The sequence below is a fragment of the Cupressus sempervirens genome, chromosome 11 (assembly GCF_028749045.1).
Source record: "Cupressus sempervirens isolate cs-2001-9-10 chromosome 11, ASM2874904v1, whole genome shotgun sequence".
Taxonomy (NCBI): domain Eukaryota; kingdom Viridiplantae; phylum Streptophyta; class Pinopsida; order Cupressales; family Cupressaceae; genus Cupressus; species Cupressus sempervirens.
Genome location: NC_143128.1, coordinates 277544568 through 277616656, shown reverse-complemented (window position 1 = coordinate 277616656; position 72089 = coordinate 277544568). Strand labels below are relative to the sequence as shown.

The following is a 72089-nucleotide window of genomic DNA, read 5'->3' as shown; positions in this document are numbered from 1 at the left end:
CATTCCTCCCACCCCAAAATTAACTACCCTTTCTTTCATCCTCTATTTGGGGCAGCCCGAATCCTCCAAATCTGTCTCCTCCTCCTGTGAGGCCCCCTCTTTCAATTTCCTCTTAGCATTAGATTTTGCTAACCTCCCCAACCTCTTCCTACCCCTTCTCCCCTCTTCCTTTGACTCCTCTAACACCATCTCCTTCCCTTTATTGTGTCTCCCTCTTTTCCCTGAGGGTGTGGGTTTGACCCGAGGACCCACTAGGTGAAGATTGTGAGGTATAGAGTCTAGGAATCGTGATTCTAAGGGGAACCATTTGGGGCTAGGGGTTTAGATGGGCAAGAATGTCAATTTCCACAATCCTAGGGGGGGCCAGGGTGAGGTGGAATTGATACAGCCTAAAAATTAAACCTTGGTGTTAAATGGTAAAATTTACCCCCTTTCTCATTTTTTCCTTCACATCAGTAACAATGTCCTCTAATTCATGCAGTAGGAAGAATGGAATAGAAATAAAGTATGTGGCAAAAATGATTAAGAAGAGGAAAGTGATAGTAGTAGCAGACTCCATACCTTCCTTCCAGGGTTAGATACTTCATCAGAACCAAAAAACTTCGTTCCATGGTTTGGGAAGCTTCTCCCACATGAAACCACCTCTATGTTGAATAGGCTCCTCTCCATACACAAAGAAGTATTGCAGGCTCACATCATCTATCACCCTCATCACCTTTTGCCACTTCCTACCTTTCATGGCCAAACCTGTGGCAAGAGCAATCACCTCCTCAGAGATATGGAACAAGATACCATTTATTGTTACTCTGCAGTCCTCCGAGGAGTTGAAAAATTGCATAGAGAAATTTTAATCATGTTCATTAAGCACCTCCATAAATGAGACAAATGCGCATTCCTTCAGAAAAAACCACACCAAGGGCTTCCTCACATTTTCCTCAATCATAGCCAACTCAATGCGCATCAAATCACCACCCATCTCTGCAATTTTTCCCTCTCCTCTCTTCTTCTTCAAAACCCAGACACAGTTGCTAAAAATGACTTCACACAAGTAGGCAGAAAAACCCAAAGGTGGAGATAATAACCACAATTAGTAGTAATAATGGAAGTGACCAAATTAGCAAGAGAGATCATGTGTTAACTGCCATGATCTTTCTCCCAATCATTTACATCATTTCCAATGCACATTAAACATTTAAAAATTAATTTTTTTTTTTGCTCGGCATACAATAACACACATAGGTAAATAATTAAAAAGCCCTCCTTCTCAAACTTCAATTTTTTAGGCCATGTGAATTTATTATTCCCTGTACCCAATCCATCACTCCTTTCCATTTGTACATCGAGGACCTTTCCTCTCTACCAGCTCAACAACATAATACAAAAAATCCAACTAGGACTCATCATATTTCACTTCGTGACTCACTAACTCCCTTACCAACTTTGGCAATGCATTCAAATTCCTCAACCATCTAAGCCCCTTCAACTTTAAGCCTATCGCCCCCATGCCATTAGCCGCACTATTTCCCTCCTGAAATATGTGATTCAAACCAAACCTATTAAGAATGGTTAATAGGTACTTGATGTCTTCTATCACACATTTGATGGCCCATCCCTCCCTCATTTTACCTCTAACAATATCTATGATGATTTTAGAATTGTCTTTAATTTCTACATCCCTCCATCCCACACTTATGACTAATTTTAAGCCCCAATATAGAGCTATCACCTCTGTCATATTGTTTGAAACTTTCCCTAACATACCAAAATATGCCAACAACATCCTACCCTTAATGTCCCTAACAATCCCTCCACCTTCCAAACCCGCCTTTCTGGCTACACCATCAAAATTGAATTTAACCCAAGTAGTAGGTGGGGGTTCCCATCGAGTTCTTTTCCTAGCCATAAGATTAAAATTATCGATCTCCATTATCCCTTCTGCCAACTTCTAGCTCTTGGCCACTCTAACCTGCAGGGTAAAAGGGGGGAACACTAGTTTTCTCCACTTGCTACAACTAATGTTTTTGACCATCAATTTGTAGATCCTTTCCACCACAAATTTCTCTTCTCTCTCCTCATTCCTGAACACCCTGTTATTTCTCTCTTTCTGAATACCCCAACAAACATGGTGGGAATGATCTTCCATAAATTGATAAGGATGGGGGTGGGTAAAGGGGCCCTACCAATTCACCATAAATTGCCCCATGTCCATATTAAACACCTAGTTCACCTCCAGCATCTGAAGAATTCTCTTCCAAACATTAGCAGCATAACTATAATGTAGGAATAAGTGGGTGATGCTCTCTTCCTCCTTACACATATGACATCTATTGGGTAATTAAAACCCTTGCTTCATTAGGTTTTCTATAGCGAGAATTTTCCCATGGATGGTGGTCCACCAGAAAATATTGCTCGTTGAGATTAAGTGGTTAAACCAAACATTCCCCCAGTCATTAGGTTCAAATGTTTTGTCGAACATTAGTTTATAGGTAGATTTAACTGAGAACTCCCCTGTCAAGGTAACCTTCCAAATGAACTCATCAGTCTGGTCCCTTCCCAAGATTCTATGCTCTTCCAGCATAGAATTTAGCTCTTCTATCATCTCCCCTCTGGAACCATATCATTTTGATGCAACTTTACCATTTTCCACTTTCTCCATAGGCTAATAAAATCAGCTACCATTCATCCCCCCTGATCTTATAGGTGATTCCAGATAGAACCAAACTTTTTTTTATTAATGGTTTATCCATAAGCCATGGATCCTCCTAGAAATTAATCTGGTTACCATTCCCCACTAGACACCTGACACCTTCCCTCAAAAGGGTTCTATTTTTTACAATATTTTCCCAAATATTAGAATCAATAGGGAGATCATTTCTCTAGGTGCAATGTGAGAACTTTAGATTTCCAAGGTACTTAGCTTTTATAATGTTACACCAGTTAGATTCCCCCTTCATAAGATTCCACCCCATCCTAGTGAGAAGCACATTATTCAAATCAGTTATCTTCCTTACTCCCAATCCTCCTTTGCTCTTGGGTTTAGAAAACATTTCCTAGTTAACCAAACTTAGTCTGATCTTCTCACTTCCTCCAGACCAAAGAAAGTTACATTGAATTTTCTCCAACTTATTAGCCATACACTGAGTAATTTTGAACAATGACAGGAAGTACACTCGTAATCCCTCGAGGGAGGAAATCAGTAGTTATAGCTTGCCCACACTACTCAGAGTTTTACCTTACTACCCAGTCAACTTTCTCTCCGTCCTTTCCAGAATGCCATTCCAAAAGTTGTTACTAACATCTTTCATAGTTAAGGGGAGACCCAGATAAGTATTAGGTAACTCAAAAACATTGCAAGTGAAGATATTAATAATCCTTCATTGTGAGTCAAGGGGGTGTTAAAGAAGAACACTTTTCTTTTATCAAAATTAATCTTTTTTCCTGCATTCACCACATATATCTCCAACACCAACTTCCAAACTCTAGCTTCACCTACTGAGGACTCCCCACTTAGGAAGGTATCATCCACAAACTGTTGTATCACTTTGGGAAGAAGTGTTGAAACAGGTTTAATGCCTTTAATTATCCCCCCCTCCAACTTTCTCAAGAATGCTCTACCCAGGACTTTAGCTACCACAATAAATAGGGAGGGAGAGATAGGATCACCTTGCCTAAGTCCCCTCTCCCCACCAAAATTCCCCTAAGATGACCCATTAACCATCACAGAATAGTTGACAGTTTCCACCATCGATTCCACCATTCTAATAATTTTTTGACTAAAGCCATTCTTTTCCATGACTTTATACAAGAAAATCCAATTAATCATATCAAAAACTTTAGAGATGTCAAGTTTCAAGGCCATACCGAGATTTCCACTCTTCTCCATTGAGTACAAAACTTCATGTATCATTATGGTAGCATCCAATATTTGGCGTCCTGGGACAAACACACTCTGGGTTTTCCCAATGAACTTATGCAGCAATGGCTTCAACCTATTCACAATAATTTTTGAGAAAATCTTGTAAGTAGTGTTACATAGCCTAATCGGCTTGAAGTTGGAAAGACCTTTGGGTCTTTCACCTTGGGGATCAAGGCAATACAAGTTTTATTAAGTTGTTTAAGCAGTTTCCCAATTCTAAAAAAGTCGTAGGTCACCCAAAGGAGATCCAACTTGATCACATCCCAAAAGTGCTGAAAAAATGTCGGAGGGAAACAATTAGGTCCCAAGGAATTATAAGCTTTCATAGAGAACACATCTCTATGGACTTCATCCTCAATCACCATTTGAGCTAACTCTTCATTCTCTTCAGCCAAGATAACCATGGGCATGGAATTAATAAACCATTGCCTATCCTCCTCCCTGAAGTTTCTTTGCTCTTCCAAATAAGAATTTCTAAAATATGCCATTGCCCAATTCCCTATCTCTTTAGGTTTATTCAACTTCACATTATTATCATCTTTGATGTTATCTATAGTGTTTCTCTATTTATGAATTGAGGCAGATCTATGAAAAAATGCAGTATTCCTATCACCCACTTTGAGCCACAACACCCTAGATCTCTGTTTCTAGTAGGTCTCCTCTCTAATCATTGTTTGCTTCTAGAATTTTCTGTATTTATCCTCCTCCTGGATAATATTATTCGTAGCCATGCTTTCCCATGTAGCTTTCTATGACTCAACTAACTTCCCTTCTACCTTCACCTTAGTGTTGAAGATATCACCAAAATATCTTTTTTTTTCTAGGGCAACACATTTCCTCTAACATTTTCGAGCTTTACAGAGAGTTTATTTGTTATTTAAGTACCAGGTTGTTAAAAAGGTTAAATAAAATGTAATGACCTTGCTCAAATATGACCTTATAATGATGATTGAAGGCTCAAAGAATTTTGTCAAACACTTCACACACAAGGGTCATATGACTGATATAACATTTTAGTTTGCTTTAATGACTCTTTTCTTCAATTAGCATCAATGAGAATGTTTACAAATGACTCTAAATTGACTAAACAATGACCTAACATGAATATGCAACTTATTTTGACAATATTCAATGCATATATGTGACTAAAACTACTTGCAATATGTAGTTACAACAACTAGTAATTATGACAAACACTTTGGATGCAACCTAAGATGACATTTATACACTTACAACCAAGTGGTATTTTAACAAACATTTGGTATGCATAATTATAATATTATTTATGCCCAAAAAGAGAACCTACAGCCAATTGACATTTTGACAAACAATTGGCATGCAAACTAATGAGTTGATCATGAATGGCAATAACATATTCAATTACAATAGTAGTTGACCAACAACTTATATCTCCTTCTTTGCAATAAAATGTCTACTACAATGATGCTATGAATTGGTCAAGACTCTTGGCTTACAATTGTTTGACAATAGTGCCAAATTTGATTTTTTCAGTATTCACTTATAGTAGCAATTAAAATGCCTATGATGACAATGCAAACTACTTAGTGAATGCAAGAAGAACCTGATAATGATGACACCCAATGTTGTTGATGAAGAAACAATAAAAATCCAGTGTGATGGGCACCTTCCAAGATCAAATCAAAATACTCAAGCTATTGCCCTTGTTCTTGCTTGGCAAAAGTTTAGATAATTAATTGCAACACCAAACGCCATCCAATTTGCCCCTAAAATGATTGTGTCGACAATAGGAATTGAATGCAACAATACCTAGAATGATTGGCCTCCTCAATTGAAAGGTATGAGCAAAAACATGAGACTCACATAGGCTGATCAACCTCCATGACAATAGATTATGAAGGTTTGTAATAATCCTGCTCAATAACATAATTAATCTCAGCAATACATCAGCTGTTGAAGTAACTTCTCCATCAAATGTAACAATACATCAACAGTTGCAAGTACAATAATACATCAACTATTGTACTCAAATAGTCTCCACCGTGAAGCACAAGATCAAACTTTTGAAGTAAAACCCACAATCAACAATAATTCAGCTAGTATCTCATAGCCTCAAAATTGCATAACCAAAGACAGTTTTTGTCCCCAAAGATCCTCCAATGGCTAAAACCCTAGTTGGCTTTTCCACCAAACAATCACATCAAACAATCATCAATTCATGGATGATGAGAGTGAGGCCCATGCTGTCTATACATACTTTTTCCTCAAGAGGTTCGCCCAAAATCTAGAAGCTTCCAGAAATTATTTTATTTTTATTAAGTGACTTTATGATATATTATTTTATTTAAGTCACTTTATTAAATTAATTAAATATAAAGTTACCTTTTAATATTTATTTATTTGATAAGTTTATAAATAATTAACTTAATACCACTTATTTATTTAATTAAAACAATTAATTAGTCATCCTCATAAAATATTCATTATTTTGAACAACTTGATTAATTTAATTAATTAAATCAAATTAACTCCAAAATGAGGACATTACATAAAAATCAATGGAAAATGTTACTGACATATTGTACTTAGTAGTTACAAAGATTAAATTAAAAGTTATATTATTAATATCAATTTCAAATATTACTTAGTGTTATTAATTGAATTTGAAATTAAGAGGTTTCTTAAATTTCAATTATAAAATTTAAATATATTGTTATTTCGTAAATATTTTTAGATTACGATAAAAATAGGTTTTGAAGGGACCCCGAAACCCTTTCACATCCTCAAAAAAGGAAAAAATAAGCCATCCATCAAGAAAGAGTCCTTATACCTACTAGAAGCAGTACCAAAATTAGGTTTTACAGGGACCTGAAACCACTAACAAAGTCCAAATAAAGTACCCAGATTTTACAAGGACCTAGAACCATCAGTATAGTTTAAAAACTAAAAGCTAGAAAACAGGACCAAACATAGGAACCGGAAGTAACAACCAGCAAACAGGACTAGAACAGGAACCCAACTAGAAAAGAAGACCTAGGAAACTATTGCAGTTTCATAATCATCTTAACTGCCTCCTTACCAATCTTAGCCATGTCCTGGATGGAGTTAGCAGCCGAAGAAGCAGCAACAATCAAAGCTTTCTTCCTCAAACTCTATCTTGTCCTCTTGCTAGGGCCCTCTGAAGATATGGTTCCTTCATTTGCTCTTTTGCCCAATGTTGTCGCAGCAGCACAAATGCTTGAAGTTACCTGCTCCATTTTTGTTCCACTTTTCTTGATCAGCATTCTAAGATTATGCTCGTAATCCTTAAGTTTTTTTTGGGATATCTCCCATTTGCACGTCCATGTGTTGTATAATAGCCCAGTCAGCCTCCTAGTTATGTTGCAAGGTTTCCACTTTCTTCTTCAACCCCATTATTTCATTATAAATCCAAGAGTCGACTTGAAGGAAAGAGTTAGCTTTTTGTTTGGCAGAGTGTAGGAAGGAAAGCTTGGTTTCCCTCTCCGGGGAGTCACCCGCATCTTCAGCAGTGGTGTGTGGCAAGGGACCAACTTTATCAAATTGTACCTCCCCATCCAATGGCTCCTCCTCACCAGACTCCACAAGGACATGCTGACTCGAGACCTCCTTATCTTGTCCTTTAGTCTCCTTTACAAGAGTGGAAGCTATCCCCATGTTTTCCTTCTCACTCAAAATGGCTGGATCATCAATTAAGTTTTCTTTCTCTTTATCACCTCCCCCAGATACAGTATGAGTACCCTTATTATCAGACTTGCTCTGTTCTAAGTTATCCTCAGTAGTATCTTCCACTCTCCCTTCCTCATTTTTGTCTTTTGTATCCGGATAAGTTGGGTAAACTTTAAGAAAGCCACCTCCAAAAAAAGATATAAAATATTGGCGAATATTTCATTATTTTGAAAAAATGAAATTATTTATATTGGCAAAACTCTCAATTTTTTATTCTAAATATGATTAATTTTGGCGATTATTTTTGAATCATAATTTTTTTTGTATAAAATATTGACAAATCTCAATAATAATAGGAAGTTCATTAATCACCATGGAATATTACAAATCAAAATTGAATTTTTTTTAACCTTGTGGAATGTTATGAGAATCATTACATATACTTTAAATCAATAGTGAATAATAAATATTGGTGATATATCCCTAAATTAACTAATAATTATGATAATTATTGGTTAGTTCAATTTAATTTCTCCAATAATATATTATATTTAGGTTACTCAAATCTATTCATGTAATGAATATTGTGGCAAATATTTGAGTTTAAATTTTTCAATAAAATAAATTATTAAGCGATTTTAAATATTCTAGAATTGAATTTTATAAAACTATGGTGATTTAGGTTGTATCAAATCTTAAATTATTAGCCAAAATACTAGCCAATTTACGAATATTAGCCACTAAATAATACCCTACGGATAACCTTCCAGGTTAGAGCTAAACTCCCCAGCATCTGTCCCTTCCTCTTCCTCAGGGACATCCTTATCTGAGCCTTCAGTACTCTCCACCTTCGTATCCTCTTCCACAATTTGTCTTCGACAGTTGGAGGGTTTCAGATTAGCCTTATCTTTCTCTTTAACATTCTCATTAGTTTTACCTTTTAAGGGTTTAGGATTCTTATGTTTGCCAGTGGAAGGAGACAAAGCAATGGATTTATTTTTACAAAAACCCTTAATGAGAAAAATTAGACCTTCGTGTAAGATGGGTCAAGACTGTTTCTTTCTATGGGCATTCAAACTTTGGAGCAAAGAAAACTACAAATAGAAAGGGAAGGAAATTTTGTCCTTGTACCTGAAATGGTTAAGAAAGACAAAGTGGAATTTGTGCACCCTTTTATTCCTACCATCAAGGGTAAAGTACTCACGAATACAACCAAGCACATCACACCAGATACCTTTAATCTATTGCACATCAAAGAAGTCTCCATTCTTCTCCAATTGCATCTCTTCTTCATCTGTCTTCGAGAATTTTTTGTAGGCCACATTGGAAATACTGGTCTGCTTCAAGAATTTGATACCTTTCATGGAGATACCAATGACCTCGGCAATGAATTCCTTAGTGAGCTTTATAGAGACTCCGTGTAAAGTAACTTTGTCATCAACCCAGTTTTTGAAGAAGGCAGTGGTGACATGGGGTTTGAATCCATGCAACCGCTCCAGGTAGCTGACCACCTTCTCTTTCTAGAGAATCTTCCAAACGTCCTACCTAGCCTTCCAATCATCACATTTTTTGGGCTCCTACTTCCTCGATTCACCCCCCATATTACAGAGTGAACAAAAAACCAAAGACACCCAGATACTGATAGCAAAGAGACTAAAGTGAGACTAGTTTTTTGTGACACGATGTTGAGGTCACCTTTTTGATGATACATGCAGAGAACACATAACCTTCACATCAGTGTACCTCCTCGGGGATGGTAATCTGATAGTCGTAAGGATACTCCCACAAATCATTAAATTTCTAATCCAAGCAAATCTTTCCCACTTTGGAATGAATAACATCATAATTAATAATCACTTTAAGATCCACATGCTTGTTTAATTCATCGAGCCACCTCATCTTTTTCCTAGTTTGAACAACATGATTTGCTATCCAATCAGCGACCTCGTTGGCTTCTCTATAAGTATGCGAAATGACCACTTTTTCAAAATTTTGAAATAAGGTTTTGATTTTCATAACCGTAGCCTCTATAGACCATGAGATAGAATTATTATTATTAAGGATATTAATAATATTCAGAGAATTTCCTTCCAACCATAATTTTGAATACCCCAATTCAACATCTAAAATAGTGGTATAAAGGGCAACAATAGCTTTAGCAATATGGCTATTTGAGTGACCAATAGGGATAGCAATAGCATCAATAACATTTCTCATATGATCTCTTAGAAAACCTCCACATCCTACTCTTCCTAGGTTACCCTTAGCAGCTCCATCAAAGTTCCCTTTGATCCATCCATTAGGAGGGACAAGCCATTTTATGATCGATCTAGGATTATCAAATTTCAACTTAGATCCTTGAGATCTTAAAGGGTAATCAAGTTGGAGGGTTTGAGTAGGCTCCCTTTGGGATTTAAAATTCTCCTTGAAGGCTCTGATGATATTCTGACCAAGCACTCATCTTGGAAGATCATTATTTCTGAATATCCTGTTATTTCTTTCTTTCCATATGCCCCACCAAAGGTGGGGGAGGGTTAGTTTCCAAATAAATTGAGCATCAGGATCCTTTGAGGGGCATCTCCAACTCTTGAAAGAAAGATCCACATTGTTTTGATGGACCCATGTCATACCCCAAAAATTCAAAATCTCAGTCTAGACTTCCTGGGTATAAGAACACCTCAAAAACATATGATCTCTATCTTCAAGTCCCTTTCTGCATAAAGAACACCTATTTACCAAATTTATACCTCTTTTTTGCAAGTTTTCAAGGGTTAGAATTTTGTTTTGGAGAAGAGTCCAAAAGAAAAAGTTAATTTTGGGTATGAGACCCTTAATCCAAGCTTGTGACCAGAGAGGTTGATTACTCTTATCCTTAAAAGCAAAGATAGAAGAGACTTTAAATTTCCCACTAGAATCAGCATGCCAGATAATCTCATCCTCAAGATAAGGGTAAAGAGAGACAACATTAAGGGATAATCAGATATTACTGAAACCTTGATCAACATCAATTAAATTCACCCATGAGTCATTCTGCTAGTAATGACTAACAAGAAAGCCAAATCTCTACTTGCATCGATCAATTAAGGCCTTGTCATGAAAATCTCTGATCAAGGGATGGTCCATAAGCCAAGTATCCTCCCAAAATTTCACTTTTAGCCCATTACCAACTTTCCAGGAACATCCTTTTTCTAAAATTTTCTTGGTCCCCTGAATAGCTCCCCGTATGTAGGAAGAGTGAATAACATTAGGAGAGTCAAGGTAATCAGGAAGGGAATTAGCATTGAAGAGATACTTATGTTTCCATATGGTACTCCACTCTTTGTTGTCATGGTAAACTCTCCTCCCTTGTTTGGCTAAAAGGGCTTTATTCATACTTCTAATTTTTCGAATTCCCAATCCCCCTTCACTGCGAGGTTTGCATACTTGATCCCAAGCAATTAAAGGCATTCTCCTTTTTTCCTTAGAGCCAGTCCAAAGGAAATTTATTTGAATTTTATCAATTGATTCAACAAATTTAAAAGAATTCTGAAAAGACTTAGAGCATAAGTAGGAATGCTTTGGAGACAGGCTTTGAGAAGAGTTAACTTACCAGCCTGGCTTAAAAGAATTCCTTTCCATCTCGCCAACTTTTTGTTGAATTTGTTAATAAGATCTTCCCAGAAAGCATCAGGGACCTTTAAGCCTAGGGGGAGCCCCAAGTAAGAGGATGGGAGAGATCCTATAGAACATCCCAAGATTTTAGCAATTTTAAATTGTCTGTGGATAGGGGTGTTAATGAAGAACACAACACTTTTACTCCAATTAACCCATTGTCTGGATGCGACAGAATATAAGTTAATAGCTTGCTTTAAAATCCCGGCTTCCTTCACTTCAGCCTTACCCATGAAGATGGTATCATCAACAAATTGTCCATGAGAACAAATTAAAGGATGGGAAGATGGTTGTAAGCCCTTAATCAAACCTCTTTGGACCAAGTCCCCAATAAATCTCCCCAAGCAATTAGACATGATAACAAAAAGGATGGGGGATAAAGGATCAACTTGTCTTAGCCCTCGAGAAGGAAAAAAGAAAGGAGAGGACCTACCATTAACCAAGACTGCAATAGAGACGGTAGAAATCAATTAACGGATCAGACCCAGAACCTTATGGTCAAAGCCAAAAGCAAGCAAAATATTATAGAGGAAAGACCAATCCACTCTATCATAGGCCTTAGCAATGTCCACTTTCATAATGAAACCCTGATTGTTAGAACAAGACAAGGAATGAATATTCTCATGAGCAGAGATGATAGAGTTAAGGATTTGTCTACCAGGGACGAAACCATTATGTTGTTCCACAATAATCAATGAGGTCACCTGAACAAGTCTGGAGCTGAGAACTTTGGAAATAATTTTATAGAAAGAATTACATAGGTTGATCGGTCTAAACTGATCCGGAGAGTCAGCCCCAACTTTCTTAGGAATAAGGCACAGAAAGGTGGAATTGATTTCCTTAAGCATCTGTTTTGCCCCATAGAATTCCTTAACATCATCACAAACATCTTTACCAACAACTTTCCAAAGCTTTTGGAAGAAAAACATGGCGAATCCATCAGGACCAGGGGCTTTATCTCCTCCCAAAGAGCTAACAACTTTGAGAATTTCATCATCCTTAGGAATTGAACATAACATTTTATTCTGTTCCTTTGTAATCAGTGGAGGAATTATTTTGAGGAATTCAGCCTGACTATCCACATTGATGTTGGGATCAGCCGTCATAAGGGAGGAGAAAAAAGTCACCATCTCATCCATGATAGCCTTGTCTTCAACAATTTTCACATCTCCCTTTTTAGGATATGATATGTGAGTTTTGGTGCTATGCTTCAAAGTGGAGAGATGGAAAAACTTTGTATTTTTATCTCCTTCCCTCAACCATATCAATCTGATCTTTGTCTCCAATAGATTTCTTCTTTAGTGATGATGTCATGGTATTGGGCATTTTTTTCATTTTCTTCAAGGAGGAGATCAGAAGTATAACCTTCCTTTTGGATTTTTTCCAGTATATTTAGAATTTCCTCCTTAACATCAATTTTGTTCTCAAAAATGTTCCCAAAGCTATTCTTGTTCCATTTTTTGACTTCCCTTTTAACATTTTTAAGCTTGGAAGCAACTCTAAAGAGGGTAGTGCCTTCAAAATCAATATTCCACCATCCTTTCAATTTAGTTTCAAACTGTGGGTGCTGCATCCACATCTTCTCAAATCTAAAAGGAAAATTCTTCTTGAGGTTAATCTTCTCAACAGTGAAAATAAGAGGGAAATGATTTGATTCGATTTTCTGACAAGCTTCCAGCTTACAAATGAAGTTTTTAGTCCAATTAGGAGAAATAATAGCATGGTCAAGCCTAGCCTAAATACATTCATTACCAACTCTCTTGTTGCTCCACGTGAACTAGATTCCATAGATGTCCAAATCCATTAAGCCCTCATTATTTGTGAAATCCATTAAATCCAATCTTCCTTCCAACTAAGTAGCATTGCCTCCCATTTTCTCATGGTCATAAAGAGGGACATTAAAATCTCCCATAATGATCCATCGTCCAGAATAATCTTTACTTTTAAAATTAGAAACAAAATTTCAGACCTTTTTCCTTAGATGCTTTGTGTTTGGAGCATAAATATTCACAATATACCAATCTTTCTTTTGGTTATCATAAGGTGTTTACTAGCAATCAAAATTGTTCCAGAGAAACAGTTCTTCTTCCATAACATCAGAGTTCCCCCTGATGCCCCTTCTGAATTGCTAGCATTTATTGAATAGTTTTTAAAAGCTTTAATCTATTCTGCTTTCTCTTTATTCATCATAGTCTCTTGAAGTAGGGGAAAATCAGGCTTTTGTTCTCTAACAAAATTCCTAACAATGTCCAGTTTATGAGTACTATTCAACCCACTAATATTCCAAGTTATGATCTTCATATCCAATTTTTAGGAGTAAAATCCAGAATAGTTGCCTGCCTACCATCAGCAATATTTTGCATACTTTCTAACTCTCTAGTTTTCTTAGTAGATCTTCTTCCAGGTTTGTTTGAGGAACCAACATCTGGTTTCACCTTAGTGTGCTATTCTATTCTTTTCCCACTTTTTTCTGGATTAGAAACAAGAGGTTTCGCCTTGATATGCTGATCTATTTTGCTGCTTCTAGTCTCTACCCCATTAGTATTGTTCTTTTTTTCAGCCCTTTTCCTTTGGTTTGGGTTATGAATTGAGCCATTTTCTTTCACATCATCCAGGGAAGGAGGCTCCACCATAGAAAGGTCATTTTCTACTTGGGTTTGCACTTGAATCTCCCTGGATTGAGAAAAAAGAGGATCTCCTTCCTCAGGTAAATTTCCAATATTAGCCAAGATTTCACCATCCTCAAGCACAATTTTGTCATCAATATATCTCCATTGTTCTTCTATCCTTTGATAAATAACGATTTGTTTTGATAAATCTGCCTAATTTTCCAATTCTTGTTCAGGTAAACTGGTTTCAGACTGTAAACCAGGACCTTCTTTCTCAGAGTTGGCTTCTTCAAAAGTGAGCTCTTTATCTGCCTCAGCTAGTGGAACTTGAAAATTTTCATTACTCTTTTGTTCTTGGCATTGGCCTTCTTTGGGTTTCCATACTTTCTTATGCTGAACCTTGTCCTTTTTCCCTTCCAAACCACTGCTAGCCTGATTTTTACTTTTGGAGGGACAATTTTTAACCAAATGCCCTTGCTTCTTACAAGCATAGTAGGAATTAGGTAGATCTTCAAAAAGGATTTCTTGAGTTCTTTTACCCAACTTGGAAATCAGATCCACCTTTGCTGGGAGGTGATTCAGGTCTGCCACCTTAACAAAAAGTCTAGCACATTGAAGTTTGGATCTAGAAGCCATAGCATTATCCATAGCCACAAGTTCTCCAAAAGAACTAGCGATACCTTTAAAGATGTCTTCATGCCATAATTCTAAAGGGAGTGCAGGAAGTTTGGTTTAAATGGGAGTGGTTAAGAAAAAAGAGTCTGGAAGATCCATGTTGGGTTCCCATTTTTTAATGGTGAGAGAACTTCTACCAAAAGACCACGACCCTCCATAAAGAACTCTATCCATGTCTTCTTTATAATTGAAGATAAATGAAAAGAAGCCATTCAACATGAGAGCAATGTCTACCTCTCCTCTAATAACCCATTTCCTTTTCACCATCTTTCTAAGAGATTCAAGATCTGGTCTAGCACCTAAAAATTTTCCCACTAAAGTGAAATCCATGGAAGACATGGAAAAATCAACTAAAGGGTCTGGAATAAAAACTTGAAACTCACCTTTCTCCCAACAGGTCTTAGCAGTCACCAGCGGGAAGAGAGACTTTCCAGTTGGTTTCTTGCCAAACAGGGATGACCAAGTTTTTTGTTCTGAGACCCCTTGCTTCTGCCCTTCAGAGGACTTTTCCTTGAAAGAAACAACATTTTCTTTCTCCTTCTCGAGATCCTATCTCGACACATGAAAAGAAGATAGGGAATCCAAAGGTGGGACACAGACCCCACACAATGGTTCAGAATCGCCCAAAGACTTTCCATTGTCCACATCAACCAAAGATTTTGACCTCACAAACTTCTCAACATCCTCTGTTGTTCCCCCAGGGTTTGTACCTCCAACCAGATTATCCCTGACCAGTTTCCCGCCTGCATGCGAACCAACTAATTCAAATTTCGAAAGAGCACCCATTTTTTGGTTTTTTCTTAAATGTTTATGGAAGTTCAATTTCAATTTTATTTCCTTCATTGAGTGATATATGTTCGTTATTTAGAATATGTAACTCAAATGTTTATCTTAGCTCGTCTTTGTTCCTTACTATTTAGAAATACAAGAAACCCTACAATTCAAATCAGGCGCCCCTTGAACAAATATCCATTCTTAAATTAATCTATCTAACCTCTCAATATTAATGTTAGATGAAGTAAATATACATGACATACAATGTCTATAATCTTCTTTTAACGTTAACATACAACAAGTTGGTACTAGCCTCATGTATTTTCAATCTAGGCAAATGTGGTTGTCACTAAGGTTCAAAAGCTTCAATATCAATTTAATAAACGATATGATCATTAAATTTTGAGTTGGAGGGAAAGTTTAAATTGAATAAGATTTTAGGAATCCCAAATATCCATTCGAAAGGTATCTACAATTATTTTAAATTCTCTATTTTGGAATTTATCCACACCTTTATTTCAAAATTGACGATAACTTTGTTAATCTAACGAGTTAATCAAAATTAAAGCTCTGCCTTCCAATGATAACAAATTCAATACCAACCTCATAGCAAAACTAAATTCTAGCATAATTTGACACTTTCTTACATGCATTAAAGAAAACAATATTATTCCACCTATGATCTGTAATTAATAAACAATTTCATTCTGTTTCACATTCTATTTTTTATTTATATAATTATTTTACTTTATTATTAGTTGTTTCTTCAAACATAATCACACCATATGCAAACTAAGAATCTTCTTCAAATCTTGGTACAAATATTGTCTTAAAACCATTATGAACTCATTCAATACAATTATGTCACTTCATGACTCACATGCCTCATTAATTGTTCACTTTGTCCTAACCACATTCTTATTTAATCAGATTTTACTCTAAAAAAACATAACACATAGGCAGGAACTACAACGCTTGTGTCACTTTTTTTTTTTGGGTTGACAATAGATAGGCCTTAGAAGTAATAAAAGAACCCTACATTAATGATGCACTCCTTCAAAAATGAAAATTAATAGAAAGAAAAATTCATTTCGTTTACCTTAATCTTTGGTTAAGGGAAATTAAAGAGAAATTTATGAGATATTTATGGTTGGCGGAAGAAAGATTGATTTTATCAAAAACGTGAGTAGAAAATTGACCAAAGAAAAGTCGAAGGGTGGAATGCACAGGAAGTTCAGTAAACATAGACATGTTTGGAAAATAGGTTGGAGAAGAACTTTGTCGCATTTATTAATTACTTGACATCCATCCTGATCCAATGATGGGGAAGGTGGATAACTACATACACCAACTACCAATAAATATTAAAAAGAACACCAAAAAAAAAGAGAGAGAGAGAAAGAAATGGTCGATATAAAATCAATCATAATAGCATTAAAAAACAACTTCAAATGTGCAAACGTACCATGCATAGATCAAGACAAAAAATTACGGAGTCGAATATATTTGAAGGAAAAAAAAACATTACCACTGGAGAGTAAGCAAATATTTTTTTTGATGGAGGTCATCCACAAAGATGTTTTAGGTACCCAATACCACTACTGCATAATAATAGGTTTTACTACATTTGTTTAAGACAAAATTCATCTTTTGTCTTTAACCTTTCTTTTGCTTTTTATTTTTTAAAATTTTTTCAAATTATATATTTACTTTGTTGATATACGACAAAATGTAAAAGTCATAAAATAATTAAGCGAGAAACGAAATTTGTTCGATTGTGATATTGCTATCAGGATTTAACTGTGTGATTTTTGAGTCAAACTCATTGACCCATGTTTCATGAGTAGTGATTCAACATGAATCCATCTCTCATGAGAATAAATGGAACACTTAGCACTCATTGGATCTAGGTGATGCTCACAGGGGTGAAGCACCAGGACTTCCCGGGAGGTCACCCATGATGCTCAATGAGTTTGACCCATGTCACTACTCTTGGGATGGGTGACATCCCGGGAAGTCCCGGTGCTTCACCCCTGTGAGCATCACCTAGATCCATTGAGTGCTAAGTGTTCCATTTATTCTCATGAGAGATGGATTCATGTTGAATCACTACTCATGAAACATGGGTCAATGAGTTTGACTCAAAAATCACACAGGTAAATCCTGATAGCAATATCACAATTTGACTTGCTGTGGAAATTATCACCTACTTATCAATTAGAAATTTGTTCAATTAATAAAAAATTAAAAAATGGAAGATATTTTGTTAACAGCCGCTGGGTTATATTCGATGGAAGAGCATGGAAATGGCAGAGTGCGGTGAGGAGAAATAGGGAGGGAGGACATATTCTACGAATACAACCAGGGTGGTTATGGCAGGGGAATTGATGGCAATAAGAAGCAGCATCAGAGGATGCTTCCACTCGACGGGATGGAAACGAAAAATTTGCACAGAGGATGGGAATTATGTATGATGAATAGGAAGCGATATGGAGGCAGAAGAGGAAGAGGCTACAGAAGAGGCAGAGGTGGAGCCCATCCTTGTAATTCCTCAGCTCCACCATTCTCACCCACAACACATTTGAGAGCGTGCTAGCATTTCATCTGGTGAACAAGCTTTCAAAAACCGCTTTGCTCTTATCGTGGATCTCTAAAAACTATTTCTTGATGTCTTAACACAAACCTTCAAATACACCATGCTCAACCTCAAGGGTTTCCTCGCCTGCCAAGCGCACCCGTGTTGTGCATTCCTTGTGGGCTCAGCATCGATTCTCGGTCGCTCTGGTTATCCAAAGTAGGGTTTCTAAAATGTGTTGTGGACCTCCACCCCGTCGGTCGGATTGGGGAGGGTGTGTTTTTTTATCATGGACAGGAATTGTCATCGGAGAGACTGCCGTTATTGGCAACAACGTCACTAGTCTGCTCAATGTTACACTTCATTTCGGCTACAACACTTGATTGAGCCACTGCCACATTCATTAACAGGGTAATGCTAATCTTTTCTTTCCTAACATTCAAACTCAACACGAGTGCTTTTTTACCCTTTTTTCATTATTTTTCCTTTCTTCCCATTTGTTTAGTTTAATTTTACAACAAATATTTGGGCCTTTTCCCTGGTTGTGATTTTTATGAAAAAATCTGTGTGAGATCTGTTATTACAACAATTGTAGGAAGCAGAACAAACCCCTACCTCATCAGGCTCTGAACAAAAAGCAATGTCAAAAATGTAAAAAGAAAACCCTGATTAGGTTGCACTCTCTAAATGCCCTAGATTCACTCAACACAAACCTTGCCGCTACAATGCACCTAAATTTTGTGGCTAAGTAGGATTGAGATCCTTTAAGAGGAGAGCCAGAGGGATTTCCTATTTCTAGGCTTTTCAATTGTAATCCACGCATGGAAATTTTAGACACATTTCAGTCCGTGAAGCTATTCTATTTATGGGCTTTTTTATATTAGATTTGAGTCCTTATTGAGATTCAACACAATGGATATGCCGGAGAGCCTACAAGGTAAAGAGGTTAATATTCATTTGGATTCATTTAATTGGAGCACATGGGAATCCATAGTTTGTAGCCTGTAACATGATGTGCGAAAGAAGACGAGAGTTTATGAGATATCAGAAAGAAAATATTTAGAGCTGAGGGTGTCTGCATTTTTGTAAGAGGTATAATTCATTTCTTTCTTAATCAGCCTTTCTGATTTTAGTCCATTTAATCTAGGACTATGTTTTGTATAATAATCTTTTATCTAGGGTTTGTAAAATTTAAATAATTATTCACAGGATTACAACTGGTTTGTAGAATGAATAAGAGCCCTCTTTATGGCTCAAAAATGGGACAGATATATTAAAATATTATAATATAGCCTTCAAGAAGCTTGACCGACCAGACTCTTAGATGGGTAAATTTTTCTCAGACTCATCTTTCTGACTTGGAGACAGTAGAGTTTCTACCATGCTTATCTATTACCACTACTACAACCAGAACAAAAAGAGGGGGGTCTTTATTTGCATTGGGACGATGGTGTGAAAAGGTCACAATGGTAACCATAGAAAAAATTCCTATGCATTTCCTTTCATTAACTAAATGCTTGTTCTTCAAAGATCATGATTCATGAATGACACGTGGCTAAATAAGGGACATAAATTTGATGATAAAGAAAAAGCCTTTTGTTTTATAACCCTTGGGCCTCTATAATGTTTTATCCTCCAGATTAGTTCACATAGACACAATAGACTCTAATTTAGAACTAATCTTGCTAGTACTGCCTTCAGCCAGTCACTAGTTGATTTATATATTATCTACATACTCTAATAGCAGTTTGAATCTCTAACCATATTATATGTTTGAATAGAAGCAAAGTCTTTCTGCATAGGTAACTTGTATTAGTTCATCAAGAAGATTAGATTCAGACAGCGACAATTTGCTGCTAAAGTGCACCTGTTGAAGCATGTTGTGGGTTGATTGATTGTGTTGTGGAATAGTGTTTAATTTATTTCATTTCCTAGGGTATGTTTACCCTAATTCCTCTCTATTTTCAGTGGATGCATTTTTGAGTCGATAATAATTTCTTTATTTCTTTTCGATAAATGTTTAGGCAGATGTTTTTCTTTTTCACCTTCTTTCATCCCTAATCATCCTCTACACTTTTAGCATTGTTTTATCCCTTATTCCTCATTATGGAGAGCCTTGTTTTTCCATAATGTTATTTTGAATTACTGTATTAAAAATTTATATTGATCGAGATTGATCACCTCTTGGTATTAATATATTTCTCATATGATTTTATGTTTTTAAATATATGGCATCAAAATATATTTTGATAACCTAGAAGTATAGTTTGTCATTTTCTTTACTTATTTTTTCAAATTGTTAAAATCAGGTTTTTCTATACTTTGTGGTTTGTTACTCTGTCATTTTAAACAATGATAGTTATGTTGTGGGTCTGCAGTCATTAAAAGTAAAAATGGGGTGAGTAATTGATTGGTGCAATCCAAATTAATTAAATTCCAACTCCAAAATGCACCACCTCATGTTGTGTTCAGTTATATGTGCATGTCTTGTTTTGTTAGCATGGGAGGTTTAACATATTATATGTGTTCTGCAAAGCATTCAGATGGATCAACAAATGTAGCAACAGTTAATTCAGCCATAGGATACGTGGGTGCATTCTAGGGAAACAACTCTCCAAAATATTGAATCCACAATTTCAGAGCTTGGAAATATTTTTACCCAGCTAGCCACAATGGTTTCTCAACAAGGAGAGTTGGTGATCAGGTATTTTCAATCCAATGCCTTTAGTTTATACCAAACCACATGTATATTCATTTCATTGTAATAATGTTTTTATTTCAACTCTTTCAAGAAAATGGGATTTCTGTTGTTTGTTCCTTATATATTCATATGTAATGTTAAGTAGAAAAAATTCTACTGCTTGTTGTCATCTTTTTAATTGTCATAAAATAGGAGCAATAGCCAATTTATTACATGCATGAAATCTAAACGAGAGTTATTTGGACAGTAATGTGCAGGATAGATGATAACATGGATGATCCTCTGTCCTAAGTGTAAGGAGCACAAGGAGCTCTTTTGAGACATTTGAGTTGGATATCTTCAAATAGGTGCCTTAATGTTAATCTATTTTTTTGTTATTATCATTTTCATAGTTATATTTTTTTTTTTATAGCTTAATGTAATGTGGACAAGTCGTGCGTGCAGTTCTGTAACATTTCAATGGTGCAATAAGTTTCTGGGTTTTCCATACCGAAAACAGAGCATTGCCTATTTTTCTCTTCAATCATTATGATTGATATCGTTCTATTTCACTATTCTTTGGTTAATTGCTTTTGTAAATGGCTGTCAATATCAGATTTCGCAATCGATAGAGAAACCATATACATCCAAATGATAAATCTATAAAAGATGTTTCTAATTAAACAGAAAAATAAATTAGGATATGCATAATCTGGACAATAACATTCAGTCGAGATTTTAGAGTCACTCAACGCTTACTTCTCTGGCCTATTTCGATACACATATTTGTGTATCAGATGCCAAATATGGAGCCTCCTTTCACTTATTATCTTTAGAGTATCTGAAATCTAACATGGACAAGGATGGCTAAAAATAATTCCTAAAAGATAACATAAAAATAGATTAAATTTTAGAGGACTTTGCTTTTTACTTTAAAAGAATTTGGTGTGAATTGGAGTATGGAATCAGAATTGATGTAAATATTTTAAACTAACTTTATATGAATCTTCTGGCCCCAAAATAATGGCAGTTACAGTTGACTGATTTATTTCCACATTTGAATCCATGTATATTACAGTGTTGAAGTGTTGGTTCTGATGGAACACATCTCAATTGCTAAAGTCTAACTTTTGTCATACTAGAAAAGAAAACTAACATTTACGGCAAGTTACAAAGATGTTGCATGCTCTGTAACATCAATATCGGGTTCATTGAAAGGTTACAAACTAATTTAGCAATTTGATGGAATACTCATAGAAATTGTAGGAAGTTTTCAAATGTTTAGATAGACATTTTGACATTCTTAAATACCTTTTTAAGTTCTTGTTTCAATTTGTTCACACCTAGGTCTTTCTTCCGAATCAAATGGCATTGGCTGGTTTTAATATAATAGAATCTTAATATCAAATGTTCAGATTTTCTTTTAATAGTTTCTTCCTGTGTACATTATAACATGTATCCTTTGTGTAATGCCCCGCCAAGGGATCCAAAGAATTTCACTAAGTTTACCAAACAATTTTTTTTAAAACATGAAAGTAAAATCATACACAACACTTGCAGAAGTAATAGTAACATCCAACTGAAAATAACATAACATAACAGATTACATTTTTTAAAGATCCCTTAACGTTGAATTATTTCTAATCATAACTTATTCATCTAACATTACATCCTTATGAAATAACAATGATACTTCCAACATTCTTAAACCATATACAAGTATCTTTTTAATAATCACACTTTAGAATTGCTCAATCATCCACTGTACATGTTACAAAGTATGAAAAGCTTAAAAGAATAAACATCCAAGTAAATAAAGAACATCATCATCCAATACTAATCCACGATGCAATAACATAATGAAATCATAACCATACATGATACATCATCATCATAAAGATATAAACATCCATCATAAAAGATAACCATATATCACAAACATAAATAACTAAGTGCACGGTTCCTCCCAACCGTAAATAGCATCATTAGACTATCGTGGATCCTAGCCATCCCTCCGTGCGTAACATTCCAAAGCACCAAAGAGATTATCAGCTATAAACATAGTAGGAATGTCACTCCTAATAAATACAACATCATATGTAGAAGTAATCTAACATGCAAATATAAGCATAAGACAACATCATCTAACATATGCTAATCATCAATATAAGAAACATACCAGTAAATACATCCATCATAAGGTATATCATCTACCATAATGCTCCAAGAACATAATTAAGATAAATACCAACCAAGAATGCTCCAGCCACGGTGTCTTCGACGGATCTCAAATAATAAGAGTGATAAAACACTATCACCCGACCGCATGGTACCTAAGTGGTCCACTCCCACCGTGCTGAGGAGATAATCTCAAGTTCCAAACAGGCTGTCAAAACCACAAAGCATAAATCTCTATAGTCCAAGAATCCTAAAAGTATACTAACTCAAAGGTTCCATCACACAAAATCGACATCTAATTCCCAGAGGCACACAATGACATGTAGGAAACCTACTCTGCAAGCGGGAAAGTGTCATCGCATTTATCACGTACAAGTTACCCTGGCAGTTAGCTAAACTCCACGAGTCCATACTGATCTTATGCGGCCACTAGTATCCTCTCATACTGACGAGGCATACTACGAAATGCAAGGTCGCAACCCTGCGTCTTACTACTCCCATCCTAGCCTGTACAAGCGCTCAAGGCATGGGCGAGAACCCAAACAATTATCTTTTTAGGTTCATTTAATCCCCATTTAGTGTGTAAATGTTATCACTTATTAACCAAACTTACAATGAGTTACCCTGGCAGCCACTTAGGGCCCCGGCCCCCATTGCAAGCCACTTTCCGACACTACAAGTAGATTACCTACCCTAATGCTCATGGAATCATAAATCACCACAGTTCTGTACAAGCGACTGTAAAGAAAATCCAAAAGATAATCCATAAAACGAACCATCAAATATCCATGATAAAAGCATCAAATATCCATAATAAGAATCATCAAATCTCCAAGATAAGAATCATCAAAATCTCCATGAGCATCCGAAAAACATCCATAGAAAATCATGACCACAACAATTCTCTATTGGCAACTGAAGACATCACTGATAATCATAAGTATCAATTGGTTCTCAATAACCAAAATATATCTCAAAATAAATCACAATATCCATTGGTTCTTAACAAGCAACCAAGAATATCTCAAATCATACTGATTGAGGACTCCAAAATGGTTGAGTCAAAACATGTCACAACATGACATCATCAAGAAAAAAATCAACACTTCAGTCCCATCATGGTGACTAGAAAATAATCCAAGGATAACTGATCGATGACTCAAAAATGATTAGCTCAGGTATCTCATACACATACATCTCAGCTTCACACATGAAGACTGAAGAACAAATACAAACATTTTATAGAGCATACGATCACATAACCATGGTTGGACTTATAAAGATTGAGACCAAATAAGATCAACATGCCAACATATCTCATAACCCCCGAGCCTCTGTTAACAACTTAAGACTAGTCAACACTAGCCAACCCAAAACCCAAAACAAGAAGCATATAGAATGCACGATGCAAACACATGTTTTGGTTTTGCTATATTACATAGTTGAATAATGTGTAGGGGTTTCTAGTTTTCCATTTGCAAGTATACCTCAAGTGTCTAAGTTTCATCATTTGACCTACAAGTCAACCCAATTGTTCCCCGATAGCATTATCCTAAGAATAACTTAAGGATAAATATTTACTCATTAAATCATTTGTCTTTTAATAAAATCATTCACTTTATTTTACTGAGATTACTAGTTGAATAACTCTTCCTTAATGTTACTTCAACTTTCAACGTAATCAAAGGATCATTATTCATTCATAAAAGAACCAATTATCAATCTTCGAATAAGAAGATTATAACCTTATTAAGATGATCAAACAATCAATTAACCTAGATACACAATTCCATGACCTTTATCATTTAATAATTTTCAATTCAATATTACTAAGTCTCACCATTAAAACATCTAAGGTCATTAGTACGACTTATCAACCTCGATGTAAATACCTAACAACCTTGCTAGAGAAGTCGATATTAGCATATCAATTAAAACGTAATCACATAAATTATTAATTAAATCTAATTAACTCTAATTAATTAATTTAATCAATAATTACATAACTTAATTATTAATATCATAGTTGTAATATCAACTTGATATCAATTTTTTTACAATCTCGCTAAAAGAATTATATCAAATAAATCTCTATTACATAACTTAATTATTAATTAAATCTAATTAACTCTCATTAATTGATTTAATTAATAGTTGCATAACCATAGCAATGTTCCAATTAATATTAGTTGACTAACAACTAACTAGAATTCTGTAAGATAAGAGTCAACTATAATTCAACACTCGAATGATCATATTAATAATTCAATAATAATAACAAGTTATTTTGGAATTCTTATCCATAATGACCACATTCGTCATACTAATATTTTCTTAACAATTTTGTATTAACGATAATCATTCTAGTCAAAACTCTATTTACATAACTTACTCATCAAATAATTTACAAATATTTAAATTATCTAATAATTACATTACTATATTATTAGTTCAATGAATGTTATCAAGTGAGAAGACTCCTTTCTAAAATCGACTATAACAGGTTCATCATTACTTTAAATATTCCACTTATGAACGTTGAGTAATAATTTGATTAATTATTCTCCTTTGACCACTAACCAATCGTAATTAAATCTAATTTAATTAGATTGATGAATAGGTCATATGAAACCAATTAATGGTCAACTATACAAATAGTTAACCCTACAAAACATATTAATAAGATTTGCTTTAACAGTAATTTTAAATCTTACTTTGAAACAGTACTAACATTGATTAACACCCATTAAATGACATTTAATATCTATATATATCTATATCTATTAACTAAAAATCATTGATTTTAATTAAATATGTATATAAAATACAACTTATTAATAGGATCACCAATATTCTATTAACATCTGAAATAAACTTCCAATGAAAACTTCCCTTCTAATTTGATCTCAAATCCATTGATCCTAACTTATAACATTATTTCAATTATTAATCAATGTCAATTACATTGAACTAATTAATAATTATATCGACTATTTATACTATCATTCATTAATAACTTGTTATACTTAGCAATTATTAATAAATGATAGTCTCATTGATAATTTTAATAATTACTAATAACAATTAAGTTATTAATACTCAAACCATAACTTTTCATTCATTCCCAAAATAATATGCCATATAATTAAAATAAATTAAGGATTGACAATAAAGAAACGAATTAATAAAAAGGAAATTTAAGTGGCATATATTAAAACTCACTTACAACCATATTTAATAATCATAAAACAAAATAATAATGAAACATTTTAAGCGATTCTTATATCGCTATCATAAAGAAGTTTATGCGATTTTAAATCGCTCGGTGGCATGTTAGGGAGACCGTGCAGCCCTGCCCTCTAACGTAGGGCCTGTGACGGCAGTTGCAGTACCTGCATCAGCGGGTACTGGTGACCGCCGGTGCCATTAAATAAAGGCAGGTGCGGGCAGGGGTGGATATATCCGCCCCTCCCCAAATCCATTAGTATTATAAACATTTTTTTTTAACAAATGCGTTCGGATTCTAACTAAGGTTTTCCCATCGCATTTTAAAATATACGATTTGCAAATACAGATTTGTAAATAAAGTTTCTTATTTTAATATACACAAATATATGTATATATGTATATACGTATATACGTATATGTATATGTATATGTATATGTATATATATATATATATATACATATACATATACAAAATTTGTTATCAATTTTCACTGCATTTAAAATGTATATATATATATATATATATAATATGCAGATTTATAAAGGAAAATATATACTCAGATTTAGAGGCTTTTCTAAACAAGAATTCTTCCTGTTAAATAATTGTTTTCTAAACATATCCATTAATTCATCCAATGGGTTTAACTATAAATTTGAAATCACCTTTCTCAATTTAATTCTAATTCGAACCCAAACCCGTTTAGATCTAATGTCTCTTTAATTGGATCTAGGGTTTTCTAATGTTTTTTTCTCAAACAAATAAATACATATCTAGATTCCGATTCAAATTGCAAATTCATTCATGGAATATAATCAGACACATATAACAAACATGATGAAAACAGGAAGAGAGATGGTGCAAAGAGAATATGCGAATATCACGAGTGCACCTGGACACTGATGCTAATCCGCCATGCCTCAGAAGTCCATAGAGAATCCCTTCCTTCTCCATCATCCGCGATTCCTCCAAGATCCAAGCCAATCGAATCCTCCAAGTGACTAGAAGTGCTAGAAGGAGTATAGAAGCAAATAGAAAATATACGAGCATATGAATCTTCTCCAATGCATGTAAGCTTTGAAGCTTCCATTTAAGCTTGTAGCTTGTAGCTTCCATTAAGCTTGTAGCTTGTGGCTTTTTTTTAAATACACTAGGAGAGCTTCTATTTAAAGGCCTCTAAGATGCATCTAGAGTGTCTCTAGAAACAACTAGAAGATAAGCATGACAACCAAGCATGGGTCTTCTCCAACCTTCTAGATGAGTCTTAAGGTTGTAGACACCATGTGCTCAAATAAAAATGCTAACTTCTAAGTGTAGACAATTAGTGCATTTTTAGAGTGCAAACTTCTATGTTGTCTACATAACTTTCAAGAATTTGCCAACTCCTATGTGAGCAAACATTAAAATAATGCACATTAATTAATATAATATTTACTTTACTCTTTCCAATTTAATTTATTTATTTATTAAATCTCATGTACTAACTTTAATAATTCCACTTTTCAATCTTAATATATTTATATTTTGGTCACATGAAATCTAGAATCTTTTATTAATTTAAATATATCTTCCACTTTTTAAACTTCATTTTCCAAAACTTAATTGCTAAAATATTTATTAGCTTTATAATAATATTATTTAGTCATTTATTTAAAAATGAGCTCCAATAAATATTGTTACATTCCAAATTTAATATTATAACTTTTATTTCACATTTAATTATTTAATTTAATTAATTTCTCAATTAATAAAATAAAATAAATATTAAAATACCATATTAATTTTTCATTAAATTAAACCATTAATTAAATCTTTTAATTAGGTTTAATTAATAGAAAATACATCAAAGACTCATAAGGTAAAAATATGAAAACCCATCATAGCCAAAATACATACAAAATCAAACCAAAGGTTTAAATCTCGAATTACGTCATCCAACGTATTCGGAGGGTACTCAACTCGGATACTTGTCCTAATTTTCCAATTAGAACAAATGGCTTAAGGGGTTGGGATTTGGACTTGAGAATTTATCTCCCCTCTCTTATCATTGAGATAATGTGATAGGGTACGCTCATCCTGGCAATTCAGGAAAGTCAATACCCGGTACCTGCAACCTGCATAAAAACCATGCATGTACAAACACAATATATACTAAACTAAACAGGCAATGGCAGGAAGTGGTGCATCGTGTAGATCCCGACTAGCAGGTGACTACGACTCCCTTCCTTAACCACATCAGACACACCATACAAAAGCGACACACAAAGCAAACACGCACACCATACACATGCAAGTATGGGGTAAGTATCCATAAGAAAACACATATGATAATAAATCATCTTACTAATCATTATTAATAACTGCAAACACTGAAAATAATCATCATACATACATGAAATATAAAGTCTAAGTGATCTCATCACATAATAAACTGAATCCATAGCACAATATCCGATAATCTCAAAAGAATGCTGCTAACCAACTACATGAAACTAGCTCTAAAAGAGTTCAATAATGTTAGCAAAATGCGAACTAGGGGCAGGCACTACACTTTGTCTCTTTTCATTTGATTGACAATGTGATTTGCAGTCCCAATTTTCCTATATGTAGTCCAACATTACTTGTCAATAGCAGGTTCCCTTGTTCTTATACCATTATTTCTTATACTGGCAATGGGTGGGATGTGAGTATTGTCGTCCAGTACACAATTTTTTGATATTTAATGTTGTGTTATTTTTTCCTTGGTTAGTAGTTTGTATATTATAGAATATGGATGATAGTAGTTGCATATTATGATAAAATGATGACACTACAAGAGTGGTATAAACGTACTTTTCATATCTAGAGTGACAACTCTGTTGCATTCATATTTTGGTTCAGGATTTCCACTAATCAGTGAAGGTCCATTTGTTTATTGGCTCCATCTCTAAAGTTTCAACTCATCAGAATTTCAAGCTCTTAATAGACATCTAAGTTAGTTTTCTAGGCCTCACTTTTTACATTTTTCTTGTGCCTTAATCACAAGGTAATCTAGTTAAAATGTAGAATTCTTATTTGTAGTCTGATTAGCACAATGTCACAATATAAATGCAATGTGTAGCCATCTCTCACATCTTCCTTGTTGACTGTTACCTTACCATCACTGCAGCAGTTTTATAAACTTGAATATGAAGATTTCCATCATCACCATTGTTTTATATTAATTAAGATAAAATAAGATCATCTCTTTTCTTATTTGATTTTGGATGTTATCTTAATAAGAAACCTAACTCTTAAAGACAATGACACTTTGTAGATAGAGGGAATTGTATCCAACATGGAAGAGTGGACATGGGCTTGTAACCATATTAGAACTAAGGTAATTAAACTAGTTTTTTCAGGCTTCTAGATATAGCATGCAAGTTTCAAGCTAGAAACATCTAGAATCTAAGGAGTTTGCTTCTTTTTCTACTACAAATATAGCTGATGTCAAACACATTGTGCACTCTATTATCATATGAATTTTGAATACTGGAGTAATTGAAAAAAAAAAGGTCACACTCAACTAGTTCCTGTAGGCTATCATCCATGACATTTTAGGAAGGGGATGATAGTGTGTGTCTATATGAATATGGGTTTATCAGCTTTGATTTTAAAAATTAAATCAGAAAATTGACATAGCTGATAGTAGTATAGGACCAATAAAATAGCTATTTTTTAAAATTTCATTGTTCAAATGTTTTAATAACAAAGCAATACAACAATTTATGGTGCAAATTTTTATATAAATATATTGTAGGATTTTCATTCAGATCCTATATGAAAAGGCTTTTCAATTCAGAACCGTGATCCACATTTTGTTTCCTTAAAACAACCATCACTGTCTCATTTTCTTTGACCACTATTTTCTTGAAAAAAGATTTACAATACCCTGAGCTACCTAAACAACTTATTATTTAGATTGAGAAAAATGTTTAAAAGGTCTTTGCATTTATTAAGTGTTTCAACTTTATTTATACATTAAAAAAATAATATCACTGATCCCTGTATATGTCCCCAAGATATTTGAGGGACATTGCAGACATCCTTAGCCATTTCAAGGATGGCCATATGTACAGGCAACATCCTGACTCTTTGAGAATGTTCTTGGGAGTTTCCCTGGTACAAGGTCTAATAGACAAGGTGTGTCCCTGGATGTCTCAGAATGGATTACTATTGGGATAAGGGAAGTAGGTTTGGGGATTTTAGTGGGGGAGGAAAAATTTCCTTTTAACAATGCAAACCATTTTTCAAGAAAAGTAATGACAATGACAATAAGAATGTGGACGTACCTAGTTTATGTTTGTGTAATAATTTTGCAATGAAATATTATAGTTATTTATGTACATTATTCTACTAAGCCATTATGGTTAAATAAATTTGTTATGGAAGTATAAATGGTCATTCTTCAATGCAACACTTCACAATACTTCACTCTTTGATAGTTTATGCGCAAGAAAAAACATGTGGTGGATTTTGAATTTTGAAATATAGTACTTGACAAAGGCTACAATATTTATGACACTCAACATTACCACACGATAAAATTCCCCTATTCTGTTTGTTCTTGTTCTGAGTGGACTTTAGTAGTTTGATTTCTAGGCCCTTGGATCTCCAGCAAAGCCACTGGTGATGAGTAATTAAGTTTTGTGCATGCTTGCGTGGTGCCATGTGAAATCTATCCATATTGTTTTTTGACACCAAAAAGGTGTATATGGCATTGGGTGGAGATAGATTTATGATGTTGGAGAAGAGGTTCTTTATGCATCTTTCATTGAATAAGAAATAATCTGGCATTTCCCTTGCACCAGTGTTCTAATATTTTAACTTGTGCAATGCTGATTTCTACAATTGGATTACACTCAATGATTCCATCAGTCAATAGACTTAAGAATCCTCTTTTTTTTTCATCCTTGTTAGCAACACATTTTGAGCATTGAGATTTGTGTTTGAGTGTATTCATTAATAAAGGGAGAAGGTAATAATTTAAAATAAGGGGAAAATTTAAATTGCTGACATGACTAAGTCCTTTGGTGCGGTTAAGTGAAGTTTTGAAAACTCTTATTTTAAGCTTTCCCTTATGTTGGTGGATGCCAAGTAAAGATTATTGATGAGATTGCTTCTTTTCGAGATCAGTGATTTTCCAACTCAGTTTTATTCCCTTTTATGGCATTGATTGAAGTTTTGAAGATTATTCTATGGTTTGATTGTTTTATTCTCTCTCTCTCTCTCTCTCTCTCTCTCTCTCTCTCTCTCTCTCTCTACAGCTTGCTTCAGGATGAAACCCCTGGATCTTCTGCAGTGGATGCAAACCTAGATCAAAATACTTATTCATAGTTTGCACATTCTACTATTTCAAATTCAGAAGGAAAGCTCAATAGTTTTATACAACAACATCACATCTAGGCCCATACATCAGGATTCAAAGGAGGAGGAAACACCATAGTTAGTTGTTTATCATCAACTAAAACCAATGATCCCGTCTAGAAACACATCTACGCTATGTAACAGGAAATAACAGCTTAAAACTGTGGATTACCAGCAATAGATTACTCTCAATGACTTCTTTGAAGGCCACCATGGTGTCTATGTTAAGGCCGAGTATGTGTACACATAAACACTATATGTCTCTTGTGTCAGTTTGCATCTAGAAAATTTGTGTACCTTAATAATAAGCTTTTTAAGAAAACAATTTCCTTCTAGATTATATCTGTTTGTTTGTTATATGAAATTTGGTAAAGACAATTTTGGAAAATTAGTAATTTCATTCAAACCTCAGAAGAAAGGATAAGTAGGCTTCTATTGAGATTACCCTTCCATTACATAAATAGGTCTTTGTAAAGGTGGTGATTATTGGTGTAAGGATATGCGTTGAGTATGATACTGTATTTGGGATGCCTTGAAAATGTGAAAGAAATGGCTTCTTGTAACATCCCCTTAAAGAATTGTTTCTTAATATCCCCTTAAAGTTGTTTGACCAACACTTTCTTATGATAGGTACTTGAGAAATACATATATTTCTTTTACCAATCCATATATCAGTAGATTTACCACCCTCAGGAATTGTTTTGACAAATATAGTTTTACCACACCACCAGGCTGAGTTTGATTGTACCTTTTGTTCCCACTGACTGTACTATTGCTGCCTTATTTCTGTGATATTACCTTTCTCTTTGATTTTCTGTATGGTTTCTGAATCACAATAAAACTTCTTTACACATGAATAATATTAATATACTTTTGATGTCAAGTAGTCTCTGATACAACATTCGTGATATTTGCTTGAAAACTAAGTTACCAGATTCTCTCCAGCAACTCTCAAAGTCTGGTTCAATTCTGTGCAAAGTCTGGTCCTTGTCAAATTCTCCCCAAATTCTGTCAAAGTAACCCGGGCAGAATTTGCAGCGAATCTTGAATAATTTGCAGCCCAACAGCCGAACCTGGGCTTAATTTGGTGTGACAACATTTTTTTAGACTTTTTTAAAGCATTTTTTTTGCCTAAATTGGTCTATGATCTTCCCAACCCTAGTGACCACTAAAAAGACCAAAAAAAATGGTCTACATGTCATTTATGCATTTGTGAATGAAAATGAACACTTGCTTATAGAGGAAATCCAAATTGGCAATAGGTGACATCCAAATTGATGATTATAGAGGAATTTCTAAGTTCTTTAAAAAAGATATGATATCTTTGAATCCAGACCTTAGAATTTGAAACTCAACTTTTGATCTAGCCTGGTTAGAAATCCTCTAACCAATAAAAAATAAAAAATCAGCTAACTGCACTTATCTTTTGACAATTCCTTTAAGTCTCAAACTGTCCCCTTGATATGGAAATATGTTACATGCATGTGACCAAGCAAGTGTATCATGTTGTATGTATGGCTAAATGATGCAATTAATATCCTATTGAACTGAAACATAGATATGTTGGTGTATTTTGCTATGTTGTTTTACTATTAGCATAGTGATGTATGGACTTATTTGTTGTTGCATATATATACACACATACATATTTTATAAAAAAATGTTTTTGTAAGGGTGAACCCAAAACGAATCCAAACCCAACCCTCAAAAAAATTGGAGGAATTTCGAACCCGCATCCGTACTGGAATCTGAACCAGCAACATGGCTTGAAAACATTTGGACTGTATTGAAGGTTTAATTCACTGTAATCTGTTAACTGCATAACAATGCTTTTGCTTCTTTACCTTATCCTTGACCTGTATGATTTGAATAATTTCTTATCTGTTACATATATTATAATAATATTTTCAGTCTTCTATTTATACTGAGTTATATGCCTGTTACCTTCCTTAGGCAGTGTAGAAGGTACAGGCATTGGAGGAAATGTCATAGAAGGAGCAGCCATCAGAGGAGCAGCCACTGTAGGAATAGGTGTGGAAGAAATAGACACTGAGGTCATGTAGACTTTATCAAAAGCTATACTAGTATTATCTTCTTGGCCTCCTAGCAGAATTGACTTCTTCCAACACTTTGCCGATTTCCATTCTGGATAACAACTCTACAAACGCAATCTTCTATACATGCCTACAAGCATTCGGTGCCATTTATGTTTATGATGGTGTCATAATCATTCATAGGCCAGTTTATTCTCTCAAACTGCTCCATTTTTAAACCATTAGTATTGCAGCTCAATTGCTCCTATAGAATTGGATGGCATCCCTTTGTGTGATTACTGTAATCCAGAAAGTTGAATCTCGAAAGACATTTTCATGTGCCATTTGAAAATGGATAGCTGTTGATCCCACACACCACGTTGTCTTCTTGTTGATGACCCATCATGGTGGCAGACAAGAAGATAAGTGACATAGAGAGGAATGAATGTGTAAAACCCATGATTGGAGTCACAGAAATGGCAATATAAGGAATGAAAAGGCAAGTTTCTATTTATGAACTGAAACAACTCTTTCAGTGTAGAGTTTTATCTGAGAAGAACTACAGTTCAAAAGCATATAACAATGTCTATCTCTCCTTTCTGAAATAAATAAATTAATGAAGCGTAAATATAGAGTCAAGGTTGACATTTTTGTTGTCTAATCACTTTTGCTTTTAGAGTTGTGGTTGTTATTTGTTGAAGTTAATAGCTGTGAGAAAGATCTTTACACCTGAAATTGGCTGAACATGCTTCTCAGAACTCTATGTATGGTTTCTTTTGTCCTCTGATGGAGTTGTCGTCACATTCTGGTTGTGTTATCCTCTTTCATTTTGCTCTGAAGCTGTAGAGATGCTCTAGTTCTCTTGGAATAGAGGTTCACCATATTTCAGTTCTCGATGGTTTTGTATGCATCATCGTATGTGATTATATTTTATGGTAATGACTTTAATCTACTATAGCATCTTGTTTAAGTTTTAGCTCTCTGTTTATGCTATTCTGGCTACAAAATTTAACATGGTATCAGAGCCATGTTGTAGTAAAGATCCAGAACTAGGATAGGATGTTTAGATACCTCAAGTTTCCTGATGTCTAATGTCTGTCATTATTATTGGCATTATTCTATGGAAAATATTCATGGTATTTGTACACTTGATTATTTGAATCCCCTCCAAGCAAGTTCTATGTGCAAAATAGAGAAGCTCTTCAAGCGCCAAACAATCCAATATCCACAACTGCAACAAATGCTCCATACTAAAGCTACATCACACCCCTTCTGAAATCTTACCATCAGTCGGCTTTAGATGATTAAGCTTCCCGCATCTATCAAGTAATGGTTTCTCGACTACTTAGACCATAAAGTATAGGCAAGTTCTTAAGATGAGGACACTCAATAATGCACAGCTCTGTAAGCTTTGGAAGATTTCATATCCCTGCCACCACTTGCAAATTTCTACTCTGCTGCACTGTGATTGTCAAGACTAGTGTTAGCAATATTATCATATGAAACTTCTGAGAAGAGTTAGTGGTAATTCTCTCCAGGCATCTCAATTCAGCAAGAAATGGAACCTCCATCTCCAGACACTCAGTGATGTCCAGCTCTGTCAGCTTTGAAAGATCATCCATTCCTGTGATCTTTTGTGAATGTATGGAATGTTGCACAATGATATTCAAAATATTTCCTGGCAGTGTTATGTTTTGCAACTTATAACATGGTCCAATATTAATCTTCTCCAAGCAGCTCGTTCCAGGACAAACATGTATGGACAACTCCTCAAGCTTGGAACAACCACAAATCAATATCCAGTCCACATCAAAGTTTTATGTGTTGGTAATTCACATCTGTCTACTCTTTATGCATGATTTTTCTAACCCCCAAGTGTTTAATGGCTACACAATATCTCCTAGGCAGGGCCTCGTGACTCTTTCATCAATGTTCGTCATTTCAGGTATGCGATGGATCCTTCAAAACCTCTTTTTATAAATTAAAACAGAGTTTGCAGGACTTACACACATTAGATATTGAACTAAATAGTTTTCTAACAATGAGACTTATTCTTAGAGAGTTTATACCGATGTAAATCGTTTAATTTTCACAATCCATGAGAAAATATAGTAGATAATCTGCTATTGGTTTTGATAGCAAGCCTTATATATCATATTTATCAGCAATATATCTATATCTTCTATATGGGTACCTCCTCAGTGACATCTGATTTCCTAAAGGGTTGGAATTCTCTAAATGCAGGCTATAAGGGAAATATAGTATTTGAAAGAATCAAAGGATGAATTTCAGAGGTCTGTTAAGGAGCTTGCATGACAGTTGGACTTGGAGAAACATGTAAGTTCCATGCTTACTTTATTTTTGGTTTTGGTATGGAGATTTAAACAAAATAAAATAAGAGTAGCTTGTGTGTATAAGGAAGATGGTCAAATTTTTCTTAAATTTAGTCAACATATTATACTAAATGTTGTTTCTGGGTGACTCTTCTAAATGCAAGATTTTTCAATTTTATTTAAAATAAGTTGAATGTGTACAATGAAGTCTTCCACAAAATATTTATTCAAGAGTTTATGTACATAATGCTAGTCTTTCCATGAGCTTGGAATTATAGGGAAATGCTTAACATTTTACAATCTTAGGTTATTGTACACCATCAGGAAACATTGGTTTAACATTGGTCTCCATATCTTCTTTATGGGTTTCACTAGCTACAATAGAGCTTTCTGTACACAAAATATGATTGCCAATTGCATTATGCAAAAAAGTCCTCAGACCCTTCTTCCTTTTTTTGAATATGCACCATTTCTTCCTCCTCAAACAATTGTCCAAAACCATCAAAAGACTCTGGGTCTGTACATGAGACATCAACATTGAACTAATTGCTTAAAGATTCCTCAGGCTCTCGATCCAACTCCAAAGAATCTTCTTTTTCCTGAAGGTCTTGCCCAGATATTAGATCTACTCCTTTGTAAGGAACTAACAAAACATCTTAGTCCCCAACAAAAAGAAGAGGAGGCTCTGTTTTAGAGTCATCAGATGCAATAAATCCACATTCAAGATTATCAATTCCTACACGATAGTTCTCAAGTTGCTATACATTTTCTGATGTCTTACAGATATCTTGATTTAAAATATCATCAGACTCAGATCCAAATAGATAAGATAATCCATCCACATAGTATCTTCTAGTGGAGAAAATTCATTCCATGCAGTATCTTCTTGCCGAGAAGATCTATTACATCTTACATCTTCTTGTAGATCAGGCCCAATCCATTCAATGTTTTCTTGTGAAGCAGACAAATTCTCAACTCTTTCTCCTATAAATGAATGTCTGTCTTCACCATAAGATGCTGAGGTTTCCTGAGAAGGTACATCTGCTTGAGAATGATAAATGCCTAATCTCTGTTTCCCCACGGTATTTCCATTCTTAATGGTTTTGGCATTGTTCTTTAACTTCGCTTTGGGAAATGATGAGCCTCTGTAATGGGGCAACAAGGCCTTTTCAGTTGTTTGTTTAGTTGTAATTTGCAGTTGCAAGTCAAAAAATAGTTCATAAGCCATTGAAGAGTGACCACAATTCCAGTAGTAAACTGTGCTACACAACTGACCATCAAATACACGACCCACTAAAGTTACTATATCTTGTGTACTAGGCACATGGTTTGTGTTTTCATCTGTATTTTTCTTAGATGATCTCAAATCCAAAGATACAGATCCATTGGACTTTATTATTCATAATTCTTCTACTTATAAGCAATCGAGTAAATATCTCCATAACTCATGGCTATCTTGCTGCTAAAATCCCTTGAATTGTGATGCCTTGTCCCAGATGGCATGGAAAAGAGCATTGGGGTTGATGATCCCATTCACTTTCATTCCTTCTTTAGACTTACCGAGATCTCTTTGCCCCAGCCCCTTTGAACTTGTTTCAAAATAAAGCTTCCTTAGAGCTAAAGTCATGGGTCCTTGAAATTTACCAGATTTCATGAAATGATCACATAGTACATTCAATGCAAGCAAATTCTGCACAACCAAATTAAAGAAACAAGTATTACCAAGATTCATCAGACCCCTAACAATGGGCCTACCAGTCCTACTGCATGAGTCCTCACTACCTCCATCCAGATCCTGAGGTTGATTATTTTCAGTATCACTCATCACATTCTCCCCATAGAAGATGACACCACCACTGACATCATCAATCAAAGTTTGATTGAGTAGTTTCTATTGAACCAACTTAAGGGCTTCCAACTACAAGCTCTTAAAGCCCTCTGCCCCGTCCATAAAAAAATTATCCTGCATAGTTGTTTTGCAGAGGAAATACCAACACTCAAGGTTGTTATTTTCATTGCATTGTACAACATAAGGGTGGCATGCGTTGAGCCAGTACTGCCAAGCATTCCCATTTAGACTAAGGCCCTTTTCTTCAACACCACATCCGAACTGACCACAGGCTAAGCAAGCCCAAATACTTCATGAGGGCAAATGCCTCAAATACTTAGATTCACCTATGTTTTTTTAATGTTCAGCTTTCCCTTTCTTCTCCTTCTTCCCACCAATGCCAAACTTAACACATCCCTGACATTGTAGGACTGATGATTTTCCTAGCTGGCTATGGCCTTATCCAAGCGTTTGCAGGCATTTCCTGATATAATTTTTTCAACTCTTTTAGCGTTCTGAGTTTTAGCAATGGATTTGGAAGGCTCCAAATTTTTGTTATATTGTATCAACAGCTAAAACGATCACTGTGTAAGCTCTACCCTTGGCTTTAGATCTAAAATTGAACCAGTACATAGAGATTTAGAGCTATTCAAAACAACACATCAAAATGTGTACAGAGAAAGCATAAACAAAACCTTTGTGGATTTACTTCTAATTTGTGATGTAGAAGTTCATTGTGTTGGCCTTCAACTTATCTATCCATTGAAAGCCATTAAACTTCTCAAACAACTAAGATAATGAAGAGAACTATACAACACTTTTAGAAAACTTAGGAAATTCACAGATAGGTTTGCTAGGGCATCTTTAACTTTCATGAGACAAGTCATTTCAATATAGAACCAAATACATTTTAAAGGTGGATTAGTAAGCATCAAAATAACCAAAGTTCATTTGTTTTTTACTGGTTAGAATGTGAGATATTTACAAACAGTTGTGAGTAGGTTTGAAACTGAGGGTTTGATATTTTGGCACAGGTAGGGAGGATGCTGATAGAGGTTGTTGGATTTGGTTTTATACCTGCCAATTGCATTTTCCTGAAAATTCCAAAAGCCTTTGCACCAAATCCAGTTTGCGCATTTCCCGCAATCATTGCAGTCCAATAAATCACATTTCTTTGAGGCATCCTGTTAAATAATTCTCATTCTTTATCTATGCTTCCACATTTTGCATACATATCTAAGAGAGCATTTCCAACTGTAATATCTGATGAAAAGCCTCCTCCTATTATGCTTTGATGGATGGCCATACACTGTTCCAGAGCTCCGATTTGGTACAGGCAGGGAGGATGCTTACAAAGGTTGTTGAATAAGGTTTTACACTTGCCAATTACATTTGCTTGAAAGTTTCAAGAGCCTTTTTGACAAATCCATTTTTTGTACAACCTGCAGTCATCGCAGTCCATGAGACAACATTTCTTTGATGCATTCCGTCAAACCATTGATGTGGCTTGTCTACGCTTCCACATTTTGCATACATGTCTACCAGTGCATTTCCAACTTTAATCTGTCCTAAAATCCCCTTCTAATGTGCTTCGATGGATATCTATACCCTGTTCCAAAGCTCCAACTTTGGCTTAGGCAGGGAGGATGTAGATAAACATTGTGGAATTTGGTTTTACACCTACCACTTGCATATGCTTGAAATTTTCTGAAGCCTCTTCAACAAATCCATTATGTGCATATCCTCCAACCATTGCAGTCCATGAAACCACATTTCTTTGAGTCATTCTGTCAAACACTTCACGTGCCTTGTCTATGTTTTCACATTTTGCATACATGTCTATCCGTGCACTTACAACTACTACATCTGCCAAAAGTCCTCTATCCTTTATGCTTTGATGGATACCCATACCCTGTTTGAAAGCTCCCATTTTGGCACATGCAGGGAGTATGCTGATAAAGATAGTAGATTCTGGCTTTACACCTGCCAACTACATATCCATGAGCTTAGTTCAACATTTCATCTTCACCAATTGAAAGAATATAATATATCAAAAGTGCATAATAATATGCCAATTTTTTTTGAAGTTGTATATGAATATATATCTTATATGGCTTTGATTTTGCATCTCATATTTATACATAAGAAAGGGGTATTGGTTGCTTGCCCAAGCATCACGTCTTTTAGTAACAAAAACCTAATCCTCTCAAAACTTTAATGTAACTTTGATTAGTAATGGCTTTTGTTTTGAATGATGACCGAACTCTATTCAAATTGTTTGCTCGATATTGGGATATAACAAAATTCCATGCTAAACGTCCATATAGGCTCCTTTGTACATCTGTAGTTTCTTCCGGATAATGACAAGCCTTCCAAGTGCATACTTCTCCTTCTACACATACGTTCATTACACTTCGGAATGGCGTGTTATTTTGAAAATAAGAATTTTTTAAACTCATATAATCTGAACTCGCCAATCCTTGCCGTAGATAGATAATCCATTTCATACTTGTATTTGATGAATCTAAAACAACCATCGTTTATGCATACAAGATCTAATGACTACAGTATGAGGAGATTGTACGTGTGCATGAGTTCAGACACACGAGTGATGACTCCATTTCTTCATTCTAATGATTAGAATGATTGCAAACTCTATCCAATTTGTTATTTTTCCCATTGAGTGTCATAGTCTTCATAATCCAAATTTGTGTAGGCTTTTCCTCCAGCAAGAACGTCCATTAAACCTGCAAAAAATTAAAGAAGTATTAGATATGAATAACTAAAGAATGAAAAACAATACAAACTCCAAGACAGATGGCTATGGAAGCTAAAAAGAATTCCATTGGGCATGACGATAGAATTCCTCAAAACCATCCAACAGGTTGCCATTTTCAAGGTGTCTCCTTTATGCTAACTTCTCCTGAGTGCGAATCATGCTAATGCCAATAACTCTATTATTTGATAGACATTCCACAAACATCTAGGAGTGTTGGTTCTAAACTCGTAGATTGAAGATCATAGAAAAATAGCTTTGCCCAATCAAAATATAATCAACATCTCTGTGGTGGATTAGTGTTACTTATAGAGTAAGATCAAATGCATTGGAAGGTTGTTCTTGAGGCTGGGCAAGATTGTTGCCTATATCATTGGATGTACAGAAAATTTGAATGAGACTGAGGAGGTTTGTCATTCATTATAGTGTTGCTACTGCTTGGAGTTTTTTGGGATTTCTATGCCATTCTGTCTTCCATGAGTATTGAACAGAGAATCTATGGCAAGACATATAGATACTCTTACTACAATGACCAAATGACCCAGTTCATATATAGTGAAAAAAAGTCCTTTCTACTCACACTCCTGTTACCCTTGCTCACAAGGAAACATCTGAAAAATGGTAACAGAATGTAGGAAGGGGAAATATCTGTTGATGAAAAGAATTCCTATTGTATCCTATTATAAGAATATAAATTATAATTTATTTAGCCGGAATATTATCATGAACAAATGGTAAGCTACTTATGACCATCATGCCATATCTGTCCATGTTATAAATCTATACAAAATAACCATTGATAATTGTACAACAGAGTAAGCCATCTGCACAAACAACCATGCCTTCAATAGGATCAAGATGGGAGTTGAAAATACTTCACAGATTCTATGCCACATGGCATTCTCTTCAAAATTTAAAGTGACCCTTTTCAAATTTGTTCATTTTCACTCAATTATATTTTTCTGCAACCACTATTGAGCACGTTAAATATATCATCTGACTCTTTGATCTGCATTCTTCATGTTAATTGCTGTCAAAACTATTTTCCTTTTGCAGAGATGAATTGTCTGAAGTATCTTTAATGCTCCTATTCTTCTTATCTTTTCATCCTTTCGTATAACACCATTGCCACTACAGGATGCATCCAGAAGGATCATGTTTATTTAATTCAAGCTTAAGACTTTTGGCAACTTCTTGCCATCATAAATACAAACGGTTGCATTTGTCACACTCATCCAATGGACATTTCTCATTAGATATTGGAGACTTCCCTTGTTTAACTCATTGGTCCATATTATTCCTGTACTTTTTCACAAGAGCAACAACATATGCTATTTTACATTCAGATGCAATTTCCATATCCGGTGCTAGTTCTTCCCTCTAGTTGATGGCTTAACCTTTATATTATGATGAAGAAAACAGATACATGATGCTGATTGTATCATTTGTATTGATTCCATATTTTTAAAGCTGGACTTGGTTGGTAAAAGGTATAATAGTAATGATTTGGTGCATCTTATTAAAATATCATTTTCAGACTTTTCCTATTGTTGATTTCAGGTTTCTAGATTAACACATATATCCTACAGGATGTACAGATATCTATAAATCTATATGTTTATCATTAAAATTTGTATCTTTTTGTTTTTATTTGTTTGATTTAAGAAACAAGCAATAAGAATGTAATGTTCTAGTGTGATTGCTAATACCTTTTTTTAGAGTTTGTTTGATAGGGTCTTGGTGAGACATCGACTTGGTTCAAAAGAAACTTGGCCATTAACATGTTAAGTGGTTAGTCTACATGTGGTCAAGGTGGTGGAGTGTAACTACGCTGTCAATGTGTCGAAGCTGAGTTAACAATGTTTTTTCTCCAATTCTTTGATTTCATAGAATATATTTGTAAGTGTAAAGCATGTCCCAGAATTGTTTGTTGAATGTCAAGGACCAGTCTTACTACTTTTGACACTTTTATTGGAGATGTTAAATGTATATATGCCTTTGTTTTCTTTTTTCTAAACTTTCTCTTGACTTAATCCAAGTTGTACAAGGTTGGCTTAAACAGTTTGCAAACTATGTTCTACTATGAATAATTTATTCTAGTGTTGTTTGCACAACTTCCAATACCTAAATACATATTTGATGTGTGGATGTAGGAAACCTACGAATTTTAATAAAGCACTATACTTTTTATCATTTGCACAATTGGGCTAGTCTTTATTCCTTAAAACATATTTATTATAAAATGACCAGTTATTATAAAAAAAGGATTTGAAAGGTATATCTTATTGTTTTTTAAGCTTTCAATTTCTGTAAATTAATGACGTATTTGATGGTACTTGAACCAGGAGACTACTGGCATGAATGTGTTGAGGGCTGCAAAAGTATGTTTTTGGACCTGAAGCAGAAGAAAGTGCATCAATACAGTTTTTTCTAGAGAGATGAACAAACTAAACAAACCTCTTCGTTAACAAAACTGGAGGTGCAGCAAAAAGTTATGCTGATTTCATAGCCTCTCTCCCTCGACAATGACTGCAGATATGTTGTTTTTGATTTCAATTTCATAGCTGTTGACAACTACCAGAAAAGCTAGATATTCTTCATTGGCTGGTCAGTTCTTTTTCATTTTAATCATTTTTCTTATGTGAATGTAATTCATACATAAATATGGTGCATCGATTGAAATTTGAAACAATAATTTTCTAGATCCAAAATAAGGTGAGTATTAAAGTAGGTGGTGCTCAATTGAATGTAATTTTATCTACTTTTTTTGCCCTTATCAATTTAACTAAACAAATTGCACATCAATGTCTATCTTCAAAATCTAAATGTGGTGACTAAGTGGTGAACCTATGAATTTTAATAAAGCGCTATACTTTTTATCATTTGCACAATTGGGCTAGTCTTTATTCCTTAAAACATATTTATTATAAAATGACCAATTATTATAAAAAAAGGATTTGAAAGGTATATCTTATTGTTTTTTAAGCTTTCAATTTCTGTAAATTAATGACGTATTTGATGGTACTTGAACTAGGAGACTACTGGCATGAATGTGTTGAGGGCTGCAAAAGTATGTTTTTGGACCTGAAGCAGAAGAAAGTGCATCAATACAGTTTTTTCTAGATAGATGAACAAACTAAACAAACCTCTTCGTTAACAAAACTGGAGGTGCAGCAAAAAGCTATGCTGATTTCATAGCCTCTCTCCCTCGACAATGACTGCAGATATGTTGTTTTTTATTTCAATTTCGTAGCTGTTGACAACTACCAGAAAAGCTAGATATTCTTCATTGGCTGGTCAGTTCTTTTTCATTTTAATCATTTTTCTTATGTGAATGTAATTCATACATAAATATGGTGCATCGATTGAAATTTGAAACAATAATTTTCTAGATCCAAAATAAGGTGAGTATTAAAGTAGGTGGTGCTCAATTGAATGTAATTTTATCTACTTTTTTTGCCCTTATCAATTTTACTAAACAAATTGCACATCAATGTCTATCTTCAAAATCTAAATGTGGTGACTAAGTGGTGATTTTTTTAATGATTTCATCAGGTCTTTTGCTGCATCTCGTATCAGAGCAAAGACGATTTATGCTACCTCCAAAGACAAACTTAGAAGGGAGCTTGATGATGTTCACTATGAGTTGCATGCCACATATCCCACTAAGATGGGCATTCACATCATTAGGGATTGTGCATATTAGATTGTACAAAAAGTGCAGGAATTTGAAGATCTCAGATTATAAAAGAGTGACTTCTCACTACAAACATCTGAAGAATATCTTTCTTTATGGTTTTCTTCAAAAAAATATGTATTTAAATCAAGGATATTTTGTACTATACTAAACTTGATGGACAGTGTCTGATCACTTGAAGTACTTCACTATGATGTTATATAGTAAAGAAAGTCAATGTTATTATTCAATTATGGTAATCTCATATCCACAATATACTTTCTTGTTGTGGTGGATGAGCTCCCACATCAATTTGTAAGAAACCGAGCATTGGAAATAAATTAACTAAAATTGTTATTCTGGTCAAGTTAGTGTGTTATGTTATTTTGTTGAATATTGAAAATAGTTACATTGAATATTTGTATTGATGTTTTCTACAAATGTTGGATGTTGAAATCAAAGGAAAAGAATATCAATTTAAAATATTTTTTAATAGATTTGTTTAATAACGTCTCAAGAGTGACAATAAACACGTATTGTCTCTCTAGAGATAATAGTTGGGATTGAAAAAATATTGTCTCCAAAGAGACAAAGGTGAAATTGTCTCTTACAAGACAAAATTACTTTCGTTACATATTGTCTTATATAGACAATATTTTACGACAAATTTTAAGACACTCGGTTAAAGAAAAAATTTGCGACCATACACAACTTTTTTATTGTCTGCAATTAAGACAATTGATAATGAAATTGTCACAAAAAAATGTCTTTATATCGCCCTCTATGCAGAAGTGTACATGCCCCCCCACGCATGCTTGAAATCTCTTTGGCTAAGAGCCAAGGATTGAGGAGCATCAACACTGCCAAATTTTCTTAGGGCACAATCTCGGCCTCATCCCTTTTTTATGTCTTTGGACTTTGCACTCAGCAAGACTTGATCCCTGGTGGACTCTTTGTGAGCCATTCAACTTCACTAGTAGACCAAAGGCCCATTGATAGTAAGCAAATATTTTGAATGACATCTCAATAATAGATAAAAATATATAAATTTGATGAAAGGTAAGAAGCATAGAGTGCAAATATTTTGAATGACATCTCAATAATAGATAAAAATATATAAATTTGATGAAAGGTAAGAAGCATAGAGTGCAAGGCAAAGTATATGCGTAGTCAGTTCAAGAGAAATAAAAGCTGGAAAGTTCGGTCTCTGCTATGAACATCCTGTCAACAAATGACGTGGCCAGCTTTGAAAATAAAACTATTGAGTCGTCACCTTTATTGTCCATTGTCCATTGCCCTGTTGACCAACATGCACTTAAGAAGAGCACGCGAAGAGAAGTGCATGATTTCCCTGTCATATTTCTAAATGGCTTTGTGCAATCTCTCCATTTTTTTCCTCTTCTTCTTTTGCTCCTCTACTGTTTCCCATCGATTAATACCAAAGAGATGCCATCCCCACGAATCCCATGATCTGCTCCGCTTGAAAGTGGGTCTAAATGATACCGAGGGCTTTCTGAGTTTGTGGGTGAATGGAACAGACTGCTGCACCAACCAGACTGACATCTCCTGCGACAATCACAACCACGTCGTCTCTATTAATATCTTCTCTTTCCAATGTGTCATATCTGAGAGCCTCTGCCAACTTCCTTTTTTCACATCACTTGGCATTTACAGAGTATCAAGTACTACTTCACTTCCCCACTGTCCGGGAAACCTCTCTTATCTTGACTCTTTAATTATAGGTGCAAGTGTCTTAAGTGGGATGGTTCCCCCCTTCATTTGTTTGCTCCCCTGTCTTACACATTTAGAGTTTTCAGTCAGTCAATTCGATCTGCCCCCTCATCTTGCACATTTAGGGTTTTCAGTCAGTCAGTTTGATTTCCCCCCCCCGTCTTGCACATCTAGAGTTTTCAGTCAGTCAGTTCGATTTGCCCCCCCCATCTTGCACATCTAGAGTTTTCAGTCAGTCAGTTCAATGGAAGCATACCTTCCTGCCTTGGCAATCTCTCTTATATTGAATTTCTCTCTTTTCGTGGCTTTAGTGGGATAATCCCTCCCTCCATTTGCTCTCACCCGTCTTACATATCTTGATCTGTCAGCGAATGACTTCCATGGAAGCATACCATCCTGCCTTGGCAATCTCTCTTACATCAACCATTTAGATTTATTAGTTGGTAGCTTGGGTGGGATGATTCCCCCTTCCATTTGCTCTCTCACCCATCTTACATATTTTGATCTGTCAGAAAATGACTTCAATGCTAGCATACCTTCTTGCCTTGGCAATCTTTCTTCTTTAACTATGCTTCGCCTTTCTAGCAACCAATTTACTGGAATCTTACCAGCTTCTCTTGGAAGTCTCTCTTTGTTGACGTATTTATATCTTAGTGACAATCAGCTGAGCGATAAAATTCCAGATTCTTTGGGCAATCTCTATTCACTTAAGGAGTTGCTTATTGATAATAACCAACTGAGCGGGACCAATTCCCCCTTCATTTGCTCAGCTTTCCTCCCTCACTAGATTGGAAGCTAATGGCAATCATTTCAATGAAACCATCTCTTCTTCATCACTTCCATCCTCTTTATATATTCTACTGAAGGAGGTGGATGGAGTGGATCAAAGACAAGCATGAATGCAATGATAAACATTCAAATCAATAAGCAAAATACAGATTCATCAAACTGTGCTATAGCACTTCATACTCATTAACATAACTGAAATCTATTACAAATCCATAGAATGCTACAACATTCCATCCACTCATGATCCACAATAGAAACCCAAAATGGGCTCTGGTGATCCACCATGATCAGATAAACATCTGATACTCAATTCCTTACATAATGCCTCTATTTATAGAGATCTAAGAACCCTCTAGACTATAGACCAAACATATTACACATGCTATAATTTATTGCATTTATTAAAAACATGGGCGGCTATGTTTGTGGGTTGAAACGACTATATATTGTGGACGATTTCATTGTGGGCTAGATGGCTAGGTTGGGCTGTTATGGACGGCTCATTGTCTGTGGGTTGCATGGCCAGTAGGTGGAGAAATTACTCTGCCAACACTCCCCCTTAATTTCTTCCACTAATGCTACTGCATTTATATTGTTTTCCCTTGTCATAATTACTTCAGGTTTTACGACTTACCCCTAACCAATGTAAATTTTGAAGTGGTTTAAAGCTCACCACGAACTCCACAAACATCACACAAATGGTTTCAAGATCACCATAAACTTTGCACTCAAATGGTTTACAAACCAAGCACTCATTGGTTCTAATGACCACAAATCATCACTACGGGGAAACTATCATCATTTTGGGCCTTTCTCTTTTGTACATGCATCAAACTGATTATTGAGTCCATATAAAAAGAAATCCATCTACTGAGATACATGGGTGCCCAGCCGCTATACTCGCTAGTTCTATAGGAATCCTTTTTAGATACATGGTTCATCAATACATTTAGTCAAACTCTAGGGTGTCAGGGACAACCGATAATGCACCTATTACAATAGCTTATTAACAAACAATTCTCATTCAATCTCCATCACTTGATTGGGGGATATCAATTCAGAAATCTACTATTACATGACCACATTTGATATGACAAAGCCTTAAACAATCTCTCATCCAGATTCCAATAGTTAAATTCCAAATCAGCACACACAGAGACCTTTGCACTATGACAAAGAGCTTTAGCACACCATCTCACCTTTCATTCAACATGTTACACCTAAGGTAACCAACTTAACTTTAACAACTAATGCATGACAACTGACACACATATTTCAAACACAAACATAACAAAAATTTCCATGATCAATATCTTCCATGCCATGTGTATGCATTCTTTGGCACTCTCACTTGCACAGAGATGCTCCATATGCTTCTAATCTATGAATGACAATGTCACATAATGCTAACTCAAACACACTTCAACTTTGACATTCTTCTTTTCATGACTTCTCTGTTTTTCATAGCAGTCTCTTGATTTCTTCTTCTCTTTATTCTTGTAGAAGATAACTTCAAATGCCATTGCCTATTGGGCTACGTTGCCACAATAGTCTTCACCAATTCTAAACTTCTTGAGCTCTCCACGATCTCTAGGATCATATTCCATTAGTTCTGATACCACTTGAAGGAGTTGGATGAAGTGGATCAAAGACAAACATGAATGCAATGATAAACATTCAAATCAATAAGCAAAAAAACAGATTTATCAAACTGTGCTACATCACTTCATACTCATTAACATAACTGAAATCTATTACAAATCCATAGAATGCTACAACATTTCATCCACTCATGATCCACAATGAGAAACCCAAAATGGGCTCTGTTGATCCACCATGATCAGATAAACATCTGATACTCAAATCCTTACATAATGCTTCTATTTATAGAGATCTAAGAACTCTCTAGACTATAGACCAAACATATTACACATGCTATAATTTATTATAGTATTACATATATTAAAAACATGGGCGGCTATATTTGTGGGTTGAAACGGCTATTTATTGTGGACAGTTTCATTGTGGGCTGGATAGCTAAGTTGGTTTGTTATGGACGACTCATTGTCTGTGGGCTGGATGGTCGGTAGGTGGAGAAATTACTCCACCAACATTTACAACTCTCACTAAACAATCACCAGTCGATTTCAGAAACATTCTTTCAGAACCTTACAAGCCTAGTTGATTTGAGCTTATCCGACTGTGTGCTAAATATTAGCCCCACCTAGATTCCATCCTTTCATTTATTTTTTCTACATCTGAAGTCGTGTAGGATTGACGACCAATTTCCATCTTGGGTATCAACACAGTTTTCACTTGAATAATTGGAAATAACAAATGCCAGTCTTGTGGGAGTAATTCCCTCATGGTTATCGGAAACCAGTACTCTGTTGTCTTATCTAAATCTTTCAGGAAATCATTTGGAAGGAAGGTTGTCCTTAAATCCTTCAACATGGATGGAACTAAAACTAGATGTGTCTAGAAATAAATTGAGTGGATGCATCCCATCAATGCTGTCTCCTAATATGACAATATTGTTGCTCAACGATAATTTGTTCACTGGCAATGTTCCTCCTAGCTTGGGCGAATCATCCCTACTCAATATGTTAAATCTTGCCAACAACAACTTAATAGGAGTGATCCTTGTTAGCTTGTCTAATTGCTCTTCTCTCATTGTCCTAAATTTGGGAAATAATAGTTTGGAAGGAAGCTTACCACATGAGTTCAGTAAGCTAAGTGATTTATATTCATTAGTTGTTCACAATAATAAGTTGCATGGATCATTCCCTCTTTCATTAGCAAATTGTTCAAAGCTACAGGTTCTTGATATGGGAAACAATTTATTTGGTGGTGAAATACCAAATTTGATTGGAGATCTTTCAGAGCTAAGAGTGGTGGTGATGAAGGAGAACAATTTTACAGGCAGTAATCCTTCAGAAATAGGCCAGCTAATGAACCTTCAAATCTTGCTGCTTTCATCTAATCGCATCTCAGGCACAATTCCACAAACAATTGCATTCTTGGAAGCAATGGCAAATGAAACTCAGAATGGTTTTGTATTTTCCTCTAATTATATTGAGTCATTCCATCAAGATGGGTTGGATATGACTTTAAAAGGTACAGATCAACACTATCCATATATTCTTTCCACACCAACATCTATAGATCTCTCAAACAATGAATTGGAGGGAGAAGTTCCTTCTAATTTAGGAAATTTGAAGGGGTTAAGGCTTTTAAACCTTTCAATGAATAACTTGAATGGAAGTATTTCAAAAGGTTTTGGAGAAATGCATCAATTGGATGCATTGGACTTTTCAAGAAATCATTTTTCAGGACAGATCCTTGCAGAGCTTGACTCTTTGAGTTTTTTAGGTGCACTAGATTTGTCAAATAATAATCTTTCAGGAAGAATACCGCAAGGAATACATATGTCCAGCTTTGGAGAATCCTCTTATTTAGAGAATCCTGGTTTATGGGGGTGTCCCCTACCCAAAAATTGTTCTTGGCCTACATTTGTTCCTTCTTCTCCTCCAATTTAGATTGATAAGATAGAGAGAAGCACTACTTATCTATGGCATGGGATAACATTTGGATTGTCCTATGGAATAACTTTTGGTGGAGTAATATCATTGATCCTTGTAAAAATCAGCTGGCAAAGGAAATACTTCATTAAAGTTGATGCAATATTGAAGTTTTTATTTCCTTGGATGAAGAATTTGACACTATGAAGGGATACATGTACAAGCCATTTAAATGTGAGTTTTTTTGTCCTTCAAAGTATATATCACAATTCTAAATATTCAACTACTAAAATTCAAAAAGTGTTGGTATATTTTAAGATAAAATTCTATAGGCTATTCTATCAATTGTAGATTGTTGGTAGTTCTTGTAAATTGAATGATATAATTTTCTACTTTTTATTGATACATAACTTTGTGTACAGGGACCTATGTTTGCTTATGATGATTTCTTGGTTCGTTTAGAGACTTCTTGGACTTGGTGGCCCAAAAAAAGCATCACACATGCTTTTGGGGAGGACCTACTTGTAATAGAAAACTCTTTTACTTTTATGAAGAAAAGAAAGATCCAAAAAATAAAAAGTTACTCATTTTGTTTAGAAACATATGATGTAACATCAAATAATAAGATAAATGTTGAAGTCTAAACTTGTAATGATTGGAACATCTAATTTGTCACTAGTTTTAAAATTAAATAAGACATTTTTTAGTTTGATTTATAGCAATCTAATAAAATGCATATACACAAATCCAACTATTCTAGACTTGTGATATTGCTATTAGAATTTAACTATGTGTTTTTGAGTCAAACTCATGGACCCATATTTCATGAGTTGTGATTCAATATGAATCCATCTCTCACGAGAATAAATGAAACATTTTATTTGTAAAAAAATAAAATAAGAAATTATATCAGTCTAATAAAATTCATATACACAAATCCACATATTCTAGACTTGTGATATTGTTGTGAGGATTTAACTATGTTTTTTAGTCAAACAAATTAACCCATATTTCATGAGTAGTGATTCAACATGAATCCATCTCTCATGAGGATAAATGGAACACTTAGCGCTCATTGGATCTAGGTGATGCTCATAGAGGTGAAGTACTAGGACTTCTCGAGAGGCCACGCATCCCAGTACTGCTTGATCTTGAGCGCATTTAGTTATAGAGTTTCCTCCATGGTTAAACCCAATGTGTTTGCAACCCCATTTGCAAAAGCTTCACCAAGTGTTGTGCCTTATGAACCATTCATTAGAAAGCCCTTTAAGCTCATCAATTAATAAGTAGGAGATAATTTCCACAATAAATTAAGAAGTCTAGGCTTAATTATCATATTAGGAAGTTAAGAACTATAAATATTAAAAATGTAATTAAATTTTTATGCATATAATCTCAATCCCCACTTGAAGTTAAAATGTATGCTACATTTTCCTCTATAAAATATCATATAATCTTTTTAATTACCTTTTGGATGATGGATTTTCCTTCATTCCAATTTAGAAACTGAAAATTTTTGAACTTTTTTCCAATGCGAAGTGTCATATGACTAAATTCAAATCCTAGGCCTTGATACTAGCATCATGAATATAAAGAATCCATTCCAATTAAATGTCAAGTTAATAAGCCTCCATTTCAGAAAGATATCTCTACAGCAAACATATGATGATACAACAATTGCAATAATTGTACATTCGACATTCAAACTGTTTTGATCTTATTGTGGCCAACTATTCTATAATTTTTTTATAATATCATTTAGATACAGATGATAAAAATGGATCCATTGACTCACAAATTTTATAATTTTAAATGGGCTTCAAGTGAAATAGGTTTCTTGATGATGATCACTTTGAACCACTTGTGTAGGAAATAGAATGTTGTTTGAGCTTTTGATACAAGTTCTATAGAGATGGAGTCTTTGAGAAGCGTTGGTTGCCGGCTGGGCTAGGGTTTTTCCCCTAGCCTGTTCTTGGTGTTTGATCTTTACTATTTTTCTGTTCTGTTTGGATTGTTAGCTACTGGACATAATTTGCGTCGGTATTTTTGGAGATCTTCTGTAGTCAATTTTGGATTGGGGTTTTATTGTTTACATGGCAGGGCCTGGGATTTCTTCTCCGTTGGTGAGAACAGATGGTTCTTCTCCAACTATGCATGCAATGCGATTTGAATCGTTTTATTCAGGGGAGAGCTCCAAGCTGAAAAAAGTTAATGGTTGTCTTCCGCGTAGCCATGATCGCCCTGTTCTGGTTATTCCTCCAACGGCTGTAATGGAGGACATTGATTATTGGACCAAGCATGCTTTGATATGCAAATTTCTTGGAATCCGGATTTCCCTATCCACTCTTGAGACATGGATCCACCGCTCTTGGCAGGTTGAAGGCGATATGGAGATTATGTTGGCAGGGAATAGTTATTTTTTTGTTGTATTCTCTTGCATGTCTGATCGTGATCGTGTTTTTGAAGGAGGCCCTTATTTCTACAACAATGTGGGGTTATTTGTCAAACCTTGGCATTCAGGTTTTAATTCTGCTGAGGATCTCCCTTCAACAGTGCCAGTTTGGGTTCGCTTGCCTCGTCTTCCCTTGGAATTTTGGCGTGAAGACATCCTTCAACAAATTGCTGCTTTGTTGGGGAAGCCAGCTGCGATCGCATATCAAACACTCGATAAAAAAGTTATTTCTTTTGCTAGAATTTGTGTTGAAATTAATTTGAATAACCCATTACCAAATTCTTTGGAAATTTGTCTGGGGGATTCTTCTTGGGTGCAACAGTTAGATTATGAATCCCTCCCTTTCCATTGCCGAATTTGTCATGAGTATGATCATTTACTGCGGCAGTGCCCCCGTAACTCGAGTTTCAAAGGAGTGGATCGGTCTACAGCTGGCAATGCTGGTGATTTGGCAGATACTACAGGGAAAGGACAATCTCAAATGGTTAATACTACCAAGGGGATGAATCCACAAGATGCTACAGGTAAGGGTAAGGCTCCAATGCAGGATAAGAATGGATTTACCCCTATTCGTCCTCGAGCTAAGGGACGTGGTCAAAAGAGGCCTTTGAAAGAAAGATTATCTGATTAAGGTTTTAACCATTTTGAGGTGCTGGATAGTATGGTTCTAGAGGAGGGTATTCCTCCTCCTATCTCTTCTGATCCAGCTTGCCCAGATGAGAGATCTGTTCCTAATGATGCTTGTGGGGCATCTCAAGTTGTAGTATATCAGAATTGTGAGGTTCTTGTAGCTCCTGTGACAGCGGCTCTGGTGACTCCTGCAGTGTTGGAAGATGATGATGTTGTTTTGGCTGACTTGGTTAAGGATGTGCTACCATCAGGTAAGGGCAAGGGATCTCCTCTCCCCTTGGGGTTGCTGCCTCGACCCTTTAAGCGGGCTTCTTCTTCTCCCCCTCTAAGGAGTGGGCGCAAAATAGACCAAGAGAATATTAAACTCACAGGAGATATATTGATTGAGTCTGGTTCAGTGAAACCTTTGGATTTTCATTTTCCCAAATCTACCCAATGATGATTATTCTCTCATGGAATGTAAGGGGGTTGAATAGCATCCCTAGACAAAAGGCTATTCATAACTTGGTGGTTGATCATAGTCCTGATGTTTTTTGTATCCAAGAGACTAAGCTCTCTGTGGAGTCTATGGTCCAACATGCCTCTAGTATTTGGTCTCGTGGCCAATGCCAGTGTGTTGGGGCAACAAGCAGTGCTGGTGGTTTAGCTATATTTTGGGATCCTCAAAAAATTTCTCCTCTTGGCTGGATGTCTTCTCGCTCAGCTCTCTCTATGGTAGCTTCTGCTCTAGACTCAAGAGAGGTAATCATGGTTACTAATGTGTATGCACCTGTTGATCTTGTGGGAAAGGAGGAACTTTGGGAACATATTCAATATGTTAGAAATTGTCATCCTTATCATCCTTGGGTGTTAGTAGGGGACTTCAATTCAGTTTTAAGTTTGGAAGAGAAGCATGGTGGTTTGGCTAGATTGGGGCCTTCTTTTGCTCTTCTTCGGCAACACATATCTCTTTTGCATCTCTCTGATGTTAAGCCTTCTAATGGCCTCTATACCTGGAATAATCGCAGGACTGGTGTTGCTGCTATCTCAGAACGCCTGGATAGATTTCTTGTTTCTTGCTTCTGGTTTAGTGGCACCCTTACTACCTCTTCAGAAATCCTTGATTGGAGGGGTTCAGATCATTGGCCAATCAAATTTTCCGCTATAGGGGCTTATGTTCCGAAGCATCCTCCTTTTAAGTTCTAGTTGATGTGGCTTCGTGACTCCTCTCTTCATGATTTTGTTTTTTGTTGGTGGAAAGATGGTGCCCCTGCATATGGTACTGCAATGTTCTCATTTTCTAAAAGGCTTCAATATGTTAAAAGGCAGCTCAAGATATGGAATAGGGAATGCTTTGGGAATCTTCACTTTATGAAGAGGCTTGCTCAAGAAAATCTTGATGTCATCACAAGGGAGATTAGAGATCGAGGTTTCTCGGAGGATCTTGGCCAGGTTGAATCCCTTGCTTCTAGAGCTCTAGAAGAATGGGAACTTTGAGAGGAAATTTTTTGGAAGCAAAAGGCTCGAGTTGATTGGCTCCAGGAAGGTGATCGAAACACTACCTTTTTCCATAAAACAGTGCAATCTCGCCGAAATCAGAGCACTATCTCTTCTTTGGTTAATTCTCAAGGTATCCAACCAAATTCCTTGCCAGCTTTGTTCCAGGAGGCTATTTCGTACTTCTCTACCCTCTTCTCTGAGGACTCTCCTCCTGCTGATAATGAAAAAAATATTATTTTGTCCTGTATTCCTTCCCTTATCACTCAGGAAATGAATGATTATCTCATGTGTCCTATCTCTTTGGAAGAGCTGGAGGCGGTGGTCTTTGGCATGCCTAAGGGGAAGGCTCCTGGTCCTGATGGTTTTCCAGTTGAATTCTTTCAGGAATTTTGGGACATCATTAATCATGATTTGTTGGAGGTGGTTAAAGAATCCTATGCTAGCAAGCAGATGCTTCGAGCTTTGAACTCTACATTCTTGACTCTTATTCCTAAGAGAGAGGGTGCTAATCAATTGGAGTTTTTTAGACCAATTGCCTTATGTAATTTGGTTTACAAAGTTATTACTAAGTTGATTGCTGAGAGACTGAAAAGGTGGCTTCCCATTATTATCTCAGAAGAACAAGGTGGTTTTGTTGCTGGAAGACAAATTTTGGATGGGGTGGTTATTGCTACTGAGGCTATTCACTCTATGGCTACTTCAAGGGAGAGAGCCATGTTTGTTAAGCTGGATATGGCTAAGGCCTACGATAGAGTTAAATGGAGCTTCCTAAGGAGTATTCTTCTTTCTTTTGGATTTAGCTCTGACTGGGTGAGTTGGATTATGAGTTGCGTTACTTCTGCCTCTTTTTCTATTCTTATTAATGGTCAACCTTCACAACTATTTGGTGCTTCTAGAGGCCTCCGCAAGGGTGACCCTCTCTCCCCATATCTATTCATCATCATGGCTGAAGGCTTGGGCAGATTCATTAAGCATCAGGTGTCCCAGAATTCTATTCAAGGCTGGCGGTGGGGTAATGGCTTACCTTCTCTTTCCCATCTTCAATTTGTTGATGATTCTGCTCTTGCCGGTCTTGCTAGGATCAAGGAAGGTGAAGCCTTTCGACATGCTTTGGACGTTTATTTGGCAGCTTCAGGCCAGAAAGTTAATGAGCACAAATCTTTCATTTACTTTTTTAACACTCTTGATTCTATTCAGCACAGGATTGTTGGTATCCTACGGTTTCAGATAGGTTCACTTGCTTTGACTTATCTTGGCATTCCTATTGCTATTTCCAGGCAGCCACGTCTCTTCTGAAAAAATTTGATTACCAAGCTTCAGGATAAGGTAAATCATTGGACTCATAGATGGCTTTCTACTGCTGCCCGGGTTACTCTTCTTCAAGCTGTTATCCAAGCTCTTCCTACTTATAGAAGCATGGTTCATGCTGCACCTATTTACTTTCTCAAGGAGTTTGATGCTCTTTCTCGACAATTCCTTTGGAGTGGTAATTTGCGTAGTACTAAATGGAGCTTGGTTAATTGGGCAACTATTTGTAGGCCTAAAAAGGAGGGTGGTCTTGGTCTTCGTTCTGCTCTATTGAGTAGACAAGCTTTGGCTGCTAAACTTTATTGGCGATGGTGCTCTGGACAACATCAACTTTGGGCTCGTATTATCACTCATAAATATTTTCATGGTGCTGATCCTTGCTTTGTTTCTGCACTTCCTCTTGAAGGTCGTGGCTCAATGGTTTGGCATACTTTGAAGACAGGTGCGATGTTGGTGAAGAGGGGTATGTTCTGGACATGTAAAGGAGGTTCTCAGGCTTTGTTTTGGTCTGATGCTTGGGATGGATTCCCTTCCATTTTATCCATATACCCTCATCTTCAGCCTCTTTGTGACTCTTTTCTTGCTGCTGGATGGGATAAAGTGGCTCATTACAAGACTCCTTATCAATTGGGACCTGTTGTTGGTTATAGATGGAAGCATTCCTCTGATTGGCCTCCTGGAGGTACAGACATGGATCGTCAGGAGCTTTCTCAAATTCTGGCCTCTAGAGAGTGTTCCTCTTTGCTTGGTCCAGATGTATTGGCTTAGGGCGGTACCTTGTCTAGTAAATATCATGTCTCTGCTGGGTATCAGGAGATAACTAGACAATTATTTGGGGATGCTGAGGTCCCTTGGTGGAAGAAAGTCTGGAATAAAGTTTCTTGGTCCAAGTGCAATTTTTTCATGTGGCTAGTGGCTCACAATCATTGTCTTACCTGGGATAATCTTTGTAAACGTGGATTTCAGGGCCCCTCTTATTGTGTTTTGTGTGGTAATGGAGAGGAGTCTGTCTCCCATATGTTCTTCCATTGCTCCTATTCTACTCAGATATGGCACCTTTGGCGGAGCGCTTGGGGTTGCTCTTGTCGGCATGCTTCCTCTTTGCCTGAGTTCTGAGCTCGCTTGGGTAGTGCTCCCTCCAAGTCTTCTTCTCTCCATGCTGCTTGGATTGCTGGCCCATTTTTCATGCTTTGGCATATCTGGTTGGAGAGGAATCGTCGCATATTCCAAGATGTTCAGCTTGGTGTTTTGCATCTTTGGTGGAAAATATCACATTCTCTCCAGGAAACTATTCTTGTGAAGTGTGAGCTTGATGGGGGTATGGATCCGGTTGATCTTGCTATCTGTAATCGCCTCAATTTTCATCTGCAGGATGGGGTTGCGGCTCATAGGTTTCCTTCTATGTCCAGGCAACTTCACCATCAGAGGAAGGGTCGGGTTAACCGGGATGGGCACTGGACTCCTCCTCCCTGTGGAGTTCTGAAAATTAACACGGATGGTTCTTCTCGTGGGAATCCTGGTCCGGCTGGTATTGGCGGAGTGGCTCGTTGTAGTTCTGGGAATGTTAAATTTTTCTTCTCAATTCATAAGGGTGATTATACTAACAATCTCATGGAAGCTCAGGCTATTTTATATGCTGTGGAACAGTGTTGCTTGTGGGGATGGAGTAAGATTATTTGTGAGTCTGATTCCCAGGTGGTGGTGAACATGCTTTCTTCGCAAGAGCTTGAGGGTGTTAGTTGGCAGCTGGCCACTGTTGTTAAGCAGATTCTTTTCTTCTTTTCCTCTTTTCAGTTCATTAGGTTCAAGTATATTCCGCGAGAATGGAATAGACCTGCTGATTGTTTAGCCAAATGGGCTTCTAGTCATGATCCAGGTTGGAATATTAGGGATAGGGGGCAACTGTCCTTTGAGATGGTGCAAGAATTTGATGATCTTGTTGCTCAGGATCGAGCTCCTTGTTGAGCTCTCCTTGTTATATTCCTTTCTGTCTAAATAAATTTTTACCCCTCTTAAAAAAGGAAAAAAAAGAAATAGGTTTCTTGATGGCGTGCAATAAGGATTTGATTGTCATTAGTCTGTCTAGGTAGCAAAGTTCCATTTGAATTTTGGTTACCATAGAATTTAGTCTCTTCGTGCAAAGAATGTTTATTAGTATTTGAAGTATATTTTATAAAAGCATCAGAAATGACACTTGTAATTTGTAAATAATAAAATTCTTCTTTCTTGGTATGTTGCCCCCTTCATTCTCAGCATGATAATAATATCATTCAACTTTCCGATGAGTGTAATCAAGGTTATCCTCTGTTCCTGCTCCTATATTCAGTTCTTTATGAATTTTCTTTGTTTTTAGTCGTATATATCTCCATTATCAGCAAAAAGGGCAAACTTTTTACGAATGGCTTAAACAACACAGGAGCATAAATAAGGTGAAATTATTGCGAAAGAGAGCATTGTAACGGATGGCTTAAAGAACATTTTAATGCTTAATTCGTAAGTTCAAACTATTAAATAGTTAAAATTGTCTTATTATTTTTTCAAGTTTAATTCTTTCTTAGTATGCACATTTGTCATTCCTTTTCAACATTGTGGTGAGGAAAATCTCAGATCTAACATGATGTTCCTTTTTTTTCAACTCTGTTTCTAAGATCTAAACACATTCTTACTATCAACTTCACAACTTGTTATGAAGTAGTCTACTCTCTGTTAATTCACTACATTCTTAATTTAACTATCTTCACTGCCCTTAATTAACTAGTCTGATATCTCTGTGGACTATCATATTTGCATTATTCACATAACTGAGCACCACTATCATAGCTAATTTGCTTTAAAGAGAATTGAAGATTCAAATGTTATTACCAATCTGGCTTCAAAGAGAATTGGAGAATTTAAAACTCTCATTAATGCTAAGTGACTTGGTACCTCCTATTTAGCTAGAGGTACTCCTATTGTATAAGCTTACACCATTTGCCAATCTTGCTAGTATGCATTACTTCTTCGTATGGATATTGCGGTGACAGTTTCTTCATCTCTCTCAAGGAGTGGCGAGTTTCTGCTGTGCTCACTGACATTGTTGATGCCAAAAGACTCTACGTATCAGATAAGGAAAACTAGAGAAAGAAGAAATTTTGGGTTGGAATATAAGATTGTAATACTTTTTCAAGTTTTTTTTTTGTTGGATTAGAGTTTCAATTTAAAACTTGTACCATGGGCTATGTTAAAACTAATGATACGTTTTTATGGTGTTCATACAAATCTATTACTCTCAGTAACCTCACTTTAATTTATGATAGATATATTAGTGACCTTTAGTTCTTTGCTCACTTAACTTTTAATTTCAAAGAAATAATAATTTAAAACTAATAATAAATTTAATATATATTTAAGATGGTCTATATGTATATTTAGGATTTTAAATTTGTATATTTTAATTGCAGTTGTGTTATTTTACTGATATTTGTAGCACATACTAATAGGACATTTATATGTAAGTAATTAGTTTTCCAAAAAAATTAAGTCATTATAGTACAAAATTATTTGAGCATCTTTATGTAGGTATCAAACAACAATTTCAAACAACCACTCTTTGACCCTTGCATGTATAGTAGATCTCAAAGTGTTTGTTGTCCCTACTTAGAAACTAAAAACAATAGCTACATATAATTAAGTAGCATACACCAATACAAAAATGTTGTCCTAAAAATGGTCTAAATCCAATCTACCATTTAGAATCTAGGGTACATGAAATTAGCCATAACACTATTAGCAATTCAATCATGTTACATATAATAGAAAGTAAGGGATTTCAACTGCAATCATTTCAAATATATTTTTGTATAGAAAGAATAAATTTAGACATAGTTTCAGGATCTCAATAAGATAGTCTTTGATGTGAACAATTCAACTTCTCATTGGCAAACATTTTTGTGAGAAGAGGAGGAAATCCTTTCTAGAAATAAATTTTAGTGGCACCAAATGTTTCACAAGCTTTGGCTTAAGGATGGGGATGTAAGTACCTTTGAAAAAATTAGAAGGATAGCTCACAATTTTTTTAATTAAATCTGCGCTCTAATACATTTCTCACCAAGAAAAGGATATCTCAAGCAATATCTTTATTTTCACTGCATTTATCTAAAGCATACCACTAAACACTAAACTATTGTAAATCAGTCATCCCTGACAAATTTGGACTTCACAATTGATAATGTCCTTAATGACATTGTTTTAGAGGGAATATCAAAATTTCATGAAATTGTTTAGTTTAGAAGTTAACTTACCACAAGTGATAAAATATTTTTCTTATAGAAATGCTAGTCTTTCATGAAGGGGAAATATTGTTGTATGAAGCTAGGAGAAATAGAATATTTTTTAGGAAATGAATATCACCTTCATTGCTATAATTTCTTAAAAAATTTCCAATTACTTTCAATTTTTTTCTTGACTATTCTCACTTTGCATCACTATTTTCTTTTTGAAATGTCTCATCATAAATCATTTTCAAAAGTATTTCTTAGTGAACAACGAGTCTTTGTTTTCCTTCTAAGAGGAGATTGTGGAAGGAACCATCATAGTGTTGAGTGACAAAGTATGGAAGGTAACACCATATAGTGGAAATGGGTCTCGCCAGTGGATGTAAGCTCATTGTATGAGTAGTTTGTCGTAGATGAAATGGAGTATGATATTTGTTGCATAGGGTGAGAGATAATCCTGAGGTCATGATATTCGTGCCAAGTGAAGTATCGATGATGATGGCAAGTAGCAAAGACTAAAACTTTGGTACAGAGAGAATGGTGTACAATGCTTGGTAATTGGATGAATGGAAGATAGTTGGTAGATTGTTATGAAATGTAGATTACTTACCATGATTTCAAAAATTGATCATCTAATACAAAAGTCCAAATAAATCATGAATAATGTGAGATAACATATTACAGATGGTGTGTGCATCACAAACAAAAGGTATACTTAAAGTCATTGTGTAGTACCCATCCTAAACTTGTTGAGTATGTAGTAAGAAATAAGTTGTATATTCTTTTAAAAAAACCAATTTTGTGCATGTAAGAACTAATAAGGAGAAATTAAAATGTATTTTTGCAAATATTTAAACTAATATAAAAATGTCTCTAGCACCATTAATTTAATGTATTTAAATTTAAGAGGTGAAATGAAGCTTTTTTGGTAACATATCTAGAAAGTATTCTACTAATAGAAAGAACATAATATCATGAAAGATATCTAATAGGGCATCTATAAAAAAATAAAATAAATAAATAAATATAGAGGAAACTAAATACTCAACAAATCAATCAACTATAATAATGTTTTAATTGATCATCTTCTTAAAAGAGATGAAAAGTTGAAACATACAAACCCATCATGCAAAGTGATTAAGAAGAAGCTCAATTCATACCGTTGAAAAATATTTAAGAGCTCAATTTGAAAATAACTAGTGAAAGTAAAGTTGGTGAAGAGTTTGAATCTAGCATTCAAGAACATTTGGTGTAATGGAAAATTCTTTATTATAAGTAAATAAATTGAACTCAATTCATATCTTCTCCAATACAAAAATATATAAATACATTTTAAATTATATTGTTTATATTTGATATAAAATACAAAAATAAATAAATGCATTTTAAATTCTATTGTTTATATTGGTTGCATATGTAGCTTGGTGTCCAATCCTAATAAAAAATGAAATAGTTCCTAACAACTTAGAAACACCATTAATAAACAAAATGAAAAACTAGTGACAACAAGCCTTGCTTCTGTAGAACCTTATTAGAAGGAAAATCAAAGGCTAGGAGCTTCAGTCACTTCAATACATGTAAAGATTTGTGTTGATATAATAGTTAAACATGTGCTATATAGGACATTTAGGCTCTACCTACCTTGGTCTAGAAATATGATTGTCAATTTCCAACATAAGTAAATGGTGAGGGAGGACAAACATATAACTACAAATGTCAATTTTTCAAGAATTTGAGAAGCTATCCCAGAAAACATAAAATTATCTTGATGTTGTTTAGGAAGAACATGCAATATTGTCCAGTCTAAATTTGCACATTATTTTAAGTGGAAAATTATAAATTTCTAAATTAAATGCATACTCTAACCATGTTGTTCTCTGCATTGCTAAACCAATCTACTAATGTATGACTTTGCTAATGTGATGAAGTGTGGAAGGTTACACCATACAATGGAAATGGGTCTTGTTGGTGGAGGTAAGTTCATCATATGACTAGTTTTTCATACACAAAATGGAGTATGATTTTAGCCGTGTAGGGTGAGAGAGATTCCTGAGGTCATGATACTCATGCCAAGTAAAGTATTGACGGTGATGGCAAGCATAAAAGACAAAAACTTTGGTACAAAGAGCACATTGTATGAAACTTGGTAGTTGGAAGAATGAAGGATAGTTGGTAGACCATTCTAAAATGTAAATGATTTACAATGATTTATAAAAAAATTCTTCTACTACAAAATTCTAAATAAATAATGAGTAATGTGACATATTGCAGATGGTGTATGTATCACAAAAAAAAGCTATAGTTAAAGTCATTATGTAGTACCCATCCTAAACTTGTTAAGTAAGCAATAAGTAGTATATTCTTTTTTTAAAAATCAATTTTGTGCATGTAAGGACTAATAAGGAGAAATTAAAATTTTTTTTTACAAACATTTAAAATATATATTAAGTATAAAATTTTAAAATTTTATCCAACAATTTAAATTTTTTTGTAATAATGGGTTTAACTAATAGAAATATATCTCTAGCACTACTAGTATAATGTACTTATATTTAAGAGATGGAAGGAAGTTTCTTTGGTAACATATCTAGAAAGTATTCTATTAATAGAATGGATAGAATATCATGATTGATATCTAGTAGGGCATGTATAACAAAAAAAAAGGAAAAATAAGCATTTTCTTGTTGTGTTTCTATAGAACCTTGTGAGAAGGACAATGAAAGGTTGGGTTAGACACTTTAGTAAATGTAAACATTTTTTCTGACATAATAGTTAAACATGTGCTATATAGGGAATTTAGGATTTTCCTACTTTGATCTAGAAACATGATTATCATTTTCGAACATAAGTAAATGGTGAGGGCGGAAATAAATATAACTAGAAGTAGGACTTTGCTATTTTGTATTCATGGGTTAAACTAATAGAAAAATGTTTCTAGCACCATTAATATATTATATTTATATTTATATTCATATGATATTTAATAGGGCACCTATACCGAAAAAAAAGAAGAAAAAATAAATAGAAAACCAAATAGTCAACAAATCACAATTATAATAAAGTTTTATTTGATCATCTTGTTAAAAGAGATGAAAAGTTGAAATATACAAACCCATCATGCAAAGTGATTAAGAAGAAACTTAATTCACACCCTTGAAAATTATTTGAGATCTCAATTTGAAATTAACTTGTAAAAGTAAAGTTGTTGAAGAGTTTGAATCTAGCATTCAAGAATATTTGGTGTAATGAAAAAGTCTATATTATAAGAAATTAAATTGTATTGAATTCAAATCTTCTTTAATACAAAAATAAATAAATACATTTTAAATTTTTTTGTTTATATTTGATACATAGTACAAAAATAAATTAATGTATTTTAAATTCTATTGTTTATATTTGTTGCATATGTAGCTTCAATCCAATCCTAATAAAAAATACAATACTTCCTAATGACTTGGAAACATTGTCAATAAATAGAAGGAAAGACCAATGTCAGCAAGCCTTGTTTCTATAGAACCTTGTCAATAAATAAAAGGAAAACCCAATCTCACCAAGTGTTTCCATGTTGGAAAGTTCTCCTTGTTCAACTTGGATCTCTCTCTCTTGTACAACCTAATCTTTAGATATAAGTCCCTTCAAACTTTCCTTACAAGAGCTAAAACTCTAATAGTAATTGTCAGAATGTAGAATAACTTGGGGGGTGGGGTTGGGGGGTGGTCCAGATATACCAATTCAACTTTTAATAGCTTCAAACAACTTTATCAATCTCATAAAATAGCTTGGTCTCTATAGCATATCATAAAAAAATTAACATTATTTTATCTATCTATTCTATGTATGTATGTGGACAAACTATAAAATAAATAACTATAAAAAATAACATTCACACAAGTAAATGACACTTTGACACCAAGATTTAACTTGGGGGGCAGGGGTGGGGGGTGGTCCAAATGTACCAATTCAACTTTTAACAACTTCAAACAACTTTATCAATCTCATAAAATAGCTTGGTCTCTATAGCATATCATAAAAAATTTAACATTATTTTATCTATTTGTTCTATGTATGTACGTCGACAAACTATAAAATAAATAACTATAAAAAATAACATTCACACAAGTAAATGACACTTTGACACCAAGATTTAATGTGGAAACCCAATCTGGGAAAAGCTACCAATTCACATGTTACCACTTTTTCACTCATTTAAAGTGAGCTCAGTCAAGAGTCAACCTTGTTAAAGGTTACAAAACACATTTTTATGTCTGACCCTATTAAAGGATTTAATCACCCTATTAGGAATGACCTTGTTAAAGGACTTTGGATCATTCCAACATAATGTCACATTGATTAAAGGATTTACAAAATGACTATTAGGTCAACTTTGATTAAAGGATTTTGACTGAACTACACTGGTTAGAATACAACAATAGGTTTGATTTGTAAAATACAACTCACTTTGCAAATTCAAATCTTCATTTGCTCATCTATTAGTTCTTCAGACAAGGCAAGATCACTAAAAGAAATGGCTTTTGTTTGCTTTGCATAATATGGCCAACATTTATCATTGTGTTTACATGCTGGACCACCACTTCCTCTTTATTCTAAGACCAATTTTTAAAATAACTAAGTGTTTTAATTTTCTCTTTAGTACAATGTCTTGTGTGTTATGAGGCTTTTGTCATTGAGATTTGCTATTTAGAAATTATGGTCACTATTTCCACTTTTCATTTTTATGGGATTTTGAAAAACAAATGGGCATTCTCTTTTTATTTATTTATTGTAGCTTTTTGCATTAGTTTCTATAGAAATTTGGAGGGATTTTTCCATTTATATTATAATGGCGACCAATTTAAAATAAAATTTGTTGAATCTCTGTAGGCGTGAAACACCATTCAGGGTTTCCATTATTGCTCATTTTCCCCACAAATCTACCCTCGTGAGTCCCTTTAGTAATCTTGAGGGTTTGAAATAATGTTTCTTGTTGATGATTTTTCTTTAATATTCCACTTTTCATGGTTACATTTGTATCTCTAATGAGTGAAGAATAAAACTAATGTTTGTGGGTTTAGATCATCAAATTCTTGTAAAATAAATCTGTGTAGGCACGGCTTGTGTATGTCATGAATTGGTTTAGAAATTATATGAATTTTCTCACTCTAATGAAACTTTTCATTCCATTTATTTTTTTCATCATCATATGTATAAAATTAGAAATTTCTAAGGAATATTGAATGACCTTGCTGTAGAGCATTCCTTATTAATAAGATTAAAAAATATATGAAATTGTGTATATATTTAAAACTATAATATTTAAAATCATTATTTTCATTGTTCCCATTGAAAAATTAAAACAAATCAAGTTTAATTTAGATACACAAATAAATAAATCAAGTCTAATTTAGAAACATAATAAAATGTAAAATGTAAGAAAAATATCAAGTTATATGCAATTTAATCTAAAAATATGTTAAAATGCATACATCATATTTTATTTTATTTAGAAGTCTACTAAAACTTTATGTTAATTGAATAGAAATTTAAAGCTTTCTAAAAAAAAATGATGATTGGATTATCAATTTCACCTTACATATATAATAATATAATAATTTAATTTTAAATAGTTTTTAAGATATTTTAATTTAAAAATTATTTCTTAAAAATTTGAATTTTTATTTCTAATCTACAATAGAAATAAATATGAAAATTGAAAAATTATAGAAATTTCAGTTTTAAGATGTTGTGTTGTGAAGTTAGAGAATATCGGTCTAGTATTTAGTTAAAACTCAGGTAATTTAAGTTTTATTTCTTTTAGGAAATTACATTAATAGTGATTGATTTTTGATTTTTTAAATATTAGAAACATGTATTTTAACAATTTAATAAAAAGGTCTTTTAAAAAAGTTAAGGTTTTTTAAAGAATATATAATAGAAATTTTTGTTTGAAAAACTAAAATAATTTAGAAAACTAATATTAATTTTTGAACTCAATTCTTTATAAAAAATAAAATTTAAATATAAACTAGCAATATAAAAATTGCAAATAGAATATATATAAGTTAGTTATAAGAGTCATTTAAACAAGAGTTCTGGGAGAGCTTGAGCATCTGTCTTGTGCTATTGGTGAATCATAAGTAGAAAAAAATTAGATCATCATATTTTCATTTTCCTTAGTTTGAGTGAGGCTACTTCCCCATTGTCTTATGTTTGAGGTGATTGTAAGGAAAAAGAGCATTCATCCTTACCTAAAATTTGAATCATTTTCAAACTAGATTTTTCATATTTTTGATTACTAAGCTTATTTTGTTACTGATCAAATGCATTAAATTTGAGAAAATTAGATTCTACATTAATGCATTTTCATGTGATTTTCATGGTATTGCATTTATACACAAATGTGAAAGTCTAGGGTCTTGTCTTTATCTTTAGACCTTAGTATTCAACATTAAACCAAATCATAATATCAAAAATGGCTAGGATCTTCTTAAACTATCAATATAGAGATTAATTGTTAACATAGAGATTAATTGTGTAATATGATCTAATATTGAACCAAGCAAAATAGTAAGATTCTAATCTATCAAATCCTATAAATATCATTGATTCTATTCTATATTATTAAACATAATAAAAACAATATTAATGCACATCACTCTATTTGAATTTTCAATCCTTAGTATATTTGTTTTCTAAATCTTATTTAACTATATTGTTTTCTAAGTGCAAAAATATTGGTTAAAAGTTTAATGGAACAATATGTTATAAACATGTCAAAAGATCAATTAGCAAAGTCATCTAAATCAATTATGCTAATATAAATAATAATATATTAGTTACAATATTTTTTAAATAAGGTGATATTAATGTCTATAAGTGATTATGTGGATGCCAATTTATAAAATTTAAAATTTATTATAAAAATATTGATTAAAATTTTAATAGAACAATATAAGATAATCTCAAATTTAAAAATATTTTGAAATTATAATTGTTCTTCCATAATATAATTTTTATTCACTTATAATTTTGTTTTAAAAACTTTCATTTTAACTTAAGAATTGCATATTAATAGAAAATAGTTTACTAACCATTTTTTTATTGAAAATCTATGCCAAACATTTTAAACATTAAAAAATATTTAAATAAGAGAAAAATATACTCCTATGAAGAAAATGAATGCAGGAAAAAGGAAAATTTGGGGTAAATAATTATGCCAAAGGCATTCCCTATATGAAAGGGATGAGTAGAACATTCCATCAAGAATTCAAAAGGTCTGAAAAGGTTGGACGACCATTGAAAGCATCTTGGCCGCTTGTTTTCATTGACATTTTTTATACACCAACAAAAAATAATATGATCTTCTAAAGTATGTATGTCCAAAGGTAATATGAACTAACAATACCACTTTCCTATTAAAGAGAGTGTGAGTCAAAAAGCTTGCGATTGGCAATGAAAGGACACATTATTAGTAAATACTGAGAAAAGATATGGCAATATTTTTAAAGGGAATTTTTGTTTTGTTCGAAAAACATTGTTCTTTCTAAAACAAACATGGGATTGGTAGTTGTTTGAATGTTGCATGTCAATGCCATTTCCCTGTGAGGGCACAACATTGATAGACACTTAACAGAGTTAGTTTTCACCAATAATTAATTAGAAAAAACACTAACAAATTTTGTGTTTTTTCATACATATGTATACAATTTTTAACAAGCAATCAATTTAATCTGAATTTTCTTATTACATTTTAACACACAATTTAGACAAGCATTAATATCATTACATATATTTTTCTTTTTAATATTATGATTAAAAAATGTTAAATAAATCTATCTAAAGAAATGTGATTAATATCCACTAAAAAATTATAAAATTTTTTTTACTACATTCAAAATTATTTATATTTCTTTTATCTCCATTTTTTCCACTAACTTTAGTTTTTTATTTTAATTGTTAAATTTTGTGATGGTTTATATCTTCATAGGTTATAATTTTAACAAATATTTTATGTGGTGTTTATTATATATTAATTTTTAAAAGTATTTTTTTTATATTAAAAAAATAAAATTGATGTGTAGATGGTTGTCAAATTTAATCTTGAAAGATAAAAGTTAACATTAACAAACCCACACCATCCTGCTCCATCCTTTCTCTATTGTAGAAATTCCTATCAACATTAATTAGAAAGTGTGGATTTTAGTACTTAGTTTAAAATGAAATATTTAAATAAAATAAATTGTTCAATGGACTTATTATACATATATTATTTAATATATGTCTATTAGTTTCAAAAAAAGTCAACAAGTTATAATAATTTTAAGTTTATTGATAAGTTTCACATGTAATAATGGGAAATAAATTTTTACCTTTGAAAGAATTCTAGCGAATGTTGGAAGATTTTAATACTATTTTAAAGTTGGTAACTTGGTAGTGTCATGAATTTAGTAGCAAAGTTGACCTTACAAGTTCAAGCTCTAAAATTTGAGAATTTTGGTAGTCTCATGAAGAATGTTTGAATAAACAATATTAAAAAAATATTTTATTTATTTATTTTTTCTATAATAATAGTTACCAAACAAGTGGCATGCGATCAAGAGAGGTAGATGATTTTCTAGTCTATTTTGGAGATGAAATGTTGAAGTGTATGTGTTTTCTCTTACTAATTTTTTCCTCTTTATATAATCCTAAAACATCTCACCTCACTACACTAACTAATTTTTTGAGAAAGCCCCTTTTCATGAGGGCACACTCTTACTCGATCTCTCTTATTTTATATCACTAACTACCTCTAACTATATTTCTACCTTTATCTCTTTATCTTTCCATCTATTTTTATTTATCTCTTTCTCTACCTCTATTTCCCTATCTCTAACCATTCAATTTCAATTTCCAAATTGGAAGGAGGGATGTGTGTGTGTGTGTGTGTGTGTGTGTGTGTGTGTGTGTGTATACATATATACATACAAATACATATACATACATATACATATACATATACATATAAATACACATATACATATACATATACATATAAACACACACACACACACACACACACACACACACACACACACACACACAAGGAAGGGAATAAAGGGGGTGGGTTGAGAAACAAAGAGAGAAATGATGTGTGTGTGTGAGAGAGAGAATACACACACACACACACACACACATAAGGAAGGGAATAGAGGGGGTGGGTTGAGAAACAAAGAGAGAAATGATGTGTGTGTGTGTGTGCACGCATGCAAATGAAAGGAGAGGGAGAGATAGAAATAGAAAGAAGAGAGGAAAGCAGTAGTACAAAAAGTGTGTGTGTGTGAGAGAGAGAGAGAGAGGGAGAGAAGGGAGATTATGTGATTTAGGAAAGGTAGAGGAGGTGAGAGAGATGGAAGGAAAGAGGAAGAGGGTGTAGTGCCTACCCCTAGGTCGCATTTTTTTTATTATTGTCAAACTCTTTTAGGGCTAGTTTTATGTTGATGGTTAGCAACATTCTTTTGAGACTTTCAGATATTATGTTATGGATTCAGTTAATATGTGATGAGATCACTTAAACTTTACATTTCATGTATGCATGATGATTTATACATTGATTGCAGTTATTAATGATGATTAGTAAGATGATTTATTATCATATGTGTTTTCTTATGAATACTTACTCCATACTTGCATGTGTATGGTGTGCGTGTTTGTTCTTATGTATGGCGTGTCTGATGTGGTTAAGGGAGTCGTAGTCACCTGCTAGTCGGGATCTACATGATGCACCACTTCCTGCCATTGCCTATTTAGTTTAGTATATATTGTGCTTGTACATGCATGGTTTTTATGCAGGTTGCAGGTACTAGGTATCGACTTCTCTGCATTGCCAGGATGAGCGTACCCTATCACATTATCTCAATGATAAGAGAGGGGAGATAAATTCTCAAGTCCAAATCCCAACCTTTTAAGTCATTTGTCCTAACTGAAAATTAGGACAAGTATTTGAATTGAGTACCCCCCTCCGAATACGTTGGATGACGTAATTCGTGATATTAACCCTTGGTTTGATTTTGTATGTATTTTGGCTATGATGGGTTTTCGTATTTTACCTTGAGAGTCTTTTGTGTATTTTCTATTAATTAAGCCTAATTAAAAGATTTAATTAATGGTTTAATTTAATGGAAAATTAATATGATATTTTAATATTTATTTTATTTAATTAATTGGGAAATTAATTAAATAAAATAATTAAATTTGAAGATAAAAGTTATAATTTTAAAGTTGGAATGTGATAATATTTATTTAATTTAATAAATATTTATCAATAAAGTTTCAAAAATAAATGTAAAAGTGGAAAAAATAAATATTAAAGTTATTAAAAGATTCTAGATTTCATGTGATTAAAATATAAATATATTAAGATAAGAATAAGTGGAATTATTAAAGTTAGTGCATGAGATTTAATAAATTAATAAATTAAATTGGAAAGAGTAAAGTAAATATTATATTAATGATTATGCATTATTTTAATGTTTGCTCACATAGGAGATTGCAAATTCTCGGGAGTTGTCATGTAGACAACAGAGGAGTTTGCACTCTAAGTATGCACAAGTTGTCTACACTTAGGAGTTAGCATATTATTTGAGCACATGGTGTCTACAACCTTATGACTCATCTAGAAAGTTGGAGTAGACTCATGCTTAGTTGTCATGCTTATCTTCTAGTTGTTTCTAGAGACACTTTAGATGCATCTTAGAGGCCTTTAAATAGAGGCTCTTATAGTGTGTTTGAACAAGCTTCAAAGCTTACATGCATTTGAGAAGCTCATATGCTTCTACAAGCACTTGTCATCACTTGGACGTTTCGGTTGGCTTGGATATTGGAGGAATTGCGAATGTTGGAGAAGGAAGAAATTTTTTCTATGGACTTCTGAGGCATGTCAAATTAGCATTAGTGTCCAGGTGCACTCGTGATATTCACATATTCCCTTTGCACTCTTTCTCTTCCTGTCTTCATTGTGTCTGTTATATGTGTGTCTGAATATATTCCATGATTGGATATGCAATTTTGAAATTAAAATCTAGATATGTATGTTAATTGGTTGAGAAGAAAACAATAGAAAACCCTAGATCCAATTAAGAAGGAAATTAGATCTAAATCGGGTTTGGGGTCGAATTAGAATCAAATTGAAATAGATTTGAAAATGGTTTCAAGATTTATAGCCAAACCTATTAGAGAAATTAATAAGTTTAGAGAACAATTACCATCCTTAATTCATCGAAATGAAAAGCCCTTCTTGTTTTTAAAATTATATATATAGATGTGTCTATATATATAGCTGTGAAATTTATTATACTCTGCCAAAAAAAAAAAAAAAAAAAAAAAAAAAAAAAAAAAAAAAAAAAAAAAAAAAAAAAATATATATATATATATATATATATATATATATATATATATATATATATATGTTGTTAATTCGTTAATTCGCAGTTTAAAAATTATTATTAAAAAACGTATTCGCAATTGAAATTCGTTTTCAAAAAACCAATTTAAAATAAATATATATTTAATTGAATTTGGAGGGGGGGGACGGACCCGCGCCCCGTACTCCCCTCTGTCTCATGGTGACAGCGATCGTAGGGTACTCGCGACAAACCCTTTACTATCGCACGGCTTTTTAATTAAAGCATACGCTGTGTCAGCGGCTTAAAAGAAGCCTGCGCTCGTACAAGGTAAGTGTTATATTTGTTATTTTAAGTTTTTATAAATATGTGATTTAAGATTTGTGTAATTCGATTTTGGATATTTTGATTTATGATATGATGTAGATTAGTTGTTATTGTATTATTAAGTTTATATATATAATAATAATAATAATAATAATAATAATAATAATAATAATAATAAATGTTATATAAGATTTAATTTATTAATATATTTGGTAATAAGTCAATGTCAATGTAAATATA

The 72089-nt window shown here is 34.1% G+C and overlaps 1 long non-coding RNA gene and 2 pseudogenes across 7 annotated transcripts; 2 read left to right on the top strand and 1 right to left on the bottom strand.

Moving 5' to 3' along the window:
* Positions 1-17602: 17602 nt before the first annotated feature.
* Positions 17603-44348, top strand: LOC149529193 (uncharacterized). 7 transcript variants are annotated; one of them, XR_016358884.1, is made up of 11 exons: positions 17603-18277; positions 20410-20570; positions 20815-20914; positions 29246-29308; positions 34907-35010; positions 35106-35195; positions 35277-35313; positions 35613-35705; positions 42651-42912; positions 43340-43601; positions 43861-44348. It is a non-coding gene; the product is annotated as an uncharacterized LOC149529193 (long non-coding RNA). The 7 variants fall into 7 exon arrangements; XR_016358881.1 differs by lacking the exon at positions 29246-29308; XR_016358883.1 differs by lacking the exons at positions 29246-29308; positions 35277-35313 and having other exon boundaries at positions 43343-43601.
* On the bottom strand, positions 36009-40066 carry LOC149529194 (uncharacterized; annotated as a pseudogene).
* A 999-nt stretch (positions 44349-45347) lies between the features above and the next one.
* LOC149529192 (uncharacterized) lies at positions 45348-50229 on the top strand (annotated as a pseudogene).
* Positions 50230-72089: the final 21860 nt, after the last annotated feature.